Source organism: Girardinichthys multiradiatus, chromosome X (assembly GCF_021462225.1).
Source record: "Girardinichthys multiradiatus isolate DD_20200921_A chromosome X, DD_fGirMul_XY1, whole genome shotgun sequence".
Lineage (NCBI taxonomy): Eukaryota > Metazoa > Chordata > Actinopteri > Cyprinodontiformes > Goodeidae > Girardinichthys > Girardinichthys multiradiatus.
The window spans coordinates 33,415,358-33,487,446 of NC_061817.1; the positions used below are offsets into that span (position 1 = coordinate 33,415,358).

Sequence of the window (72,089 nt, forward strand, 5' to 3'; positions counted from 1 at the left end):
CATAATCTTAAGTTCAGGAACACCTGCACATGTTTTGTTGAGAAAACAGTTTGTGTTCAGCTATTTCTGTAGAAAGGTTTTGAGGCGATATTTGTGGTACACTAAATGGACAGGTGTTTCCAATACTAAAACCCCCCCTTAATTTACATCCAGAAACATTGGAAACATATTTCAACATAATGAGGGCCAGCTGAACAACGCCACAATCTTGAGTGATCAAGAAGAAATGTCGTCTCCTTACAGTTACTGTTTGATTTTGTGTTGGTCGTTCCTTTTGTGTCTCACTGAGATCATTTTATGTCTCATTTTGAATGAACTGTGTCTCTTTGCGGGTCATGTTGCATCTGTTAGGGGTTGTTTTAGATCTTAACTGTGCATTTATTTCCCTCTGAGATTAATTATGTTTAACTTTGATCATTTTGAGTCACATGTTGCTCATGTTGGTTCTGTTTCTAGTTCTGATTTTAGGTCATTTGTTGTCACATTTGTTTTTTTTTATGTGCAATTTTCTTTAGTTGCTAAGGGTTTCTTTAAAAATTCTCACTTTTGGGTCACTCAAAATCTCTTTATTTTATCATGTACAGTGATTACCTTTTGCATCGCCTCTGTCTTAGGTATCTTGTTAATCTTTTTGACACTTTGTCACACTACAATCTCAAACATCCATGTAGCATATCCAGCTTTGCACTTGCAACTTAGATTTTGTCCCATTCTTCTATTCAAAACTACTGAAACTCAGTCAGATTGATTGGGGTGTCTGTCAACGGCAGGTTTTAAGTTTTCCCATAGATTCTCAATTTGATTTAGGTCTTGGCCCTTCTAACACATTAATATACTTTCATCTAAACCAGTCCATTGTGGCTCTGGCTATATGTTTAGGGTCATTGTCCATGTGAAAGAGAAATATCCACCCCATTCTGAAGTCTTTTTCAGCCTCTAAGATGATTTATGCCAGGTTTTAATTCTGTTTAGCCTCATCCATTTCTCATCACCTTTCACCAGCTTCCCTGTCCCTACTGAAGAAAATCATTCCCATAACATGATTTTGCCAACATCAATTTTTCAGCATGGGGATGGTGTGTTCAGGGGCATGTGCAATATTAACTTTTTTGCCACATATAGCAATTTTGCAAGTAGGCCAAAAAAATCTATTTTTGTCTCATCTGAACAGCACACTTTCTTCCACATCTTACTATCCACTTATTTATTCGTGGCACACTTTAACAGGATTTCTTATGGCTTTTATTCAACAGTAGTTTGATTGTGACCGTTCATCGATAAAAACCAAATTTGTGGAGTGCATGTCCAAAACTTGCCTTGTCAACAGATTCTTCCACCTGAGCTGTGGATCTCTGCACCTTCTCCATATAGCTGTTACCAGGGGAATCGACAGCTTCGCTGATAAATGCTATCCTTGGCTGGCTTGTCGATTTAGTTGGGCGGCCATGTCTTGGTAGGTCTTGGTACTCTTTCCATTTCTAAATGATGATTTGTGCGCTTTGAGATGTTCACAGTTTACGATTTTATTGTAGAACATAACCCTGCTTTTAAATTCTCCACACTTTTATCCTTGACCTGTCTGGTTTTTAAGGTGCTCTTTTTTCACTAATGTTCTTTAACAACCCTCTGAGGCCTTCACAGATGATTCTGATATTAAATTATACACATGTGGACTCTGGCTATTTGCTAACTAGATTACTTTTAACTGCAAGTGGATATACTTGATTTTATCAAGGAGTATCAGACTAAAGGGGGCTAAACACAAATGCATGCCACACTTTTTTGATTTTTATTTGTAAAAATCTTTAAAAACCAGGTAACATTATTCTCAATTATTCACAATTATGTACCACTTTGTAGTACTCTATAACATAGATACATATAAATCAGCTTGTATGGATAGATGTAAAAATGTAGGAAAATGTATTCCTTGAAGCCAGGCTTTGTGTTTCTTTTTTTTTTACTGAAGAAGCCACTGTTCCTTGACCCCTGACCCGCTGGATCCCCCCAGTAATCTGTGTATAATTATTCCAAACAAGACGGGATCTTCACCTTTAATAATATTAAGGGGTGTAATATAAACACTTTCTTGTAATATAAGCAAGTAAAAAGGGATAGGTTTCAACTTTAATAAAACGGAGAACATTACAGTCCATATGATACAGGCTAGTTAATGCCACTGTTGCAATGAGGCTGAGCTTATGAGAAGACAGAGAATGAGGGATCAGGTTCTACTGCAGAACCATCAGGAATAATAAACCGAAGGCTGGACGTGACTCTCCTCTTCTCTGTCTCCGCTCCTCCGCAGTGCACTTGCAGCTGAGCAGCACTCCGGACAGGACTGTCTCCTCCACCTACACCTCCTCCTCCACCACCCCTCCTCGCTTTTATATCGCTTCTGCGTGTGTGCTGGCCAGAGTAATAGTGGCACTGCTGGGAGGCTGCAGAGACACTTTCATCCGACTCCACGGAGGTTTCCCGGACAGACGCGTGACGGTGCGGAGTCATAAAAAAAACCAAGAAACAACAATCCGTGCCTCTGGAATTAAGATGAGCACTTCTGCTAAACGGCTGTCCTCCACTTAGCGCCGCATTTCTCTGCTCAATATCTGTTTCATGACTCCTACACACGAAGAAGGATGACTACTACTACCTTACCGCTGGTGATTCTGTGCGCGTTGGTGAGTCGTCGCTTTCCCCGTAATAATCGTGCCTGACTTCTGAAAGGACTTAATTATTATCCACATTTTTCATGCATTTCTAAGAATGTGTATCAAATGCGCCTTCCCTGCCATGCACCTAGAAAATGCACTTAGGAGTGATGCAGTGATAAACTTATTACTAAAGTTTTGCGTAAAGGTTTCCATGCTCTGACGTACCCTGCAGGTGTCTCATGCAGTTTAATGTGTACTGAGTTCTGCGCTAAGGTAAGATCATATTCAGCTGTTCGTGCACACTAAAGCCTCTATTCGTTTTATCCAGAGAAGCAAACAGTACTGCAGGGATTTCTAGAGAATTGAAAATCCAGCTTGAAACACTGGACTACATACAAACATCCAGGAGCAGCACTGTGTGTGGACCTTTGATCCAGCAGCATTTTTGTCTTCCCTATTCTGTCATTTAGGCAGATTTTGGGGTTAGATCGGTGTTTCTTTTATTTTAGTTTATTTTTTTTGGAAAACAAATAGATTCATATAGCAAGAGCATGGGAAATTTGATGCAAAAAGTCCTAAGGCTTTCGGGATATCGTGAAGAAAGTTAATAATGAGGCATATAATAGGGAGCACATCCTCCCAGCTCGCTGGTATGTCCACAGCAGCTGGTCTAATTGGGCAGCAAGGCTCAGTCATCATATGAACAGCCCTGGATGTGAGGGGACACTGTTATGACAGCTGGTGCAAAAGAGTGGCAGCAGTTGTGTACTTCGTTAGAATTAAATTTAGAAATAAATTCACAAATTGGCCATGAAATTGAGGAGAGTACAAACCAAGCACATCACAGCTGTGTTGCTTCATGGCTTAATGTGGGTTCCTGCTGCTGGAAGGGCATTTTTACTGAATTTGACCTAATTCTGTTTAACTAAGGGGAAATTCCACGCAGATGACAAAGGATGAAGATCGTGGGGAGATGAATTGCATAGACATTGTCTCTTTTCATGTTAAAATAATAACTGAGACCTTGCAGAACTGTTGGAGATGACAAGCTGAGGATGGATGGGGAATGAGGAGGAAAAGAGAAGCAGAGAAAGAGGGAAACGCTGAGGTAGAGAAGCAGAAATGAGAGAGGAGGGGACAGAGTGAGATGCTGGTTGCATGGTACATCTGTTTCTGAATGAAAGCAGAGAGAGGAGGGGAAGGACCATTGAGAGACAGGGGAGAAAAGATGTCTCAGCAAATGTGAATTCAGTGGAAATGAGGTTTTACTTATTACGTAATAAAAGCCACAGACATGAAAGTAATGCAGGATAACACTTATCTTTGTTTTCTGTTCATTAATTTTTTTTTGAAGCATCAGTTCCTGTGCCAGTAAGCTGCGTGATAAATATGTCAGGGGAAAAATCAACAACAAGAGTACACTAGGAGAAGTAAGACGCTAAGTGATATTAGACAAGATCAGTGAGCGTGCAATCATTTTAATTTAAATAGTTTATTGGTGCAGCTATCTGTCAGAATAAATATGCACACATTTTTAGCTCAGCATCCACAATGTCTAGTATGAAATTATCTTACACAGTTAAAAATAGATAATTGTTGTTGGAACTATATTTAGACAACGAGATTGAGTTTAACATGTATCAGGCAACATTAGGAGGTGATAGAGAAAGTGAGCATGATTTTAATGAATACTCCCCAGAAATATTGCAGTTAAAATGTTTGTGTTCACCAGGATTGATCAGAAGCAGAGGTTAACATTCACAACATCTCTCACTTTTGGACATTACATAGGATGGTCCTGTGTATAATGTTGTGCACATATGACTTTATTGTTCCTGTGTGTTTTGGGTTCACTGTTAGAGCTGATGTGCCTTTAAGCTAGTTCTCCAACAAGGCAGAGGCACAATGATTTAGAGTGAACCTTGATAGCTGTTGGACTTATAGAACAGGCTGGCCACCTGGCAGTAATTCTCATCAGTGCTTCGAGTTTGCCTATGTGTGATAATAAATGACTGAACCTCTGTCCCCATTGTGCCAGGCGATGTCAGTGCTGGCATCCAAGACTGAGCGGGCCTTGAATGTTGACTGTGACTCTGGCAAGTTCACCGACAGTGGGGAATGCTGCATAGACTGTCCACCTGGAGAGGGAATGGTGAAGGAATGTGGCGCCACTCAGACTCTCTGTGCTCAGTGTTTGGACAGTGAGTAATGATTTCTTATACGTTGCACCTCTTTTGTACATGCATGTGCATTGAACCCATCAAACTCAATAAAGGCAACTATCATTTTCAGCCCTGTCAGCATAAAACCTTCTGTTTAGCTAGTCCTAACAAATTGATTTCTTAATGATGAATCATCACTAACTACTGCCTTTGGACAAGTCACAAATCCCAAACAGGGATTGTGTCGTGGTACAAATACAGCCTATGTTCTTATGAAAAAGATGATAACGGGTGTTCAAAAGAAACCTAAAGTAATGTAGCATGCTAGAAAATGTTTTACTGTAACTGCAACAAAAATACTCCTAATACAAGGTCTTGCAACAATATTAATACACCTTGAGCTTATGTTTTATCCTAATACAATCACAAAGTCCAATGAATGAAGGTCAATACCTTGTAGAACTACCTCTTGTTGCAATTACGACTGCAAGTCTTTTGGGGGTAGGTGTGCCAGCTTTGAACATATAGAAACTAGAAATTTAACCAATTCATTTTTGGAAAAAGCTCAGGTTTAGTCAGATTAGATGAAGAATGTACTGTGTGTGAACATCAGTTTTCAAGTCTTCTCACAGATTCTTAGCCGAAATTACTTCTGGACTTTGGCAGGATCATTCTAACTTGAATATGCTTTCAGCTAAACCATTCCATTATAGCTCTGGCTGTATGTTAAGTCTTGTCCTGCTGGAAGGTATTTTGCAGCCTATAATATAGGCTTTTTTTTTTTCAAGGATTTTGCCAAAATTTAGCTCCATCCATCATCCCTGACCAGCTTCCTTGTCCCTACTGAAGAGAAGTATCACCACTTTATTATTGGTATGTCCCCAAAATGGCTTATGGCAAACTTTCAAAGGGACTCCTTATGACCTTCTTTGAAAAGTGGCCTTCTTCTTGCCATCCTTCCTCAAATGCCCAATTTTTGGAGTGCATGTCCTGTGAACAGATTCTCCCAGCTGAACCGCGGATCTCTGCAGCTCCTCCAGAATTACCATGGGCCCCTTGGCCGCTTCAGAACAGATGTGCTGAAACTTAAATTAACCATCAGCCATGTGAACTATAATACATAATCAGATAGCAATTCTTTACAGCAGGTTTCATTTACTGGTATCGAAGTAAAGGGGCTGAATGGTTTTCAGATTTCTATTTGTAAAAATGTGTTAGTTCAGATAATCCAAATAAAATACACCAATGTTTACTGGTATAATGTGACACAATTTGAAAACATTCAAGGAGCAAGAATACTATTGCAAGGCTCTGTTAAAGCTGCAAAACCTACTGAGGAGATTTAAAGACCTTCATCATGAAAAATGAATTTAAAAAGTTTAACAGTGTACGTGAGCTTTACTTTTCCTTCTGGGACCGGTAGTTCTTTTCCTACGCAATCTTTTGAGGAATAGATGTGCGACCTTCTTTGTGTTCTTTGAGTAGACACAATGAAACCATGACACAATAACTTGCATTTAAACTTTATTTTTAATTATATGCTGCTGAGATTTTTGTTAACCTAGCCCGATGGTTGTGATGCAGAATCCCAAGAAAACTGGAAATTAACAACAAATGGCACAAACCTAAACTAAAGAAACTATCAATACCAGAAATTTCAAGTATTGCTGCACCAATTAATCAGCGAACAGTTATGCCAGTTTTTCATTGATTGGCTCTGACTGCTGACTGGTAGGTCAAGAGCTGAAATATTCAGTTTTTTCCTTTTTAATTAAACGCATCATAACTGAACAACAAACATTTTTTGGGCTGTAAATACATCAGCAAACTTTTGGGACATACGCTTTAATCCATAAATGTCATTGTCCCTTTTATGTAGTACCTGATTTATTGAATATACACAAGTTTTTTATGCTGAATATTTTTTTATATAAAATCTTTGATTGAAACAACATTTATGTAAATGACTTTGTATTTGTTATACTCATTGTAAAGAAAATCTGAATTGACCAAAATCAGAAATACCAAAACAGACCTCAAAGAAAAGTGTAAATTGGTATAAGCTCATTGGTAAATTTTTAATTAGTACACAGTACACAAACTTAGATTTCCTGACTGGAACTCTTGTGTCTTTCCCAAGTGTTACATACCTTATTTAACAGTCAAGAGACAGATAATCATGCATTTTATAAGAATTATCTATCCCTTGTTGGATGATGTATGTTTTCTGGAGCTGCTGACTAGGAATCAGTTTTTAGTAAGCTGTGAGTAAAAATGTAAATATTTGTAATTTAATACACCTGTTCAGAATAAAAAGAACTTAAAGTAAAGCAGCTTTACCCTCAGTATCTAAAAGGTTTCTGTAGTTGTTTTTGTCAAAGCTTATTACAAGTTATTAATGTCTATATTTTTATGTGGGTGAAATGTTACATTTTCTTTTATTAAACATCTCCTGATGAAACACTTGGGTTTTTTAAGTGGGTCCAAATTGCCTGGAGCCAGACTTAAACTGCAAACCATTAGCACTTACTGTATGGTCCAAAGCTGGGAAACCAGGCAGCTTCAAACAGGAGCAAGAAGAGAACAATCAGAGCTGCAAACAAAGGTTTTCCTCTGGATTCAGGAGTCTTTGCAGTGCATCCCAGCAGCTATATTTACCCTTTGTGACGTTTGTGTCTAATCTTTTAAGCATGCATAGTAAAACCTTAAAGTTTAGATCAAAAGCATCACTGCAAAGCTCAAAGACAAACCTCTGCTCCTTGAGTTGAAGCATAAATTCATTAATAAACACAGTTTCATATCCGATGTATACCAAAACAACTGCAGAGGTTAAGTTTTTAGGATCCAACTCTGACTAAGTAATGTCAACACAGTTTAATGATGAGTGGAGCGTTTCTTTCTTCCTGTTTTCATATTTTATTTCCCAGTATGTCAACACTTGCAGCAAAAGGTTTAGGGATAGGATTTTTTTCTGCATCTAAAGAGCGACAGTGCCACAGAGTAAAAATTAAAAAGGACACAAATGCTGTGAGCCAATTTCACACAAAACAATCCCATCAAAGTCAATGTTAGAAAAGCTACAGGCATGAAATTCAAACAAGAGCACCGCAGTGTAAGTAAAGGTTTGAAATAAAGCACTGTTCTTATGCTTTCGTATCAATATAGTTGGAAATCCGCCTAAAAACAAACAAAATAATTGATCAACGTCATTAAATAATTCCTGTGAAGAAGTGTCTGGTCATTATTTTTGCTCTTATGTTATTAGAAATGAAATAATTACTGCATGATGATGCAAAAAATGCAAAGATTATACTCCTCTTTCCTACAATGTGGGGTAATTCTCAGGTCTGCCCTTAATTTAAAATTTTCACACCAAATCCCACCAACCCCTGTCACGTCTCCTTTCTCCTGCTATACTCCCTCTTCACAGCCACCATCCCTCCCCCCTCCTTTGCAGTAACTATGAGTCATCCTCTGTATTAGCGGATAAAAAGATATTAGGAAAGCCATGCACCAAAGGGCACGATCTACTCATTTATCATGCATACTGTTACATCAGTCTGTCTTTACCCATTTGATCCAGTTAATTAAACCATCTTGAAAAGCCTATTGTGCTTTCAATAGTGAACAATTATCCTACTCTGCTGTACAGAAATGGTCCTCAATGCTGATAAACACTTAAGAATTAAGCCAGAATTTCCGAGAGGTATACCCAATTTCTGATATTAGTGCATTTTTATATACGAGTAATTTTTCAGTTATAGCAGATATAATCATAATGTGCATGTGGCTTACAGGAGCACACAAAATAATAAAGCTGAACAGGATTTACATTGAGGTTAAAAGCTGACCTACTCTAAAAAAAAACTGACACCATAAATACATTTTCTGAAGTAGTGAAATGAATAATTAATGAGTAAAATTTGACAAATCCATTTCCTGTTTCATAGTAAGCAAGAACATATCTGTATTTACCGTGAGACCCCTTTAGTGTCCCACTTCCTGTTGGTTAGACCCCCTCCCCATCTAACTGTATTCTTCCTGGCTCGGGAAGTGCATCAGTAGCCCTGAAATATTTATTAGTCTCCTCCGCTTTTCTCTGCGGTGGAGGGAAACAGAACGATCGGACCTGGCTCACTTAGTGAAGCATTCAGAGAGGTTTGGGTTGAAAATGGGCTGAATTTCTTAGAGAAAAGCATGATGAGACTTTGGATCTCTGGGGATTTCAGGAGGAAGGAAAGTGGAATCACAGGCATGCCTGGCTGAGGTCTGGAGCCAAGCATCAGGAATTGCTCTAAACGTTGGATTGAGATGAATGATGTGTGGAGAAACAGTGATGTTACTTCAAAGCAGAAGAAGCAGTTTCCATGCTCAGAAACAACATTTTGTTTTATTAAAACAGGAGGCTGTATTAAACATTTGGGCTCAAGCACTGCCCAGCTCTTGAGACAAGACAATACACAGTATTAGGTACACTTAATTTTATTTCAATTACATTAAAGTTAAAAATATTTTATGAATCCCAAAGGGAAATGTGACTCAAGCTATCCAAGTTGTTTAGTATCTCCTGTAGTGTTCAGTATTAGTGGATCTGAAAAAGCCTTTGACTGAAGACACTCTGTTAGTGAATTACAGTCTTATTGAGAAGCGGCTCAAGATTGTCCATTATGCTCATCATTTTATGAATCATCCTTCTTTGCACAATCATCTCCAGAGGCTCCAGAACTGCCTCCATAACAGAACCAGTCATCCTTATCACCTTGTTTAGCCTTTCTAAGTCACTTCCTGTGATGCTGCTACCCCAACAAATGATTGCAAAAGAGATTGCACTCTCCACAACAGATTTATAGAATATCTGCAGCATCTTGCTGCAAAGGCTGAAGGACCTAAGCCTCCCCAAGAGTCTGTCTGCAGACAGACTCACTGTTTTGTCTCCTGTCCATTATGTTGGCCAGGTGAACACCGAGCATCTTGTCCATCTCTAATACACCCGGCCACTGCAGAGTCATCACAGTATTTCTGAGAAGGACAGGAATCTGACTTGTATTGAAAGTCTGAGGTGAACAGAGTGAAAAGGAGTGGTGAGAGTACAGTCCCCTGTGGCGTTCCTGCGCTGCTGACAACCTGGCCAGACACGCTACCCATAAGCCTCAAAAACTTTGGCCATGTTTGACAGATAGTCATTAATCCAAGCAATTGTTGAGCCATCCAGCTGTGTGCTCTGGAGTTCCAGACAAACTAAATCAGGCTGAATTTCAGTGTGCACAGATTAGTATTTTGGATAAATCTAAGATCTATTATTTTGTTTTCACAAATAAAGTTCTCATAAACCTCAAACTGTGAGTGACCAGCATACAATATGTAATACAATAATTTAGTCCAGGTTTTACTAGTCTAAGTACTTTAGATTTTAAACTAGAGGGGATTCAGTGCAGTCCACATTCTTTGAAAGAAACGACTCAGCCCATTATTCCACTGCCAGTTAGAAGCTTTAAACCATCTTCACCTAAATATCCAGGGCTTATATTAACAGCTTATATGTTTTTTATCTGGTAAAGTAATGCTTTTAGAAACTATATAGCACTTAACTAGACACACTTTGGCAAAAAAAAAAAAAATGTATTCAAAAACACCTGTTTCAAATCTGGAGGGGCTCAACAAATGAATTGGGGCATTACACAAAACAAGCTGGAAAAGAGGAATTCAGCTGTCAAACAGCTTTACAAATGTTGATCATTTATCCTCGCTAAGCAAAAAGTGGGAAGAAAATGTTGTCACCTCAACTTTAAGATTCAGACCCTGACATTTTGTGGAGTGGCGGAAATGTCCAGCGTGACTAAAAGCTTTCACTCAAAAGAGCTGATTGAAAAGATCATTGAGCAGTTTCAAGGCCATCCATAGCTACATTATTAATGACACTAATGGGACCACACAAAAAAAAACACGTGTGTTAGAAGGGGAGGGTAGCAGTGGGGGGCCGAAGTGGTACATATTGAGTGGACTATGCTCCTCACTCACGGCCAAATCTTGCTTCACCATCAACCAACCTCGGGGCTAAACATGAAAAGTCTGATTCATTGCTCAGCTGAGGACAATTAGAAAGAATCCCATATTTTATTTAAGAAGGCACTCCCCATCAGAATCTTGATGGCCTTTAACTTTCTTCTTTTAGCTCTGGATTAAAGCACTGATGCATGCATTTGGTCCACACACCTCTGTGACTGCGTATGGCCACATTTATAAATGTTTACACCAAAGCACTGTGAAGGGGGATCATGCATGCAAGTTAAAATGAGCGTGGAAGCAGCCTGCATGCTGGGGGATAATTGATATGAATGAGAAAGGGAACTTTACTGGTTCAGCTCAACTGCAAAGAAAACAAAAGCTTTCAAGCACAACTAATTCAAATAATCGTTTACCTTGGAGGTCTTTTGTTTATCTGAGTCTGGATCATTCGATCACTGTCGCTACCCTCCTCTACTTCTACCTCCTGATTGTAATGGAAGCAAGAGGTGATGACAGAAACAAAGTACTATATTTGACGGTAGGCTACATCAGAGAGGGAAGCAGAACTCAAAGAAGTCTCCAGTTAATCTATTTTTCCTGACCCTTCCTTCTGCAGCCGTCAGCACTTTGATTACTGAATTATGTTTTTTAGATTAGGTTTGGACTTTGAGCACCAGACCACACTCAGAGACTGTTTCCGCATATGTCGTGTCAAGCTGCCTCAAGATTCATTCAAGCAAATCTAGTGGTTGCTTGCGTGTCGTTCTCTCTCCTCCCTACCTGGCTCCATATCGTTTACCCCCATCTGCTCCACACAGACTGGCTGTATAATGTGACAAGGCTAGGCGGTACCGCTGTTTACAAGGTGTTTAAAACTTCAAGTTGGTGCCCATGAGGTTTACAACGAAAAACCGGAGTGCTGGAACTCTGCTGCAGGGGTTTTTACTGTGACAAAACGCTGTTGCTCAACACGACAACCCCTAAACAGCTCTCGTGGAAAAAAAAAGAAAATAGCACACTCCGGAACATATGGAAAGGCAGATAAGAGTTGTGCAAATGTCCCACATGTCAACACAGTCATGAGGCTTCATTTATGGTTCAGCAAATCTTCATGATTTATGTCACTGCAAACCAAACAATAAGATTTTAACCAAAGTAAGCTTAGTAGAGACATTGTTTTGTAACTTCAACAATGAAATCCTGGTGTTAATTAAATGGTTTAGAAAGCAGCTTTTACATTCATTCGTGTGTCATGTTGTACTTTGCACTGTTCCTATCTGAACTGCAGCTTTCACAAGGTGACTGCTCTCATGTGAAGCATGTCACCAAAAAAAGTAAAAAGTACAGTGAAGCTGCTCGTATAATGAATCTGAGCTGCTGTTTTTTTTTTTTATCTTTCTCCCGTCAACCTCTTGGCTCTCCTTGCATCTTTTTCAACCACTAAAACATGCCCGTATGGCACGTAAACACTTTGTCTCTTAATGTATGCATAATTCAGCAGGCATCCAGTTATATCTGAAAATAATTCTATATAAACATATAATATTAATAGATTGTGCAGTGCCCTGAGGAACACTTCAGCGTAAGAATAGGCTAACTTGAGGTCATCAACTTACCCGTGATGAACTCCCCTAAATCCTCTCGTCGCCAAATGTGACTGGAAAGCGAATCTGAAGTGTGTGAAGTAATTGAAAAGCAGTAGGCAATTAGTCGCAACAGCCTTTATCTCTTTCTGTTCAATGTGGTTCTTCACATCTCAGCTCTTATCTAGAGTCTTCATTGCTCACAGTCCTTACAAAAAATCATTAGAAACTGAAGAAGTTGTACTTCAGAATAAAGGTCTTTTTAACACCTGGCCAAATTTTTATTTTAGACATCTTAACAAGGAAAGAAGAGAAGAGTCAGTAAATGTATGACAAAAAGTATTTTTTAACTCAAGTGTTAGTCCCCAAAGCAGTTACAGGTTGAGCTGTATTGACATTTTGTGCAGATAATAATAGTCTCCACAGGATAACAGATAATAAATGTGGTGACTCCCTGCTGGCTTTAGTTTTCGTTGATGTACACGTTTTTAAAAAAGGGCATGAAACCTGCTGCATAGGGCTGCTCAATATATAGCAATTTTATCCTTATTGCAATGTTACTGTGCACAATATGCACATTGTTAAAAATTTCCTGCAATAACTGTTAACTAATTATTTAAGTGCCATGCATTCAGGCTCAATATGCCTATAATTTGTTTGGTAAAACTTTTTGTTTAATAAAGCATAAGAAATTTTAGAAGGTAAAGAGGTAGTAAGGTGGTCAAGTCATTAAGAAACTACAACTAAGTTGTTTAAATGTCAAAACAGCAGCAGACAATGATAAGAAGCAACTTTTTCAATAAAACCTTGTTATAATAGAAATAATGGAAATAATTTGTCTTGTGCGAATTTAAATCTTGCGTAACCTCTATTAGCTACCGAACTGTTATTGTGGAGAACAGAAATAAAACTAACATAGGTGCCTTAAACTAAATCTTCACATGTTGCTCCTGTTTTTTTTTTTTTTTAAGATATTTGTTTTCGGCACTAGTGGCCTTTATTTTTATTTTTAGACAGTAGACAGACACGAAAGAGGGGTAGAGAGAGGGGGAGACATTCGGCAAATGTCGCCGGGTCCGGAACTCGAACCCGGGACGGCCGCTTCGAGGACTGTAGCCTCCGTATATGGTCGCGCACTAACCCCTACACCATCAGCGCCGCGCCCCGCATGTTGCTCCTGTTTAAGCACAAGCTTTAGCATTAGCATTGCAGTACATGAAAAATTGTTTCAGATGTAGAATTATAAATTATACCTTTATCGATTTTAGGGATGTACCAATAATTTCAAAACAGATCATCTCTGACTCAGACTGAGTTTGGCTGTTTTCAAAACTGGTATGGGTGAGGATGTTTACGTATTAGTGATTAATATCCAGCATGGTAAAAGACCAGGGATGTGTCATATGCTGACAGTGTTTTGAATGTTCACAATGAATGCATTAATGCTGTGCAAATCTTTTAACAGCATCTTTTGCAGCTAAATATGTAAGCAAAAAAATATGGTTTCTGAACACTACGGTACATGTAAACTGAATCAGGAGCACTGACAAATTGCTTACCTATTACAAATAAGATTTTTACATTCATTTCTTTCTACTTTCAGAATTCAATAAAACTTTTCATTACTGCAGCAAACTTTGACAGTTTCTAATAAAATATGTGTCATACCTGCTTGTGTTTTTTAATATTACCTGGTCTGGTCCTTTGTTTTCTGTCTCCCTGCACCCAAAGCCCACACCTATTCTGTGTTTTCCCCTGATTGTCTTGTCACGTTTGTCATTGGTTCCCCCTGCTGTTCAGTTATGTATTTAAGCCCGTTTGTTTCCGTTGTTCCCCGCTGGTTCCTCATGTTATGTGTATGTGTGTTTCCTGCTGCGTACTTGCTACCCTGTCTGTCTCCTGCCATGGACAATAATGGCTCGTCTTACCTTCAAACCTGGAGCTTCAGGAGTTCTTCCCTGCATATTGGTCCATCAAAAAACCAAACTATGATAGAAGGAACCAGCCAACGGGACCAAGCGGGAGCAATGGTGAGGGAATTCAAGAGGGGTGAGATTCTGGTCAAATTATTTTGTCACCTGGTGACCTCTCCCAGCTCACCATGGAGAAGGCTGGAAAAAGCTGGCAGCCTCCAAGACTGGCTCGAGGCGAAGAAGGTTTTTTTCCTGATCCTTGGATTCACCACACCATCAAGGCCGTGTGACAAAGGGCCCTGGGAGAAGTCGCCGCTTTAGGGAGAATTCCTCCTGCCCCCTCCTCCGCTCGCCTCTCCACTGAAGTTGGAGGCGGCTTTCCGGCTCAGGGTTTAGCTCCTCATCAGCCATCGCTGCTGCTTCCGACTCCTAATACTGTTCCTGGTCCAGTTCTGGAGGGGTTCATGGATGGACCGCCTCCACACCCCGATCCGGTTTCTGCTCCTGTTCCAGAGGGGTTCTTGGATGAACCGCCTCCACACCCCGATCCTGTTCCTGGTCCTGGTCCCAAGCTGAGCCGCCCTCACATTCTGTTCCTGTCCGTGAGGGGCTCGTGGATGGACTGCCTCCACTTCTTGCTTCTGTTCCCGGTCCTGTCCTGGATGGCTCCGAGGATGAACTGCCTCCATCCCTGGTTCCCGTTCCGGGGGAGTTCGTGTACGAGCTGTGTCCACTTCCTGTTTCTGTCCCTGAGGGGTGCAAGGACGCCCCTACGTCGCCGCCTGCTGATTGCTGGATTGGCCGGGGATGGCCCGCTGATCGCCGGATCTGCCGGGGATGGCCACCGGTCCATCCGCCTGAACTCTGTATCTGCCGGGGATGGCCTCCGGGCCGGCCGCCTGAACTCTTGCCCTCCTTCCGTGGCCCCTCTCTGCCCACCCTGGTCGGATGTTTGTTTTGTTTTTGCTTTGTGGGTGTCTGGGATCCGCCCTTAAAGGGAGGGGCTATGTCATGCCTGCTTGTGTTTTGAGTTCTTAAGTTTGTGTTTTTGTAATATTACCTGGTCCATGATTGTCTTGTCACGTTTGTCGTTGGTTCCCCTGCTGTTCAGTTTTGTATTTAAGCCCGTTTGTTTCCGTTGTTCCCCGCTGGTTCCTTATGTTATGTGTATGTGTTTCCTGCTGCGTACTTGCTACCCTGTCTGTGTCCTGCCATGGAAAATAGTGGCTCGTCTTACCTTCAAAACTGGAGCTTCAGGAGTTCTTCCCCGCATATTGGTCCATCAAAAAAGCAAACTATGACAATATGTCCGTATAGCCCATTCTACTATAACACGTGACCAGAATTGATAATACTGGATTACAAAACAGTTTTAGGCAAGAAACACTTCCTAAACAGATATGATGCAGTAATGTTTTCTTGTTGTTAGGCAGTTCAGGACCACTGGCTCATTTAATCCATTTTTTCTTTTTGGTTTTTCAAAATTTGCACACCTTCTAAAAACAGTTAACGTTTTAAAAACTGAAAGATAGTGAAATAATTAAGGTTTGCAGCAAGAGGGCGTAACAACTTTTTCAAATTCATCTATATTTAGTTTCAGATTTTAAGTCTGAGTATGTATTTATACTCTGTTTTACTTGATTGTATTTACTCACAAGCACTCGCAGTACAAACACATTCAGATCAATATCGTAATGAGCGCCATAGGCTTTTGACTCGCTACCCGACAAGAGCACCTTTCTTGTCCTGGAGCACAAATCACTGAGAACCCTGTGGATCAATGTGTCCTTTCTCATAATGAATGTGCAGTAAACATGATTAATGTCATTAGATTCACTGTTCTCAGTTTTATCTTCTCATATTTCCTTCCCTCTCCTTACTCTTTTCTACATGTCCCACTTCCTCTGATAGACTCCGTTCTCCTTTTACTTGTCCTCTAATCTGCAGGTGAGACTTACTCAGAGAACTACAGCCTCACAGAGAGGTGCATGCCATGCACTCAGTGTACCGGCCTGATGCGGATGGATACGCCCTGCACCGACTCCAATGATGCCAAATGTGTCTGCAACTACAACTTCTACTTCAACAGTGTCACTGAACAATGTGAGCCGTGCACTGTGTGCCCGTTGGGACAGGGCGTTTACTCTCACTGTGAGCCTTACCACGACACAGTGTGTGAGGAGTGTGTGGATGAAACCTTTTCTGACCGGGAAAGCTACCTGGAACCCTGTTTACCCTGCACCATATGTGAGGAAGACATTGAGATTAAGCTGGCTGAGTGCACGCCCACCAGTGACTCCATCTGCCACAGTAAGTCTGCCACAGACTCATGTCGCTTCCAGAGTTGTAGCTGCTTGAATTCCGTACCCCAAACTACTCTAATACCAACACTTAGAAACCCTTCATATCATCACGTTCCTTTCAAAGAGTTGTTTAAAAAACTAGGGGGTCTCATTTTATCCATCAAATAATCAGCGGTTGCAGTGATAGAGAATAATAGGGCAAGATTTGTATCGGAATCAGCATTATAAGGTGGTAATTAATACAAATGACATCTGGAACTGGACTTGCATGAGATATTTTTGTGGTTAATATCACCTATTGTTTTACTGATTTTAGCACCAGGAATGTGCTTCCAGATGCTGCTGAGTGCTTTCTGGCTCAGATTAGAATAAATCTTAATTGGTTGAAAAGCCAAAATGTCACAAACAGCACACATACAGATCAAGTCTAGCTCTTTAGCACTGTTTCTAGTGATGCATTTAGGTTTGCCTAAATATTTTTGCATAAAAGTAAAGTGGCAAGTTTACCAAGTCTTTTTCGGTTTTCAACTAAAGCAAAGCACAAAAGGCCTCCAGTTGCCTAACTTTTCAGTGTTTTTGTTTGGTCTCCATAAGGCCTTCAAGACCTGACCTGAACAGGCAGTTTGTTTTTAACACATACTATGGCTGACAGCACTTTCAGCCAAAGACACGGGGAGGTTCTAGCCCACAAAATGCCTCAAGTTATTTCAGATCGGCATTGGAAGCCTCATATAATTCTCAATTACACTTGAACAAACCACCAGGGACAACCTCCACATGTGTCTGTGTGAACATGCGTGGTTAAAGGTCGAGCTTGGTCAGCTGGAAGTTGAAAGTTTTAGCATTAAAAGGTCAAAGACTACTGCAGTGTCAACACGGAGATGATCAATAACAGGCACACCCACAAAAACAGTGCCAAGCTTTTTGTGTCCAATAGTAAATGTGGCTTGCAATCCCAGAAAGCTTTAAATTCACATGGGTCAGGCGTTGTGTGAAACTGACCTTGGCTTTGCCTTGGGTGGCAGTGCTGATGTCTTGGATGAAAAAAAAACTGTTAAAAAATAACTCTCCGTTGCTTAAGGTTTCATGGATTGTATGGCACACACGATTGTTTTCATCTCTGTTGAGGTAATAAAGCTTGAAAATCTTTCAACACTTCATTGTTGATGTGCTATGGGCCATGTGAATGGTTTAAATTCCACTTTTAATTGACTGTAATGAACCTGAATGGATGTTGAGAAATGGTGTGCTGAAAGATAAGATCTGGAAATGTAGATGAGGTTGAGCAAATAAATTTTCCTCAATTTTGTGCCAATATTTAACTGTGTGGAACCTCTAATTCACTCTTCACTGTTTTTTACGTTGCATGCCACCAAATTCTTTACATACAGTCAAACCCTCCCTCACAAAATATCTATGTACATTAGCTACAATGCTGCCTTTTGCTGCCCATTTAGCGCCCACCCAGGCAGCTCAACTTTGACCTGCCCCATCCTGGCCGATGGCATGATAGGAGCCATAATGGTAGATGCTAGAGATGGCATCATAACTGACCTTATGAAAGGAAAGTCCTGTTAAAGTGTGGTTGCGCTCCTGTGGGGATAATGGAGCAGACACACATGGTATGATGGTGTTACCAAGTTTTCATGGTGGTCCTTGATAGAGATATTTTTCCTGCATCGAACAAAAAATCAGTTGCCCATTTAGGACTCGCTTCCTGTCTCTCAATTCATTTTAACACATGAAAAGTTTTTTTTAATCTCATCTTGGAGTCTTTACATATGCTGTAGCAAAGATGCAATGGGGTATGTTCACAATCTCCAAAATCCCCGCTTCATATCCAGCTATCAGCAGGTGTCAATTACAAAATGCAGCAACAGAGAAGCAGAAATAGAGTGGAGCAGAGATGAAAACAGGCAGAGAACTGCAGCATATATGCTGTGATGGTATTCTAAGGTGAAGGGGTCGATATGAGTTCTGGGATTTCTTCTGCTCGTGCTCAGGTTTCACTGAGTGACCTCTATCAGTGCACAAACACACACACATGACTTTAGGACACACACACGCTTGCTCGTACAAGCTTCAAACTCTTTGTGAGCATTCAGAATCAATACAGCTGATAGCAGGCCAACATGACACAGAAACACGTGTGCTCTTCCTCCTGCCAAGTGTAATTTAAATGTTACATTTTTCATTAAACTCCGGGTGTTGCACACATGTGAACCTTTTTGATCTGTAATCGAAACATGACTTACATTCTTCAGTGGAGGTCTCATAACATCGTAGAGCTGTTCAGTCTCCAGTTAAATTACTTTGAAAAGTTTTTGTATGTTTTGGAGGGTTTGACCTGAAGAGAGGGGAAGATTGAAAACACAGATAAAGCCAGACTTCTCTCTTTATTAGAGAGTCCATCACCTTCTCGCCTCCTCCTTCCACCTTTTCCCACAGTGGCCCTCGAGTGGACAGGCAAGTAGAGTGATGGAAGCTGTCCAGTGTGCATTCAGTGTTTCCACTGCTGCAGTATAATTACTCCTTCTAATCAGAGCACTTTACAGCAGCTTCTCTGTTCCTCTGCACCCCCTCCTCTCTCTCTTCTAGCCTCTCTGTCTGCCCTCCCCTCCACTCTTTCTATTAACGGTCCCAAACAGAAGACAGAGCGCTCACTTGAATAATTTGTAGAATGAGTGTATGTGTGTTGCATGAACGCCAGGCAGTTGTGATAGAGGCTCAGCTGAGACAGAGGGAGAGTGTTTGGTGGCTGATAAAGAGGTCTTTGTACATTTTTTGTGCCTGATAGCTGCTCATCTCCACCCTGAACTGGTAGAAACCAAGACATCAACCTCTGTGATAGACCCTGGGGTTAAATTCACCATAAAGACCTCAGTGGCTCATAAAAATTAAATCATTTTCCTCCTCGCTCTTGTGTCCACACCCTAGTAATAAACACATCCCCTCTGCCCACGTAGCTCTACTCTCATAAAATCCCAGGCTAGTTTTATTTTGTTTCATGAGTGTTTTAAACCTGCTGAAGCCAAACTGGGATTGTTAAAGGTCCACTACCACCTTTAAGCCCCTGCTCTGTTCCAGCTGAGAAGCAAGGCGAAGCCCCTGCAGCCTCAGGCCTGTGCTTTGGTCTGCGGCCAGCTGTGTTTTAGTTTACAGAGCGGAGAAATATAAAAATCAGAGAGGAGCAATAAAGACGCAGCATCCTGTGCGCTAACCTTCTGTGTTGACTCAAGCTTATATGAAACATGCTGTGAGGAGATCAGTTATTTTGGTCAAAAGGAGACAATGTATCGCGAGTCATGAGGTGTGCGGATAGTGCAAACGTTTTAAACCATCTCAGCAGAATCTTTATACAGGCAATGCTTCTTTTGTGAAAGGCAACAATTTAATTTTTTTAATCCAGTTTTTTAAAGTGGTCATGATCTAGAGTTTTCCAGATCTTCTGATGCTCTCTGATTAGTTCTATCGACTTTTCGTATTCTTATGACCAGGGACCAGTCCCTGTACCTGATTATGAAAGCATGTGGTGCAGGGTTGCTGTTTTAGATCATCGACAGCAGGCTGCAAATTACATTATCGTAAATTTAATGGGGTAGACGTCAACGTTTTTACTGAAGTTTTCCAGTTTTATGTTAATCTATATAGATTACAATTAATGATATGCTGTCCAGTCATAGAGCACAAACTGCTCATTAATCTTTAAATTCAGACATCACTATAAACTATGCTGGCGCAAAAGTGCCAGAAACACAGACCCTTACAATACAATACGAGCAGGCCTACACAACGTACCCCATCCGAAGAACTTACCATCAACATGACAGACAGGGAGATTAAGTGCAGCTTTGTTCACTTGCAATAAAAGCATGCGACACTAATTTAGTCTGTAAACCTTTTAATTGTGGAAAAAAACAACACCTTTTCACAATTTAATAATTTAATTCAATTTTCTCATAAATCAATAACATTTAGTTGGATAAAAATGTATTTGTAAAGACAAAAATAAGATTGTGAGAACTAGAAATGGTGGGAAGCTGGATCTTAAGTGTCCTATCTTCATTCATTTAAATTAGTGACACATTTTCAATGTTTCCCTTTTGTCCACGTTTTCTAGGTTGATGGTATTTTAATTACTTATTTTTATATAACATTTTTGTCAAAGCAAATGAAGCAGAGACTCTGTTCACAATTAACAAGTCCTCATGAACTGATAAGGCCCAAGCAGCAGCATTTCTTGGTTGTTTTTGGTGCCTAGAGGCCACAAAATGCAAATAACAATGGCTCTGATCTGGAGACAAGAGATATTTACTGCTACCTTGGTTTTTTGAAAAACAATTATTTGTTTTCATCCTGCCAGGTGTTCCTCTTGTCCTTGTGAAAGAATCTAAACTGATCAACAACCATTCAGTTGTTTTTTCGTCTCCTAAACGACTGTTAACTCTTTCATGTAGAAAACACATTACCATCACTGCAGTTCAGCAAATGAAGCAAACCTTTACCCAGCTGCTGAATCAGAAGCTGTTAATCAGATGCCAATGTTAGCCTTGTAAGGAAAACAGCATCTTAAATTAATTAACTTGATTTAGCAAACCTTTAAGGCAAGGCAAAAGTCAGGTGAGCATTTAGGTACATGTTGCACAAGGAAATTTTTAAACTGAAGAAAAAAACTAAAATCTGATTTAAATAGTGTATTTATTTATTTTTATTCTAATTCACTGGCAGGCGTGAAATGTTAAAGTAACAGCAGGTCTTTACAGATCTGAATAGGTGACATGGAATAAATGTTTTGCTCAAAGAATTACTGGTGCAAACGGTTTTAAATGTTTTGAAAAAAGTCTGTCTCCTAAGAAATAGAACATAAGAAAGTGATGGATGCATCTAGACTTTTGTACAGCTTATGTGTGGAAGGAGTACTCATTGAGTACTCGTGAAAATACAGGATGATGATAAGCCCTTGTGAGAAAGCCCATACTATAAGTAGAGACAAGACATTCTCTCACAAACTCAGCCTGAAGTTAGACTCTCTGCACACCTCCAAGTCTTTATTTTTCACACCATCCATTCACAATTTATTCTATTTGCAAGCTCATGTTGCATTGCTAATACCATTACCAGGAGCGGCATTAGCCAGATGATGTATGGCAGAGCTAAGGAAACCTGACTACATCCGAGGAAAGGTCAAGAAATGCATGTAATACAGACGCCCATGTTTCGACTTCTCTAAACAATCCCTCCGTTCAGACGAGTTCAAATCAATAGTGTAGCTGTAAATAGCCCTCTGCATTCTGCATGTTTCTAAGTATGGCATGCACATGTGCTTACTCTTTGCCATTTGAGAGATAGTTTCCACTATTCAGGAAACTAAACCACCTTATATGAGCTATGCTTGCCTCGTCATCGCTGCATTAACAGACTTCTCAACATGCACACTTAATTACAACTAGAAACTTTAAAGTCCACGTCTACATAAACTCCTCTTTAGGATCCCATTGGACTATTTAACATAGAACCATTTGTAAATTATGCAACAAATCAATGTGGAGAAGCTTTACTATCTGTCATGTCAATAAAAACAGAAAATAAGTGCAGGCAGCAGCTGTAATGGTCCACTTAGTATATTTATTTTGCTCCACATCAGTCATCACGGTAATCAATTACACAATGTTAATAATCCCAAGTATATTTTTTTCATGAGATGGTCCGCTCAGTTAATATACAAATATAATGGGACTCTAATTATAGACAAAAATTGGAACAAAGTAGCTCTGTCACTATTACCTTACTCTACTAGTAGAGGTAAGAGTTTTGTTCTAATATTAAAAACACTGTGTTGATTCTTACTTATCTGTTTTGGGGCAACATCAGTGAAAACTGTCAAACATATGATTGTTTTTTGGAGGACAATGTTTTTTGAAGCACACTTTCTGCTCAATTATTCAGTATGAGATTTTAGTTGTCACCAGTGCACACGTGTGGAGACACATTTAAAGAAGAGGATGTCTTAAACCAAATAAAATTAATCTCTGCTCTCTGCTCTCTCTGAAGTTAACATAAACTGATTGAGATCAACCTTCGATCCAAACTGAATATGCTTTGCCTTTCAATATCAAGCAAGCTCTTGTTAAAATTTAATATGATGTTGATGCGTATTTCAAAACAAATAAAAGTGAATGTAAACAACTTACTGATTACTATACAACTAACAAAACTATTTAATTTGCAGTTAGTGTATTCTTCATCAAGTAACACCTACAAGTGAATTTGGTAGTAGTAGTTAGGAAGATTTCATTCAAGAAAAACAGTACATATTCTATTTCAGTTCAGTCCATATTTAATGTTTTCCACGCTTTTGGAACTGTGTACAGCCAGTCAAAGAAACCGATCAATTGTATCAAAACATTATCCACATTCAGTCTTTCATTCTGATCTTGCATGGGTGCCTGGTTACTGTGAAAACAAAACATCTTGGTTATTAGTAGTAAAAGTTTATTAAAGTATTGGGAATATTATACAGCAACAAAAATTTATTTATTGATTTATGGTGACAGTTTATGTTATAAGCAGGGTATCATCAGCATAAGGTAATTACAAATCTTTCTACACAGTTGCATTTTTTTAAGGGTTTGATATGTCAAATGTCAATATTTAAAAAATTGGTCACTAAGCCACAGTTGATGGAAGGCCTGTTAATCCAGCCATACAAAGAGGCCTTGCCATGTTGACCCTACACTGGAGTCTGCTTGTAGCTAGTATGACTGCCAATAGGTTGTAGTGTTACATTTTTCAAAACTTTAATAACTGCAAAGCCACAGCAACACTGCACTGATCATTGAGGGACTTTTATAGAACTGAAAAATTTTATATATCAGCCTAACCGATTGGTTTATATATTAATCCACTTCTAACTAGGAATTCTAAATGTCAATAAAAATTAAAAATTGAATTCTTCAGAGCCGATTAGGACAAACTTAAACTGGAGAAATGTCATCCTTGCACCCAATCCTTTAGAGAACATTGAATCATTTTTGGATCAGCTTTAGTCTTTCCTGAGATTTGTTTTGGGCTAGCTTTGCACATACACACACACATGCACACACAAGCTTTTCTGCACCACAACGAGACAAGATGTTTCTAATTTTAGTTTTTATGTGCAGGGGAATAAAAGCAGAGCACACACTTCATCCATGCATTTAAATTTGAAGGCTTTATTCAATTGGAAAAGAGTGATATAACTATAACAACAAAATGTTATTATCACCATTATTGCATATTATTAACTAGTTATTAAATTTTAAAACTACACAACCAGTCAAAAGCCTTTAATAGTTCGAATAATGCTCAACAACCCCAAAAGTATTGAAAGGAGAGTCCCCCAGTCTCTGGCCTTGAATGAAGCCTTGGGGGTCACCACAGGATTAATCCAGTGAGAGGCCAGTACAAAGCTAATGAGGAGCAGCTCGAGGTTCTGCTGGGAGTTAAAGCTCAGATCTGAACCAGGCTTCACGTTCTCCTTCCCCAACTGTCAGCTGAGCTCAAAAAGGTTTTGGTTTTGGCTTGACAAGTACTCCTCTCAACCTTCTTTACTATTCCCAGAGGGGATAAATAATCAAATGAACTTTGGGACCATCTTACAGGATCAGCGCAGAGTTACTAACACTGTTTCAGAAAAGGTAAGCACTATGACATTACTGTAGGAGAGAACTGATTAGGACTAATATCTGTTGGTGTACAACACCCAGATAGGGAATTACACTGATTCATTAAAGGGACACAGAGAGGAAGAGGAAATAGGAAAATCTATGAAATGGACTTCTTTGCAGGCTTTACAGTGATAGAAACCAGACCCCTTCAGTAGCACAATGATCTGCCACTATCTCTGGTCTTAGCAAAGAGTTTGACCAGAAAGATGACATCTATAGAGCCCCACACTCTGTTTTTCAAGGATCCATATGGCCTTAATGCCATGCAATGTGCAGACATCACACAGATCAGCATGTGATGAGAAGAGACCCGGTGTGCATGGCCCATGCCAGGTCTGGTTTGGGCTGGTTGATGTCATAAATATGACCCCCCCCTTCCCGTTGGTGCTGAGAAACATTCCTTCTTCCTGCTCACAGCAACTTTTTCAGAGCCCATCTGTCTATCAGAAGCAGCTGCAGCATGTGTGCAGTGGCATCAGACATCTGGTTGGGGACTCTGCAAAGTGTCATCTAAACAAGATTTCAATTTAACCTGTTTCAACTGTTGATTAAAAATACATTTAAATACGTAAGTATGGGTCATGGGTTTGATTCCCAACTGGGGGTCTTTCTGCATGGAGTTTGCATGTTCTCCCCGTGCATGCGTGGGTTCTCACCGGGTACTCCGGCCTTTTGGGAATGCTTCACTTTCCTGTATGGAAAACACAAGGCAGACACATTTAGTGGCATTTCTGATAAAGATGTGAAAAGAGACTTGAAATAAATCCATTTGGTATCACATTGGGAAAATTTGGAAAAATCCAGCCTTTCATTTGAGTTCATTTGTTCAGTGTGGGAAAAAAAGTCCATTAAGAAATATTTGTTTTAACTAAATCACTTCTAGCACAGTTACTGGTGACATCGCTATCAATCCTTTGTAGAACACTTTTTTTGCCAACAGGACAGCACTTAGTCATCTTCTATAGTATTTCACAGGGTTGGAGCATTCAGAGAGAGGGATCTTTGACTGTTCCATTTCCAGTCTAGCATCTTTGATTCTCTATTATGCACCCTGATCTTCAGCTCACCCCACAAGTTTTCTATATGATTTAGGTTAAGAGATTTAAATAATAATATGAGAGGGTTAATTTTTGTTCTGGTGAACTATTTCTTTGTTGATTTGGCAACATATTTTAAATAATTTTCTTGTTGAATTACTTGAAGACAGTTTTTCTAAATAAGCAAACAAAAGTTAAAATATTCTGGTCCTTCAGAGAATTTGTCAAGCCTTGAATTTTAAGAAGGTTACCAAGGCCTTGGTAAGAGGAACAGCCCCACAGCATCACAGATCATTTTCCATGCTTAATGGTGAGCATGAGTTGCTTTTCCACATATTCATTCTTGGATTTACACTATCTAATCTGTCCAAAGATTATGGTTTCAATAAAAAACAAATCTTTCAGTTAAATGTTTGGTGCATGGTTGCTATTGATCTATGACAGTGTGGTGATATAATAAAGGATGATTTTTTTAAAGGCGTTGCACATTTTTACTGGAGGAGCCACAGATTACGAAATGGACTACTAAATGGATTGCCTTAAAATTTTATTAATCTATTTCCTTCTGTTTCTATCCATACAGATCCAAACCTTCCTACATACCTTTCTACCACAAATGATCTGTTAACATCGTCCTTCCCTGATTACCCCTTCCCGGGTGCCTCCAACAGCCCTTTGCCAAGTGGAGAGACAACCAATTCTAGCGGCGGTGCTCCTCACTTTCTTGGCCGCGGCCTCAACGAAAAGCTCATTCCTATTTACTGCTCTATCCTGGCTGCTATGTTGGTTGGCCTGGTGGCGTTCATTGTGTTTAAGAGGTCAGTCAAAAGCTTTTCTGTACTAAATAACGGTAACAGAATTGTACCTCAGGAACTAAGTTATTCATGATAGAAAGGGTGTACAGCTATAGATATCAGGGTGGTTCTTAAGGTTGATGCAATATTAGCACGAATGTTACCACAGGAAATATTCAGTGAAAAAAAAAACAATGTAATGTATAGAAATATTTAGTTCAGCTGTTGCTGGAGTGGCTTTGATCAGTTTCTTTAAAAGAGCCATAATGAGGTTTTTTCTCAAAGGAAGAAAAAACAAAACTTAATGCATTACAGAGATCACAGAATAATAAGGACATGTAGCTGCAAAACCAGTTCCTCCTACAGATACAAATTCGAATTGAAGCACATTTGAGGCAAGTAAACAAGCTGATTAGATGCACTGATTGTTTAAAACGTGCCATCCAAGGGAAATTTGAATGCCACACACATTTGCTCCATATGTACTCAATGTCATTCCCAAACAAAGGTGTTAACTGCACTTTTATTCAAAATCTCCTAAATATTTTATTGTTGATTTGTGAGTTATTTATATTTACCACAAGCAACTGTAGAGAACAGCTTAAGCTTATACATACATTGTAAAAGTTACATGATTGTAGATTTATTTAACTCTTACATAGAAATGAGAAAAAATCTAATCAAACCTATAAAATTTGTATGCCTGAGTCATTTTGATGGCACACTGAACACAGGGGTAGAGAATTAGCATTTTACATTTATAAAGATTTTTAGGTCAGCAACAATTGTCTTTTTGCTTTGGTGTGAAATTTGACTTGATGACTTGACTTGAGTCAGACTCAGTCACAGATTTGATGACTTTTAACTTGACTTGGACTTGAGCCCCTTTGCTTGAAATGACTTAATGCTCTCAATAAAGTGAAACATTTACCAAGCAAAATAATAATAGTAATAATAAGATATTTCTACTCATTATCTCACATCATTAATGCCTCCCCCCCAAAGAAATGTCATGCTTTCTAGCACTACTGAAGCATGTTTTCCTGTTGTGTTCACAGATTTAAAGAATAATAGTTCTAACTAGTTAATGGTGTTAGGAATTATGACACTACCATGTAATCTGGGTTTTTTATTGTTATCTAAAAATTGTTTTATGATTGCCTTCATCCATCCAATAATTTTCTTCTGCTACATCATATTTAGGGTTTTGTAAGGCAGTTGGGTTAGGGAGCTTATCCCAGCTGAGTGTTTAGGGATATCTTATTATGACTTGTTAATGACTTGAACTTTACACCAAAGGACTTGAACTTGAAGTGGGGATTGTTAGTCTTGACTTGTGACCTGACTTGAGACTTACTTGTGACTTAAGGCACTTAGTAATGAATTGGTCCCACCTCTGTCCTTTTGTTTATTGTCACAAGTTCAACGACATCAAATTGACAAATTGACTTGTTCATAGATTACCCTATTGCACAGATGACATCCCTGTTATGAGCATCTGAAATGGTCTTCCTTTGGCTGGACAGGCTCTTTGTTTGAGACAAGGTAAAGAGCTTTATCAGTAGAGGGGCAGCTCAGAGCAGAGCCACTGATCCTCTGTATCGATAGGAGTTAGTTGAGGCGGTTAATGCATTTGATAAGGATTTCTCCTGGATGCCTATTACAGGAGGTTTTCCAGGCACCTTCCACTGAATATCTGGCAGACAAAGAACTCACCAGAGAGAGTTCACATCCCCTCTTGCCTGGGAACGCCTTGAACTCCCCCTGAATGAGCTAAAAACGATGCCTGAGTCTGTCAGCTAGAATTGTTTCCTCTGTGACTCAATAGCAAATAAGCAGACAACATTAAGTGCTGCCATGAGTACTGCAACATAAGTAATGGAAAATGTGTTGTGAAGTAGTTGCAATCACATGGAGATTTTGCTCTTCGAAAGATGATGTTACCCATCAAAATAAACATGTCTGTGCTGTTCGTGCATGTGCAAGTTATGTTCTGTGGTGTTATAACTAATTTATTTCTTGGCAAACATAGCGGATGGTCGGGAATTTGCAGAGTGCAGAGATCATTTTTGCTCAAATCAGTGTATAAAGCAGTATATTTAATCTGTTTCTTAAATGAAAGTGTAGACAAATGCCTTAATAGCTGTGATGTTGTATAGATGTCACTCCTTATAAAAGTCATGCAAAATGTTAATTTTTACATCCTTTATACTATGAGAATTTTGTTTGTATAGGTTAAGAAAAAACATTGCTGATGTTGACAAAGAACCTTAATCAAATTTCATAATATATTAAGTCCCATCTTGTATTCTGTTATTTAACAGCTGGAATAGTTGCAAGCAAAACAAGCAAGCAGCTAATAACCGCGCCGCTACAAACAACCAGATGGTAACACCGGAGGGAGAGAAGCTGCACAGCGACAGCGGCATCTCAGTAGACACTCAGAGTCTGCAGGAGCAACAGCAGCAGCACGCACAGGCTGAAGCCCAGCCTCTGCCATCACGCTCACATACACAAGAGCAAATTGGTAAGCTTTCATATTTGCACCAAAACATTTTCAGCAACTTAGATGAAAGGCAAATAATAGTACTCTGAAATTGAGTTCTTACACATTGTGTGCACTGAGCTTTTATTAATAAGGTTAAAAAACAGATTTCTCTTTGCCTTGATAGCATATGCCGGAGGTTGTTTTGGCTATATTCACAAAAAATGGGCTGAAGGCACCATTCCACTTTGTAATACCTGACATTTTATTACAGAAACCTCAGGCTCACCAAAGTCACTACATTCCTTGTTTACTTTGTGATATTGAAGATGGCAAAGAAAGTCATCGTCAATTACATCAAGAAATTCCACTGTGAAGGGTTGTGGCGTTCTCAGCATGGAACAAGCATTGTCTTCTGAGTGAAAATGTGTTTCTGTGGGTGGATTAAGGTCAAACAGAATATATCAAATAAGAGCAGGACTGATTTGTGCATTTAGCTGCCAAAGGCTGATTGGTAAGCTCTGCATGATCTATTAGACATCAGGAAAGTTGAAAAAAAAAGGCAGAGAAGGATGCAGACCTCAAAGGCATAAGTTTCTCTGTAAACTTTTTCAGTCCCAACCATCAACATTTGACAGATATTTGAAACAGTTTTGGTTTTACTCTATATGTCAGGTATAATATTTAAGCACAAGTGCATATTGCCAATCTCTGATGTACATCTGTCTTCACTAGTTTATATTTGCCTCTTGGGATCTTAGAAAGTATTTTAAGGTCTGATTCGTCATCAAGCCAGACAAAATTGAAAAAGGTTTTTGTAAGATGAACTCAGCAAATGAACTCTGGCACGGAACCAACATTATGCACTTTGCTGATCTATAATAAAGCAATTTACTAAGCACTCAATTTGCTTCTATCGGTGGAGTGCTTTAAGAGGGATAAACATAGATTAAGTTTTCGGTACTGTAGTTTGTTAGCTTTCTGTCAGTTGTGCATTAAGATTATGCAACAGCGCTAAACACATACATGTAAAAGACCCTACACTTAGCTCTCAGCAAACCAAATCCTGAGGTTGTTTGTGCAAAATAACTGCAGAGTGCAGCGCTGAACATTGTTCTTCCATCACGTCATGGTTGTTTTGCTGTTGTTGATTCACATTTTGTATTTCTGATGTTAACCAAGTTACATTTCTCCTATTTTACCCCAATTTTGCTGTCTATCCACTTGTTTTGTGCTTTGTTTTGTATTATCTTTTGGTCATTTGCACTCCTCCGTGGTTATGTGTGCATTATTTGTCATATTACCTTCATCTGTGGTTGTTTAGGTCTAAACTGGCTTTTCTTGTTTAATTAGAATTATTTTGCAGCCCTTTTGTGTCTATTTGACATGACTGATCTCTGTATTTTTGGGGTGTTACTTCATTTTACGGTAGTTAGTTTAAGTTATCTTCATACCCATTGTTTAATGGGCAAAAATCATCATATTTTAGAGCCAGAAACATACAAATCTTGAAAGTTTTGAACATAAATCACAATCTGCCTTTCTAATGTTGTTAAAGAAAATATATAATTTTAAAACACACTTCACTGACACAAACAGGGCCTTTTAAGTCATGCTCGCTAAAACAGAGAAGCACTAGCATATACAGATGACGCACTTACTTTTCTAATGACATGGTCTTGAAGCCTTTCTCTCTGTCTATGGCTGTAGACAGATAACAGATTGTTTTTCTTTTTTTTTTTTACTTAATAGGTGTTTTTGTTATAAAATATGTAGAGTAGATGTGTGGTTGTTTATTGGCAAAAATTAAAACATTTGAGTACTTCAACTGTGTTATGCAGTGATGCTCCATTTTGTGTAACTTCCTCACTCTTCTGCACTTCTTTTTCACGCTTTTTAACACATTTCTCGATTTTAGTTGTGGAAAGGAATGTAGCCATTAGAGAGAGGAATCTTTTAAGATTCTTAGGTATTTGTAATCAGACACTCTGTTGGTGGTAAACAATTTTACATTTGAAACCCTTTAGAGTTGAACTGGAACATCATATAGTTTTTTAGCAATGAAAACCGGGTTGTACAATGTTCACATGTCAACTGTATGAAAAGATGGTTAGAGCAGATAAAGTACCTGATATGGCATGTATGTAACAGAATATATCACCTTTAGCATTAAAATGGAAATGGACATTGATACTCCTCCATCAAACAACAGGAGTGGCTCCAGGAATCATCCCTGGGGAACCCCCTTTGGCTACAAAAGGGGTCACCCAGAATAGGACAGAATTGGGCTGCACATTTGATGCAGACTGAATTGTAAAGATTCATGAAATAACATCTCTTTTACATGTACCTGAACTTGAAAACCTATTCTTAACCTATATGGTTGCATTAGGAACTTTAGCTATTCTGTAAACATCTTCCACAAGGTGTAGGAGTGTGTTCATAGTTAGATGAGAAAACTAGCTTTCGCTCTAATTTATCCCATAGAAGTTATTGGAACACGTGAATTCATTGATTTGGTGTTGTGACTAAATACTTTTGGCAATATAGTTTATATAGATAAAAAGCTCTTACTAGAACTCCGCTTTAAAAAATGAAAGATCCTTTTAAAAAAGCATTTTCTCCTGATATGTAGACATAAGCTAAGGAGGGTTTTTATATAAAGAAACTGATCTTGCTTTCCTTCAAATTTAAATTGTGTCAGGTGTTTGAAATTGTTACACAGAGACAATATTATAAGATAAATCGCATACCAATCCATTATACTGAACTAGGGTAAAGGATAAAGTTTGGGTTTTGTCTAAAAACCTCCTTCCTTCTTTCAAGTCAAGAAGAACAAAGCAAAACCAAAAAGGAATTTATATTGGAAGATTGGCTCAGCACTGGTTGAATCAGTGTCTCACTGGTTAACCCTGTCTCCTCGTTAACTTGTTGTCTCATTAGCAAGTGTTAGGAGATGGGATCCAGGCCTGGTCTCTTTGGCTTTACAAGTCGGATGTAAGCATTGGTGTTTAGCAGGTGATAATTGGCATTTAGCACCACTTGTCTGTGTGAAAGTGGTTTGAAAAAGAAGGAAAAGCTCAGGAAAAGCTGTAGAGGAGGCCGTAGATTCCTCCACAGCCAACTGGGTCTATTAAAACAGTAAAGAAGGGGGCGCCACAGAATTTTCACTATAAATCCATTATAATCACAGGGGGTTTCCTGTTTCCAGTGAACCATATTTTGCTGTTGGGTAAAAGAATTGGGAACAGTTCCATTCATCACAAGTCAAATAAGCTTTTATGAAAAGAAATAGAGCAGAGAAAATGTCCCTGGCTGTGACTGACAACCTTCAGAAAGGGGCATTCCCTGCATGCGTCACTGCCGAAGGGTGAGAGATCTTTCACTAAGGGTACTTGGCCTCGTTTCTGTCAGCTCGTCAAAGAGGCATCTATCTCTGCACCCTCTGTCTTCGCCCCTCACACTCTCCTTTACTCCGTCACTCTTCCCAATCATGCATAGAGATGGTGTTTAAAATTTAAACAAGAGCCTCAGCCTTGCTGTAATGCTCTATAATGCTTCCCTGTGCTACATTTGACCTCCAAAAAACCGAATAAAAGCTCACTCGAAAACAATTTGAAATATCTTGATGTAAACAATGTAGAGTAAAGATTAGTGTTAAAGCTCCAAAACTGACTGAAAATGGAACATCAGCAGGCTTCCAGACTAGAATATGAATAAAACCAACTGACCTTTACTAGGATCAAGGAAAAATCATCATGGTTCTCAAGGTAAAGCTGTGGAAATTGTTATAAAATGTCTTTACAATGAATACAAAAGGAGGAGATTTCAGATTCACAGACAGCCTCTATTAGGAGGATACAGAAGAATCTCCCTCAACACTTACGGTTAAGTTTTAGAATCTGATCTGCAAGCAGGAGCTCTATCACAGGTAATATTATACATTTACTGTATAATATTGTTGTCTCATGGCAAAATACAGTTTCAGGAATAGGTGACTCCAGTCATGAGGTGACTCATGACTGGTTTTGCATTAGGAGCAAAACTCGAGTATTTATGCTAAGATTGCCCTTCTGTAAAGAAATCAAGTGAAAAAGTTAAAATAGTCAACATAGAAACTTAAAATACCTTTGGACCCTGCGTCCACTGAATTTGCCCTAATGTAGAGGGATTTCATCATTAAAATAATGCTTGATACTGACTAGTTCCTGATTATGCAATGAGAATTTAATAGACTTTTTAGTTGATGTGAAAGAGAATCAGACATCAGACATGATAAGCACTGTGATAACATTTATGAAGGAGGAAGTAAATATCTATCCCTTAAAGAAAGAATTTATATTCATAGTTGCTTAACAAAATAGCTTTCAGTGTATTTTTAACAATTATTAAATAATAAGGCTGTTGCATTCAAAGTAACTTTGAAAGTATTTCATTAAATGATCCCCATACAACTTCATCTGAGTCCTTTTGATGCGGAGGAGTAGTGGCTGAACTCTGAGCTTAACCCAGATGACGGAGCTGCTCACCCTATCACTGAGGCTGAGCCATCCTATGAAGGAAGCTCATCTCAGCCACCTGCATCCAGCATCTGATTCTTTCAGTTATGATCCATATCTCAATGTCCTAGGTGATGGGATGGAACATAGAAAGACAAGGAAATTGAGAGCCGTACTTTTTGGCTCAGCTCTTTCTTCACACTGGGGCGGCTACCACACAGGCAATACTGACCAACATCCCAAAGGGAGCAATCCACCTTTTTTGGCGGAGAATATTCCCTCAGAAGTTGGCTGTCATCCTGGGTGCTTCACACTTAGTTGGCAACTGCAGCAAGGCACTCATGGCTTCATTTTAAGAAGAATCCTTCTTTGCCCAATGATCTCCAGAGGTTCCTGAGGAGTCCCCAGAACAGAACCAGCCTTCTTTATTAGCTTGCCGAGCTTTTTAAGTCCCTTTTTTCTGATGCTGCTACCCCAACAGATGATGGCAGAAGAGATCACACTGTGCACAACAGACTTATAGAAGATATGGAGCATCTTGCTGCAAACACCGAAGGTCCTAATATGCCTCAAGAAATACAGTCTGTTGTGTCCCTTCTTGTAGACGGCTTCACAGTTGCATCTCCATTCCAGTCTGTTGTCCAAAGTAACAGAGCTATACCAACCTGCTCCTACCTTGAGCGTCGCAATTCTAGAATACAAGGACCGGAGAGTCCTCATGGCACACCATACTGTAGCACCAACCAGAAACTGCCTTGGGGATCTTAGTCATAAGCTTTCTCCACATTAGACTGCAACACAAAAATGGTGGAAAGCATAAACCAAAGCTCAAGGACAGCTTCTTTTAATTTTGTATTCTACTCATTTCATCCTGGTTTCAGTTGTGATGTTGTGGTAATAATATTAATATGTGAAAAATAGTCTGTATTTTTTCCGGCAAAAGAAAAATTTGTGAATAGTGGTGAATATGACAAGATATTTGTATATTTATACTGCACTGATGGATGGAAACAATACACATTTTATTTATAGTTATTAATAGTTATTGCAATAGTAATAAAAGCATTATTTACATGCATAAAAGTCTAAAATGTGTATATTATTTGCACACAGTGAGGTAAAACACTTGATTAACTACTTTATACTTTAAATAAATGGCTAAAACTAATTCTAGATGCCAAAAAAACATTCACTTTTAAACCAAATATATACTAAACTTAGAGTAAACTTCTATGAACTATTTAGACATTTAGATGCAGTTTCAAATGAGGTGTACATGTTAGAAAATTAGAAAAACAAAAGAGAAAGTGCTGAATTAAAGCCCACATAGTATGCATTCCAGTTCATAGATAGTTGTGCATTGGCTAGTGTCTGAGTGTTTCTGCTCTGTCTCCAATGATGGCAGCAGGGTCCTGGTTTAAACTGTATGGAAGTAAGTGCTGGAGTTTGGCCATCACTGGTCAGAATGACTGCGGATGCAGGGAGGAAGCTAAATGGTCTGGCTTATTAATCTTAGGGCAGATATCGTGATAAAATCTGTGTTCAAAGTTTTTCTTGGATGCTTCATGGAGTGCTGACCGAGAAAGGTACCCCCCTTTCTCAAAATGTTAAAGATACACTTGGTTGTGTTGCTCTTCCCTGACACAAAGATGCATTGATAAAGAAGAGCAAACACCCACTGCACTTTGGGGTCCACTCAGAATCGTCTCTTCATTCCTGAAGCGTTTCCTTGGCTCCCCTCAATATACACCAGGTTAAGAGGTTTGTGGGAAAAGGGAGCATTTGTTTCCCATCCGCATCTAGCTAATGACTTTAGTTTAAGTGGTTCGGATGGATCCATAACACCACAGGGCCCCTTTCAGGGTGAATTGTTTATAAGAGACAGCCTTCGGGATAAAACTGTGATGGCACAAGTGACAAATTTCTTTTCCATGATGTATTTCTCTTTATTTCCTCTTTGCAGTGGTGAGGGTGGATGGAAGCCCCAAGCCTGACTCGCCTCCACCCAAAGTCTGAAGAAGATGAAGAAGAGATGGCAGGGTCCAGAAACAGAAGGAAGGGGGTGCCACGCAGAGAATGTAAAAACAGACGTTGATTCATAATTCAAGTGGCCACAGAAAAACTTACACAGACCTTCCAATATGCTTGGGGCAACTGTTTGAGACTCTTCATCCCTGCATGTTGAGTCAAACTGTCATATATCGTGCCTGGACACAACAGCTATGGCAATATCAAACACAAGAACCAGTATAATGACATGCAACATAGTTATTAGGAGCTGCCAGTTTAACGCATACTACCCTTTTAACTTTTCAGTTTTACTTTTAAGTCCGTGTTCAGCTGCCATGTAACGTTTGTATTATTTTATTTCTCTTTACTTTGAGTACAGTTTTTCCCCTCCTGTATTTGTCTGTGGCATCCCACTGACAGTCCTTCTCCATAGGATTAACTCTGTTTGACACACATTGACATCAGCAATACAAAAAGTGGCAGGGGTGCCATGAGTCATTCCCAGTTTCTCCTGAAATCTCTTCCTACTGTATCATTCAATGACCAATTTTTAAATGAAATGTTTGTTTCATTGTTTGAGAATGGCTATGAGGACTCGTCCAGGCGAGTCATGTTTTGATGAGACTTCACTTATTTAGCCTGCACAATAATTAACTCGTTTTCTTGAATAATTAGACATCTCTTCATGTGTAGACAAGCTCCCTCTCTAGCAGTGCCTCCAGGGATTGTATTTCAGCAACTTCATGTTCATAACGTTGGTATCATGTTTGTGGTACTTTCATTTCGTGGCTTCAGTTACATATCTTAATCAGCAGGCTGCCTTCACTTTTGCTCTATGAAGCCTGGATGTGCAACATGAGAGGAACATCTCTGGACTGTGGAGCTGACTCACCAAGATGAGTCGTCTGAAGAGAAACGGGGGGGAAGCCTTTAGCGAAGCCAAAAAAACAAAAAAGAATCATGACTGCTAATTAAACTGCTTAAATGAGCTTGGGACTGGAAAATAAATTCTGCAAGAGAAATCCCATCCACAAAAGCCAAAAATTGGGGCACCCCTCAGAGGAAGCCGGGACTTCCACCCTCATATGTTTACTCCTTCAGGAAGGCATACAGCCTCTGCTTTGTTGCAAAGCAACAACACATGGCTTACCTAGGAGGCAGGTAGTAATTACCTCAGGGTTTTAGCTTCATTTACTCTCTACGCGCTATGCGATTCTTGCTGAAGCCTCATTGTGACATCCTATTTTCCTCTTCTAAGTCAGAACCCACTGACATCTACTACATTTCCCAATTGAAAATAAGCACTTAGTCCAGGCTTACTTTTAGGGCTTGGTGGTATCTTTTATTATGGACAGCCTCTTAAATATGGCCCCCTTTCTGCTGCTTGCAGTAACTATAGAAGTGAGCTTAGATAACATGTAAATGACACATACTGTAGCCAAGCTTGACTGCATTTATCGCTTACAGCGGAACATAGATTCTCAGGATTTAACTTGTTATACTATGACTGAGATTAAATGGACATTTGGAAAATTGAAATAAACAACAGAGAAATAAATGCTTTGATTTGGTTGTTTAAATCCTGTTATTTTCAGAGCAATTTGTGACATACATTTGGGTACTAAACCAGATTTTTCTTCTTGCCTACTAAGCAAGTTTTGTACTGCCCTAACATATCAGGACAAATATTTTTAGCACAAACTGCCATCTTTTAATTGGGTTTGTGTGGAAATTATAAGCAGTTAATACCCTACCTGCAGTAAAACAGCTTTGTTGAGACCCTTGGTTTGAAGGAAATGAGATTATTTTCAATGAGCAATCAAACTAACAGCTAGTGATACCAAACAAATTGGATATCTGCCACCTTAAAACTTTTCAAGGCCTAAAAACTTCAGAGCAGTTAATGTAAAGGCTATTTTAAAGGCTTTTACATCTCTGTCACATTTGATTGTTATATAAACCAACATTCATGACCATTTACAATAAAGATCTTGTTGGTCCCCAATCCATTAGCCGAAATACTAATGGACGGCGAAATGGATTGTGGTAATTAAACTAAATCACAGTAACTTGCTGGTGGAAACTTAGAAGGAAAAAGGTAGTTGTTTAAACAAAGAAAATGTATTTATTTACTGTTTTGGAAAATGCTTCACTCTGACTGGCCTTTTGCCTGAATCACAACAACAGTTAATCCAGGTTTCTTAAATGTTATCATTTAAAGGCTAATAACTAATAACCTCACCACAAATGACAAACCGTCCCTTTAAACAGTTAGCCGACAGTTCTGTGAAAAAGCATTTGCCCCTTTTAGCATTTCTTCTTTTTTTTTGTAATGGTTCAGTTTCACTATACAGCCCCAGCTTGATCATTCCCAGCCCTCTAGACTCAAACAAACCCTTAAATAGAATCTGCCAGACAAAATTAATCAAATGTATTTTTTTTTGCATTTGAATCTGTTAGGGGACAAATACCTTTCCACTGCACTAGCATGTAAAGCTCACAAAAAAACATTAAGAAAATATACATGTACAAAAAGGTAAAGTCATTCTGTACTAACAGTATTCACACTTAAACTGAACAAGTTACAGTAATGTTTGCCTTGTTTACTATGCTAGTTGGGAGAGCAGGTTTTAGCTGACCTATATGTATCATAAGAATGTGCGCTTGTCTATAGATCTGATACTTTTAGGTACGAAAGATGTAAAAACATTTGTTTTATAGCATTAGAGTTGCAGAGTCCTGAATGAGTAGACTGATCACCTCATTATATCTTATATACTAGTTGTTCGGATTGACATAGATTTATCTAGAAATAACCAGACGGCTATTTTTTGAAAAAGTAATAAATCAATGTGTGGTAGTAGCATCTGCACAACTCTGATTTACAATACTTCCAAATGTGACACATTCATTTTCACCAACATTATCCAAGAGGTATCAGTCTTGTCATTTTAATCTCAGCAAAAGTGTGATTACATACAAAAATCTTCAAGAGACAAAAGATGTTTTTGCTTGTTAGCGGCGCTTCTATAGTTTAGTGATAGATAAGAAATGTCTTGCACAGGGAAGAAAACAGTGAAAATGAGTCATTACATCTTGTGTGGTGCTGCATGGATCAATAACATGTTCACAAACACACCAAGACAATTAAACTTCCTGGTCTCCTCACTTTGGATTCATGAATCATTGCAGCGTAATAAATGGAAGCAAACTGTAGCCTGCTGTAGTTTGCAGCTCTGTAGCAGATGTTGGTTTGAACACGTGACCACACACACAAAGAGGGAAGTGTATGATTCAATCCTTTATTGAGAGCCGGAGTGATTCATCCTGATCCTGATTCTGGCTGTGGCACTGACATTAAAGCAGACTTTGCTACAGTTTGTATGACTGACCAGAAAGTTGATTTAAAGGAGAAAAAAGAAATACCTCAACTCCATCTCTCCCCCGAGGTCCAATCAGCCCTCCAGCAGTGCACTCATCCTCCCTGAAGCTGACGTATTCTCTTTCCCCAACAGCTTGTGAAGTGAGACACTTTGTGAGAATGTACAGCGTGGGTATAAACAGAAAAAACATGCAAGACATGTTCAAAGGAATAGCTTTTATGTTTGCCCTGATTCTGTTGGTAAAAATTGTTTTTGTCCTTCCTTTTTTAGTTTGTTTTTACTACCAAGGGAACCACAATTTTGGAATGAGTATTTTTTCTAGGTGACGTTATTTTGTAGCACTTATTAGATATAATATGATTGCACTCAAAGAGTGTCCCACAGTTCAAGTGCCTGTGTACAGTGTCCAGTGTTTTTTGAGTTCAGATGTTTTAACTATATTCCTTGTTTTGTTGCATTCATTCTGCTTATGTTTTTTGTGCATTCTTTTATATGTTGGAACTAATGAAGGATTTTCAATTGAAGTCACAAGTATGGAGCCTTGGAGACTCAAGAAAACTGTAAAAACCTGGCACCATTATAAAGACTTACATTACAAACAGGTTGCCACTGAACACATACTGTATGTTAATATGATATAATAGGGTCATGTAGCATTTTGGAAACAAACATGTCACCAGGTACTTTCTTTTTGAAACTCTCAAAATGAATGCTACTGTACAGGTTTAATGCATATACAGTAGTTTTAATATGTACCTCCATTATACAGGCGTCTGGACATGTAATCTGCAGTATAGTGATGTCTATGGGGAGGCTCACTGTGATTCTCTGTGATTATATTACTTGATACAGACACATCAGGACCTGGTTCACCCAAAAAGCTGAATGTCCTACGTAGTTAGCTACTAATGTAAAATGCATTGTGTAAATGTGAATTTCTTAGAGTTGATACAAGATAGAAAACATGCTTTAAAATGGGAAAAACAACTGAAATGTGTGCAAGTGAACAGTAATAAAGCCACAATAAAAAAGATTTAATTGCGCCCTTTGTCTAGTTTTTATTTGTTGGTAATCTGAGATGTTTGTGTTTAAATGCACAAATAAATGTGAGGTTACTTTTTCCTAAATCTGTATTTTTTGACAATGTTGTCAGGCCAAATAGGAAGTGAAACCAAGCCCAGGCTTTCTGCTTCCATAGGTGTTAGAAGGGAAAGCAGCATCAAGGTGCTGCTAATCATATGCAACTAAATAATTGATCATCAGCAAGCTTTACCACCTCCCTTAAATTAGGATTCTGTCTGTCTTACTGGAGAGTTAAACATTTTATTGTTTAGCAATGAACAATATTGTTCAGAGAACCATTATGAGGACATTTCTAAACAATTTAAAGTACATAAATGTACAGTGAGAAAAGTTATTTGCATAAAACTTTTCAGACAGTTGCCAACCTTACTAGGAGTCAATTTCCCAGCACATTCACTCCAAGGTCAGACTGTGCGATGCTCGGAAAAATTGCAGCAAGAATGAATAAATATGGCCTGTTTGGAACAGTTTCCAGAAAAAGCCTTTTCTCCCTGTGTTCACACAGCAGGCAAATGCTGCCCAAATTCACCCATATGCTACCCATATCTGTCTTTTTCATGGCAATCTAAACAGCCCAATTCCGAGTTTTTTGCCTCCAAAAAAATCGGAATTGTGCCACTTGCAGCTATCAAACAACACAGGAAATGTTTTGTGTCACAGTGCTAATAGTTAAATAGATGAGGTAAGAGTCCATACCAGGATACTGATCAGAACCCCAACAGCAGGTGTTGCAATGTGCACACATGCTTAGCAAACTGAAGACAAAATTGCAACGTTTGTGATTTTATTATCTGTTGGAAAATGTTGCCATGCTTAAATAAGTACATCATTTATGTGTTTGTACGTTTTTGTTTGGAAGCAAACGTAATCTGAAAGTGTGACTAAGATTATACTTTAAATTGTGGCTCTTTTAAAAGGACTACAAGATTAATTCTCCATATTTGTGTATAGACTTAAATGCTTGTGAAAAGGCTTTCTAGCTCTGTCTACCTTCTTGCTTTGCCTGCCCCAAAATACCAAGAGAACATGTATCTTTGTTGGCTGTTCATGGGTTCTCTCCCTGCAATCTGCTAGTAGCAGTACTGATTCAGCTCATTACTTCTGTCTCACTGGAGTTGATGCAGAGCCGTGCAGTGCTGACACAAAGTGATGCATTATGGCTGTGAAGGAATGCACGCTTTCTAGAAATTTTGTCCAAAATTTGCCTGTGCTGCAGATTTTTACCAATTCTCAAGCCATTAAAGAAAAACAATAATCAGGCGCAGTGGTTATGTTCTAACTGGATTAATGCTCATCTAATATGTACAAAAATCATCTATCACCTGTGCTTGTCTTTAACATGAAGGGTTAGGTGTGTTGGACATCTTGGATTTGGCAGTATATGTTCTTTACATATGTGCTCGTATAGTTTTGGCACTGCAAAGAAGCAGTGAAAACCTGTTGCCAAAAACATTGTGGTCTATTGAACTCTCATAGATAACTTTTGTGAATTTGCCTCAGACTGCCACACACATCATATCACTGCATATTCATTACATGCTAACCATCAGAATAGACTGTAAGGGGTTTAATCAAAAAAAACTTGCTGCCTTGTAGATAAAGATTTATCTTGCTATTACAATTTGGCACTATGCATGTAACTTGTCCACAGACTCTTAATAGTACACATTAGAGCAGAGTTTAGATGACAAAGTGTTTATGCTGCTGAACTATGTGCAACGTGCCTCTGATCCAGTAGCTGTTCTTGCATGAATACCACCCTGGGCCAGACACTTTTTTCTGCAATAAAACACTTTTTATTTTTCATAAACACTTAATTTGTTTGATGTTAGGTTCTTTACAGCTCTGCTCAAAGATACATTTAATGTTGACTAGGTCCACAAAGCATTGCTTCATGGGTTTTGGATCCAGTTTGCAATAAATAATTTCAATGTTTCTTTATTTTTCTTTTCTTTGGTGATCTGAGAAAGATGACCAAAAACCACAACCAGCAAAACTATAAATACTGTTGCTAGATTTAATTTCATACCTGACTGCCTCAAGAAGGTACTTTTCAGTAGGATATTTGTTTCTATTTTCTGTTGCAATGTTTTCTGTTTCACTATGGAATCATTTCCATTCATCCATACCCATTTCATCATCCTCATGGCCATGGTGGCAGGTGCCTATCTTCAGCGGTCAGCGTGAGGGAGGTAGTGTGCCTTCTGTGTCATAATGTTACGCAATGTCTCTTACTAGGTGGGAAGTGGTTATCCGCCAGGAGGAGAGGCACACGGACTGGAGCAAATAATGATGACAACGAAGACGGTAAGTCCAAAGTTCACTTAGATCCAGAGACTCTTGTACTTGGCGGGTAGGCGGTGTGTTAGCGGTTTGGTGGAGGGTGGACAGGTGGGGATGAGCGAGCACAACGAAGTTTGAGGTACAGGAGCAGCCAGCCAGAATGAGTTCCAGGTTATGGTCAAGACTTGTACAGGTCCTTCTCAAAATATTAGCATATTGTGATAAAGTTCATTATTTTCCATAATGTCATGATGAAAATTTAACATTCATATATTTTAGATTAATTGCACACTAACTGAAATATTTCAGGTCTTTATTGTCTTAATACGGATGATTTTGGCATACAGCTCATGAAAACCCAAAATTCCTATCCCACAAAATTAGCATATCATTAAAAGGGTCTCTAAACGAGCTATGAACCTAATCTTCTGAATCAACGAGTTAACTCTAAACACCTGCAAAAGATTCCTGAGGCCTTTAAAACTCCCAGCCTGGTTCATCACTCAAAACCCCAATCATGGGTAAGACTGCCGACCTGTCTGCTGTCCAGAAGGCCACTATTGACACCCTCAAGCAAGAGGGTAAGACACAGAAAGAAATTTCTGAACGAATAGGCTGTTCCCAGAGTGCTGTATCAAGGCACCTCAGTGGGAAGTCTGTGGGAAGGAAAAAGGGTGGCAGAAAACGCTGCACAATGAGAAGAGGTGACCGGACCCTGAGGAAGATTGTGGAGAAGGGCCGATTCCAGACCTTGGGGGACCTGCGGAAGCAGTGGACTGAGTCTGGAGTAGAAACATCCAGAGCCACCGTGCACAGGCGTGTGCAGGAAATGGGCTACAGGTGCCGCATTCCCCAGGTCAAGCCACTTTTGAACCAGAAACAGCAGCAGAAGCGCCTGACTTGGGCTACAGAGAAGCAGCACTGGACTGTTTCTCAGTGGTCCAAAGTACTTTTTTCGGATGAAAGCAAATTCTGCATGTCATTCGGAAATCAAGGTGCCAGAATCTGGAGGAAGACTGGGGAGAAGGAAATGCCAAAATGCCAGGAGTCCAGTGTCAAGTACCCACAGTCAGTGATGGTCTGGGGTGCCGTGTCAGCTGCTGGTGTTGGTCCACTGTGTTTTATCAAGGGCAGGGTCAATGCAGCTAGCTATCAGGAGATTTTGGAGCACTTCATGCTTCCATCTGCTGAAAAGCTTTATGGAGATGAAGATTTCATTTTTCAGCACGACCTGGCACCTGCTCACAGTGCCAAAACCACTGGTAAATGGTTTACTGATCATGGTATCACTGTGCTCAATTGGCCTGCCAACTCTCCTGACCTGAACCCCATAGAGAATCTGTGGGATATTGTGAAGAGAACGTTGAGAGACTCAAGACCCAACACTCTGGATGAGCTAAAGGCCGCTATCGAAGCATCCTGGGCCTCCATAAGACCTCAGCAGTGCCACAGGCTGATTGCCTCCATGCCACGCCGCATTGAAGCAGTCATTTCTGCAAAAGGATTCCCGACCAAGTATTGAGTGCATAACTGTACATGATTATTTGAAGGTTGACGTTTTTTGTATTAAAAACACTTTTCTTTTATTGTTCGGATTAAATATGCTAATTTTGTGAGATAGGAATTTTGGGTTTTCATGAGCTGTATGCCAAAATCATCCGTATTAAGACAATAAAAGACCTGAAATATTTCAGTTAGTGTGCAATGAATCTAAAATATATGAATGTTAAATTTTCATCATGACATTATGGAAAATAATTAACTTTATCACAATATGCTAATATTTTGAGAAGGACCTGTAGATCCGTAGGTGCATATATCCTTAGGAGACCTCAGGAACGAAGGTAGCTTAAAGGTTAGGCCACCGGGGCCAGCCTGGGTATCCTCCAGGTAGTCACCGGTGAGTTCACTAGAAAAAGCAAAGAGTGGTTAAACCTGGTCGAAGACAAAGTGTACTTAGCTCGGAGCGTAGGTTGGCTGAGTAGCTACCACTGAGGTTAATACTCGAGCGACGAGATGCAGGCTGCCTCCTGCTTAAGTACTCCAGGCTCAATCACCTGGAATGGGTAACACCTGTCTCACCACAGTTGCAACACATCAGCGCCTACTAGGAAATGAAAACACAAACAATACACACACCAAAACTCCAGCCCCGACATTCTGGACCTCACTGGGCAACAGAAGCACACAGGACAACCACACTTGCAAGAACATTTAGAGAGGCCGGTTACAACATACAGTGCTTCTTTTAGCCTTCTTGATGCTATCAGATTATATTTAGGTTATTTTTTATTCACCTGCTGCAAAAATGAGATCTTGGTGTGGCATGTGAAATTGTTCCTACAGGGTAACTATTCGACTACACTTGTGTTTACAGCTGATGACCTAGGGCGTCACCCAGAAAAGGTCTTAACCAAAGGGTATATACAGAATATGTGAACTAATTAAATGTTTGAAGAAAATTAAATAGACTAATGCAATGAACCGAAATAATGCTGTGTATCTAAGAAAATAATGTAGAAAAATATTTACAGGATGCAACACGAAGCTAAGCTACACTAAGAGACTGGTGGTGGCGTCATCTCTGTCTTGTATACTTAACAGTGGCATTAATGTTGTTCAAGGTTTTAAAGCCTCAGCCTGTATTTCTTAACATTCTTAAGATATATTTAACAACTGTATTTTAAATCTATCAACACAATCAGTTTATGCTGTACAGAATCTAGACTGCAGTGTTATTGAAAACCACCAAAAATTTAATCATTGCAAAAGTTAAACCCACACCTCAAAATTTTAAGTAACTGTTCAAAAGCTTCCAAAGTCTGATCCTGGACTTAGGAAGCTTCTTCTCCTTTGCACAAAAACATCCAAAATGCATTGTTAAAAAAAAAAAAGTCAAGCAAATAAAAATCAAACTCTGAAACCAGAAAGAATGAAGTGATGGTGCCGCAGCCAAACCACAGTTAAAAGCAGTACCATATGTGACTGTGTAACAAACCAGGACTGTGGTCCTTTACAATTTTATCACCACTTAAACTTCCCGGGTCCAGGAGGCTCCCTCTCTGTGTCTCATTTATCTTCATCGATAACTTTTTCCACAGACATTAATTGACATGATTCAAAGACCAAGAACAGCTGTTCCTGTAGCAGTACTTCTTCAGATTGTGGGAAAAACAGCACATTTATCTTGGTCCAGGACATTTTAACCCCTTTCAGATTGATTTACATATGAGGTCCTGGATGCAACCAACAAACAAAAATTTTAATTTAATCAGGTGGAAGAGACAAAAATCAAAATATGTTTCTGTTACAATAAAAGATTTTGAAGTGGCAGATGAAAGCAATGAAAGGTTAAAAGGAGCATGCCTTTGAGTTAGCAACAATCAGAAAGCATGCTTTGGGCAAGCAAATATGCTCAAAAAAGGGACACTTTGAAAACACATCAGATTTTAATTGGAAAAAATCCTGCAAGATATCCATACTGATATGGAATGAGAAATGTGCTAGAAGCAAAATGATGCCACATCATTTAAAGAAAATTAAAATTATCAACCCACAGAGGGCCCAAGTCCAAAGTCTAATCTGTGAAAAGAACAGGGAACTGGTGCTGAACCTACCAATTCTGGGGTTTTCTGACAAATGGTAGTTGAGTTCAGCGGCAGTGAGCACAGGACCTACTGGAGTACGTTGGGCCCTACATGCATGAAGTCAGTTTCTAATGATTTGGTCAGAGACATTCAAGACAGTGGCCTGCTGGAGATCACTTTGTACTGTTTTTTCAGTACCCATCCTGTTCCTCCTTGTACAAATGAGCAGATACCGGTCCTGCTGACGGGTTAAGGACCTTCGCCAGCCCTCTCCAGCTCTTCCAGAGTAACTGCCTGTTTCTTGGAATCTCCACCATGAGATTCCAGTCTGAGTGCTGTATCTCCCAGCACTAAGACTGTGCTGGGAGACACAGCAAACCTTCGGGCAATGGCACATATTGATGAGAAATCCTGGTGGAGTTAGACTGTCTGTGTCAAAAAATGAGGAGGGAAAAGACGTCTGTGGTCTCCTCTTGCAAAACCATTCCTGTTTTTGGGGTCGTCTCACTGTTGCCCCTTGAGTGTAGCTGTTGTTCATTTCATTAACACCAAAACAGCTGACAATGATTAACAACCCCCTCTACTACTTAACTGACCAGATCAATACTCTATAAATTTAACTTAAATTTAACAGGAAACAACTGGATTTGTAATATTGTTTAATAAAACACTGTAAGTTGACATTTTGCGACTTTTTTTCTTCCTATGAAATATAATTTTAATTGGCAAGAACATTTTAAAAGGCAGAACCTATTTGAAAAATGTCACTCTTAAAACATTAAGAGTTAGTTGTTGCATAAGTAACTGAATGAACTGAATAAGCCGGAATGCTGAAACAATAAAACACGTGCACAAAATATTTTGGACAGCAAACTCAGTTAGGCAACCTTCATCTGTAACCAATGTGGACTGACATTGAGAAGTGGGGTATTTTTAGGCAGGATGGAGGCAATGTGTGAGCATGTTTAACCAGGCAATTTACTGTTCATTTTATTTTGAAAAACCCGACAGATAAACATACAAGACGTCGGGATAAATATACAACATGCAACACAAAAACCTGCAGTCAAAACAAGAAAAGGAGCTGTTTCTGCAGATATCTGTTTGATGTTATAAGTATTTTCCCTCAAGTTGCTACAAGATGAGGAATCTACGTGTGAGAGCTGGCAGCAGGCCATAAATACCAGCTCTGCACCATGTTTTGGGTGCATGAGGAAACCATTCAGCACAGCAGCAGTTAACACATAAGCATATAAACCAATACTGCTAGGTCTTATGTATGTGTCTGTATTCATATGAGGGGGATTTTATGAATAAAGACAGCAGAATTAATGAATAGCAAGACAGAGCTTGAGATGGAAAACGATAAGAAATTGACATATGAAAGAAAGCAACCAGCTGTGCGAGTCCCATTCTCCAACACCTCATTCTGGCGAAGAATTGGGTAAGACACACCCTACAGCAAACCCTTATCAGTCAAACATATTGCAATTTATCACTCTGCACTTGTTGCTGAGGGACGTCTAATGTGTTTCATCTGGAGAGAAAAAAAGTAAATATAGAAAAAACACTTTGTTGTCTTTGCCTAGAAATCTGACTCTCAGCTGAGCAGAAACACATTTATCTTTTTAATGTTCTGTAAGAACCCACAAGTCAAGTACACATTTAGGCAGAATGTCTGCTTGTAATTTCTCAATAGAAAAGATAAGCAAGCTAGCTATCATGTTTTTTTACAATTAATTACAGTGGATAAAGATAATCAATAAGTTCTTATGAATGTTTTGCTTTCACAGTGTTAACTCTATTTTGTAAATCATAGAAAAGAGCCATGCAGGAACTAAATGCCTAAATGTGGTTTGCTTATTTCCTCCCCTACATCAAAGGAGTGTGGACATTTCAGCGGACTAACGGACCATCATTGTGTGACTCGTGAGATTTAGTTTACCCATATCCATAGGTTCCCTGTCACTTTATATCAAGATAAGTATGCATCATAGATTTTCTTTCTTTTCCAAATAAAATGGGAGGTAGAAGTAAAAATAAAACCAGCTCCACACTGCATGCAGGTTCAGCTTTACTTCTATTATAATTCAGTTTGCCAGATGAGAAGAGATATTTAGTTAAGAAGTAAACAAGGCAGATATTAGGTTATTTCTGTGACACAAACAAAAATAAATGAATCACAGAAGAAATGCCTCTGGCGACAAACGAAAAGTCAATAATTCAGCAAGAAAGGTTGCTCACAATCGTTATTACTAGCTTGTGAAGGAAAACAATGGGGTGACACCTCAAAGGATGGTAAACGCATACTTGTCATTGCTTAGACAGCATGGAATAATTAAAACCAGAAAATACAGCATGTGTTAAGTCACAACATATTTCATGTGACATATAGAAATATAACCCACATTAAAATATTTACCATCCCCAGGAATATCTGCTGTCAAAACCGGTGTTTGTTCTCACAGTATCTTGATGTTAACAGGAAAGTGAAGGCTCAATTTATCTCCACAAGTGGATAAAAGGTTTGAGCATAAGCTGCAAAGTTCACATCAGAGAATTTATCAAGTAAAAGTATTTATATTCCTTGAACGTCTCTCATTTTGTCCCTTACAAACAACAAATTACAATGTATTTTATTAGGATTTTATTCATTAGAATAGACCAACAAAAATGATTGTTTCCTGTCAAAATCACTGATAAATAAATAAACTCAAGTCTGTTAGAATCCAACTCTTCAACCAGAACAAAAGAAAAATCATAATTTATTACCTTTATTTCCCAATTTATAGTAATGTGTTCTGTTATTTACATTACTGTGCTTATTCATCAGTTGGAGTGACATAATTTAATCTGGAAATCTAGCTGTGTGACCAGTTAAAACATTTCCAAGGCAGTGCCTTAAGTCTTACTCTAAAACACAGATCTCTCATTCCTTCAATAAGGAAACCTCTTGTCTTTTAAAGTTTTTGATGTCATTTAGAAACAAATGAACAGGACAAAGAGATCTATTGTCACTTACATTAATTTGCTTCCCATAAAATATTGATGATCTTTTTGCAACACTAACAGCATTTCAGAGCTTGCTTTCTATGTTCCTCTTAACAAAACAGACTAATGCTTTTGAGATCAGTGAATGTAACAATCTGGCTTTGCTCATTAGGCACCAAATCCTCATATTTATTGGACTGTTGGTTTCTGCAATAATACTGAGGGATCAGTTTTGTTTTGTCCAGATGATTTTAGCTCTATGCCACCTGAATACCGAATATCCAGTGGATAAATGAAAAAATTAATGGAATCCTCTGAGGGTTGCTGTGTGGACACATAAGCAACAGAATAATTTACGATTGCTTAAAGACCAGAACTAGATTTTAAGAAAAGAGGAAGAGAGGATGTTTTTGGAGATGGAAAGGTTTTCTCTGTGGGTTGCTATGTCTGCACAGTTTCTCTGTGTGACAGGCAGAAGAGAGCTGGCTCTGCCTCACAGCACAGCTCAGAGTTGTGAAGATTCCTGGAAATCAGTTTTGAGATAAAGCATTAGGTTCGTTAACTGTTGAGGCAGAAGCTATTACAATGAGACAATAAATCTTAGCGCTGTCTCATGATGGAAAGATTTCCTAATTTCTCTTTGTTTTTTTTGCAAATAAACCTTTTTTGTAGAGTTGCAATTTTCAGCAACAGATGCTTTTAACAATATTTTTGAAACTGAAAAGCCAAAGTATAAAGTAATTACTTTCTAATTTTTGCCTTTCTACAAAACCATACATCCATCCATTGTATAGACCAGCTTCCCCTTGTAGCGTCACGGTGGGTCAGGCGTCTATTTCCAGTGTTCATTATGTGAGAAGCGAGGTACACCCTGTACAGGTCACCAGTTCATAACAGGGCAACATCGAGACACACAGGACAAACAATCATGCATGTACACACTCGTGCTGCAGGGCAATTTAGAGAGACCAGTTAACCAAGCAATCATCTTTTTGGACTATGGGAGGAAGCTGTCATGATGAGGTTTAGGATCGGACCAAAGTGCAGACAAGAGCTCGGCAGGATCATCTTTGTAATTCATAAGTTTATTTATAAGGTCAAAAAACGTAGCAAAAACACTGCAGGAACGAACCAGAGTCCAGATACAAAAGCTAAGAAAAATCACTGCAGGTTTCCCAAGGCAAGGCGTAGCAAACGTTTCCAAGGCAAGGTAATGCAAAAACAAAGCATAAACATAGACGAGAACGAGGTGTGACGAACACAAGGAACCAGCAACGAACAAAGACACCAAACCAACTAATATACTGTGAGATAACAAAGGCAGGTAATCAACACAACAGGGAACAGGTGCGACAAGGAGGCAGGAAAGCAGAAGGAACAGGTGAAACAAATATAAAGGCTGAGGAATAAAGAACTAGAATAACTATGAACTAAAGTAAACAGAGAAACTAGAGGGAAACATAGAAACAATAACAACAACGTAAGAATAAACAAAGAGCCCATAAGAAGAACCTAATTTACAAAATAGACAAACCAAACGTAAACAATAACTAAAGCTGGACTAAGAATAAATACCTAACCATAAATAAAAACATAGCAACTAAATAAGAATCCAAGGATGAATAATAATAATAATGATAATAATAATAATAATAATAATAATAACACTACAAAAAATAATAAGAAAGCAACAACAAAAGGAACTAAGAGTTAGAGGAATACAATACACACTAGGAGATGGTAGAGGGAGGAAAAGGAAACAATAAACATGAAGCCCAAAACCAAACTAGAAACAACTAAACAAAAGTAAAAACACAAAACCACAAACTGAGTCCAAAAATGTCATGTTCTGACATAACCCCCCCCTGAAGGTTGGATTCCAGACGACCTCTGGAGACTAATACAAAAGTTCAAAGCAAAACAACCCGACCAGGGCGGGCGGAGGGAGGCCTTGGGAGGAGGGCAAGAGTCCAAAACAAAAGTAACTCCCAAAAAAATCCAAAAACAACAAAACCATAATTTTCAGGAACGAGAACAAAAAAAAAAAAATCCAGGGGGCCTGCGATGACGAAGCAAGCGACGAGGCCGATGATCCGGAGGTCTTCGGCGACGAAGGCAGCGAAGAGGCCGATGATCCGGAGGTCTGCGGCGACGAAGCCAGCGAAGAGGCCGATGATCCGGAGGTCTGCGGCGTAGAAGCAGGCGCCTCGGAGGTCTGCGGTGACGAAGCCAGCGAAGAGGCCGATGATCCGGAGGTCTGCGACGTAGAAGCAGGCGCCTCGGAGGTCTGCGGTGACGAAGCCAGCGAAGAGGCCGATGGTCCGGAGGCCTGCAGCGTAGAAGGTGGCGCCTTGGAGGTCTGCGGCATAGAAGAAGGCGCCTCGGAGGTCTGCGGCGTAGAAGAAGGCGCCTCGGAGGTCTGCGGTGTAGAAGCAGACGCCTTGGAAGTCTGCGACAAGGATGCAGGTGCTAAGGAGGCCCTCGGCCAGGCGATCGGCTGAGCAGAGCAGAGAACTCTCGGAGCAGGTGGTCAGGAGGTCGCCCACGAAGCCAGAGGAACCCACGAAGCGAGATCTTTGGAGGTCTGCGGCGAGGATGGAGGCACCTCGGAAGTCTGCGGCGAGGATGCAGGCTGCCTGGAGGCCAGCAGCGGAGATGCCAGGCAAACCCACGAAGCTAGGAATCAGGCGGTCTGCCACGTGGCCATTGGAACCCACAAAGCATAGTCAGGAGGTCTGCAACGTGGCAAGAACCGCAGCGGAGACTTGGACCCAGGCAGGAACCTTGGAGACTTGAGCCTGGTGTCCGGTTCGGATCCAGGCAGAAACCCAGGCGTAAGGTCAAAAGTAAAGTCAGGCGCAGAATCAGGTGCCGCATAGCAGGCTGTGGGTCAGGTGCCTTAGGCAAAGTGTCAATCGTGCCTGGCACGTAGTCAGTCGGCTCATGGCCACAGTTAGTCAGGCCAGGAGCAGAGTTCATCTGGCCACAGTCAGTCGAAAAGTCAGTCGTCACATAGCCAGGTTGTGGTGTGTCTGGTGCCACAAAGTCAGGCTGTGGTGTGTCTGGCGCCACAAAGTCAGGCTGAGTGTCAGGTAGAGTGTCAAGCTGGCATCTGGCATCACAGGCAAAAAGTCAGTTATGGTGCAAGTCAAAGTGTCAAAACCTGAATCTGGCTGTAGTGTGTCAGTCGTAGTGCCTGTCAGCTCGGGAGCACAATCTGCCTGGCCACAGTCTGTCTGGCCAGGAGCACAGTAGGTCAGCTCGGGAGCACAAACAGCAGGCTCAGGAACTTGGGTCTGAGGCGGTCCGTCCCCGGACCCCTCAGGGAACTCAGGAACCTTGGTCTGAAACAACTAAACAAAAGTAAAAACACAAAATCACAAGCTGGAGTACCCCGTGAGAACCAATGCATGCATAGGGAGAACATGCAACCTCCATGCAGAAATTTGAACCCAGGAGCTTCTTGCTGCAAGGCAACAGTGCTACCAACTGGGCTACTGTGCAGCCCTCTACAAAACCACATTTTTTAATAATTTAGAGGAAGTAAAAAGCCTAATTAAATAATGTGTTGAAGCAGTGGCTGAGCATCCTATTCCCTATTCTTTAATCTGACTGTTTCTTTTGTCATTATCTTGGTCACATCTAACCTTCTTCCTTTGTATCTTTCTTCTTCCTCCATCTGTATCGCTCATTTATTTAGCCCTCCTCCTCTTCCCAGCCCTCATTCGGCCATAATTATATATCTTTGTGTTGTAAATATCTCAGTGAAAAGGCTTTAGGATGGCAGTGCCAGTCGTCATGACAGAAATACTGCATCTCAACTCCTGTTGGATAGTGCGTCATTAAATTTTGAACAGTTGAGGTCCTCAGAAAATGAACCCTGTTGACTTGCGCTGTCATAAGGCTGACATTTGAGGCTTTGTAGAAAGCGTCTCAACAGCTATTGAATGGATCATCATGACATTTAGTGCGCACACTTGTCACATAATTATTTACAGTCCAGTTTGACCCTTAAAGCCTTAGGTATGTTTTTACTTTTCTTAGTAAATTCTTACAAATGTCCCAGGTAGCTAATGTAGCTGCTGTCTTACTTTGGTAACTTTTACACTACAAATTTAAATAATTAATGCTTCATAAAGACTTTCTCAGTATTTCTCAGCAGACATTGCTTCCAAAAGATGTTATTTGTTGGAGTTACACACTGAGACAATTGTTTTTTAAAGTCCTACAACTTGCATGTGTGTTGCTTGTGGGAAGAGACCAATGCAGAGATGTAAACAACATAAAGCATGGTGACCATAATGTGGTCAGTAGAAATCCTGTTGCCTACTTCATTTTACATCCCATAAAGCCAAACAGACCAGACATATAGGGCAAATTAAACTATTGAAAAATATTCCTTAAACATATCATCAGGATATGCAGTTGGTGATACAAATTGCAAGATAGAAATGAATAAATTGACATTAACAACTGTAAAGGTACAATGTTCAAATTATTAAAGCATAAAAGGTGAAATATTAAGCACAATAACGAAATGTATAACTGGTACAAAGCAAAATAATTCTGCTGACTGAATAAGTTCCTCAAGCGAATTAAAGCACAACAGAACTGTACCAACAAATCTTCTTGTGGTTTGCAATAAGTAATAATTCATGATTTTATAATGGAAGCTGCTTGTTTCCATTTTCTTTTCTACAACAACAGGGAAAAAGAAACCATCTCAGACCACAACATAGCAGCTTAATTCGTAAGGATCTGTAACAGCTGAGAAAAATCTTAAACCCAATGTCATCAAAATGATTTCCAGTAGTAAAACTATCAAGACACCTGGAGAGTGAATTGCTTTACAGATGAGCTAAAGTCTGGTTGATATTACAGAGAAAAGGAGTTAATTGTTGATATCAAAATCAGAATCAGAATCAGCTTTATTGCCAAGTTTGTACATACAAACAAGGAATTTGACTCCGGTACACTTTGCTCTTTGGTTTGTTTTTGCATTACAGAATATACATATTTACAATGTACAATATACACATATATAAATAAAAAGGTGCATTTGCAACATTTGTCTGCTGTTGTTTTGTACTCTCTTAATGTTCAACAGAGAAACAGCCTGGGGGAAGAAACTGTCTTTGTGGCGGCTGGTTTTAGTGAACAGTGTTCTGTAGCGGCAGCCTGAAGGTAAAACTCTGAGCATTTTATGTGCAGGGTGTGTGGGGTCTGCAGAGATTTTAGCAGCTCTTTTCCTGACCCTAGACCTGTTTAAGTCCTGGATAGAGGGAAGGTCAGCCCTGATTATTCTCTCTGCAGTCCTGATTATTTGTTGCAGTCTGGACCTGTCCTGTTTTGTGGATGAGCCAAACCACACTGAGATGGATGAAGACAGGGCAGATTGAATGATGGCAGTGTAGAAGATGACCAGCAGCTCCTGTGGAAGGTTGAACTTCTTGAGTTGCCTCAGGAAGTACAGTCTCTGATAGGCCTTCCTTCGAACAGTGTCTATGTGTGAAGACCATCTCAGGTCCTCACAGATGGTGATTCCTAAGAACCTGAAGTGGTCCACAGCCAATACAGTGTTGTTGAGGATGGTGAGGGGGTGTATGGGGGTGGTGTTCTCCGAAAGCCCACCACCATTTCCACAGTCTTGAGTGGGTTCAGTTCAAGGTAGTTCTGACCGCACCAGTGTACCAGCCGATCCACCTGCTGTCTGTATGCAGACTCATCACCGTCCTGGATCAGTCCAATGACAGTGGTGTCATCTGCAAACTTAAGGAGTTTCACGGACGAGTCCGATGAGGTGCAGTCATTTGTGTACAGAGAGAAGAGGAGGGGGGATAGAACACACCCCTGGGGGGCACCAGTACTTATTGATCTGCTGCGGGAGAAGATGCTCCCCAGTCTCACCTGCTGCTGTCGGTCCGTCAGGAAGCTGTTGATCCACTGACAGGTGGAGGCTGGGACGTTGAGCTGGGTGAGCTTCTGGTGGAGGATGTCTGGTATGATAGTGTTGAACGCCGAGCTGAAGTTCTACAAACAGGATCCTGGCGTGCGTCCTATAGGCAGTCAGGTTTCTCAGACCAGTCCATACAGCTGAAGTGTCACCAGTAGAAAGGTTGTTCTTAAGCTTCTCACTGTAGCTTCTCTTGGCTGCTTTGATCTCCTTTGTTAGTCTGTTCCTGGCCTGCCTGTACCGCGCCCAATCTCCACTGGTGTTAGCTTCTTCCTTTTCCCTGCGCAGATTCCTGAGGTGTGGAGTAAACCGTGGCTTATTGTTCCCAAAGGTGCAGAAGGTCTTGGTCTGCACATAGCTCCACGCTGCGATCCGCTCTGAACAGATGGAAGTCCGGCAACAGCAGTGCGCGGTCCGGGATGTCTTCACTCAGCCATGTCTCAGTGAAGCAGAGAACCGCTGCGGAGGTCCGTGTTTTTACTGGTGAGAAGAAGCAGCTCGTCCATCTTGTTGCTTAGAGAGCGGACATTTGCCAGGTGGATTGAAGGCAGTGGTGTGCGAAGTCCTCTTTTGCGGAGCTTTACTAGCGCGCCAGCACGTTTCCCCTCCGACGCTTTTGGCGCAGTGTCCCATATAGAGCCGCAGCTCCGCTTGCCAGGAGCTCAGTGAACCTCGGATCAATGAAAGATGGCGAAAAAATCCCAAGAGAGGACTTTCTGGTGTTGAGATGTTCCTCTCTACTGAATGAGACCACAGAATTGTGGTCCAAGACCACAGTACTGTGGCTCGAAACACATAAAAACACACAAAATACAAAAACAAAGAGAGAGCGAAGCTCCGAGGCTGCCATCGTCGGCGACATCTTGGCTTTAAGAAATTCCAAGTGTTATAGTGACTGAAAAAGAAGAAGGGCCATGGTATATCCCCCACAATAGTTTACAGTTAACAAGAGGTGCTTTGCCACATATTCATTGTTTGTTTAAAGCCGGAAACACTTGGAATTTCTGTTGTTCATAATTTCAATCTTAGTCTCATCAGACCAGAGCACACAATTCCAGTTAATGTTCCTGTAAAATTTTGCAAACACTACAGGTTTATGTTTGTTGTTGTAAGACAGAAAACGGCTTTTTCCTGGTATTCTTCCTAAATTAACAATTGCCACCTAACCATCTAATGGTTGTTATGGAGACGTAACCCCAAGATGTCACTCTTTGTTGCAGACAGTAAGACTTTTTATATCAATAGAGAAAAACAGTGCTTTCTCCTCGCTGCTTGAATGTACTGAAATGAAAAGGTTGGATTTTTCTAAAATGTTCAGGGAGATTATGCTACTGCAATAAATTGTGAATTAATGTAAGGGCTTAAATGCATCTTCTCCAGAGATGCCAATAATTGTGGAGGCTGATGTTTAAGTAAATTCAGAGCCACTTCTTCTAAAGAGTGAAGTAATGTATGTAGATAAGTGTTATATACCTGAAATACCGCTGATAGAGACGTTTATTAAGGGCATGCCACTTACAACAGAAAAAAGGCTTGTGTACTTACAGTTAATTGATCTAAAAGTGTGGTCAGGTCATAAATGAACACTAAAAACTTGTCCCTGCATGAAGGAAAATAAAAAAATGCCACAAGTGCATTTTAACTGATCATTTAGAGAACATCTAATAGATCTGACACATCTAATGGACAATTACCTCTGGTGTCTAAAACCACAGGCCAACCGCAGCAGCTTTTATTTTTCTGAAGAGTCATAGAGACAATGCTGGATTTCAGAACTCACTTGAAATGCACATGCAAAGTAGAAAAATAATTTTTTCCCAGTAAAATCCTTGTTTGACCAAGGCACCTTTGATGACTCTTTAATGAAGGATAAAGTGGCAATTAAACATAGAAGAGGCATCAGGATCTATTATAACAGAGAGAGGGGAAAAGAAATGTTTCACAACTTCATGGAAATGTTTTTCATTGAAGGAAAGACTCACACCCTTGTGTCTTTGGAGGAAATAAGAAGTTACACTCAGAGGACACCCACATACTGTAGATCATGAACCGTGAACCACTGGAGTAAAGTTGCAGTCATCAATCAGAGCTGTGCAGTCATCAACACCATTAGGAAGTAGGAATGTTGGGAGTCAGTGGGACTCTACAACTCCGGCCTCACCTTCCCTGAAACCTAACAGGATATCTGTAACCTGTTTCTTCACCAGAAGTTGTAAGTGTCTTCTCTGTTCACCACATGCTGTTCTGAACAGGCCTGGAGAGATCAAGTAACAGTAAGCTTTGCTGGGGCGACAGGTAATGAATGTTTCAAGGTACAGAGTAAAGAGGATAATAGGGATTATGAGTGCAGAAGTCGGAAAATTTGACACACAGTGTGTCATGTTAACTCCCAGATGAGGTCATCAATCAGTGCTGTAGAGCACGGCGGTCTGACAGCTGCTAATACAGAGGGAGGAATGAAGGGATAAGTTAACAAAGAACAACGTACACTTGGCTGCAAGTGTACCTGAGCAGAAGGCAGAAGAATATTCTGTCTTTTCTAGTATTCTTTTTTTTCCACGTCTGTGTGTCTCATTTTCTGCTCCTCGCCTCCTACCTCTCAAAGCCTTTTCCTTTAGAGGTCTTATCAACACATCTGTCTGAAGAAGTTAGTGTTCCCATTCATTTTTTTACACCATGTTTTCCTAGAGAGCCACTAGATCCCCAAAGAGCCCAGCTGGCTCAATGTTTCTCTTCAGGCCTCCCTGAGAAAAATGTGTGAAACTGAAGACCCCTGCTAACCACAACCTGACATTAACCTACAGAGACTCACCGGATGGCGCTGGTCAGACAAAAACCTGCGTTGTTACTGTATGAGAGCTAATGAGAAGGGGACATGGTGCAGTGGGTTTCACTGGAGCATAGCTTCACATGAACAGGTAGATCTATAAATAAAGTCAATGAACATCTGTTCGAGTCACACTATCCCGTTAAAGTTTGTCACTTTGTAGGATCTCTTAAACATAAACTATCTGTAACAGATGACAATTTAATGCATTCCAAATGGCCATTATGAAATCTATATAGTATCTACACAGCTTAAGTTTTTTGTGACATAGATATGTTCTTGCTGGGCAGAACTGCCAGATGCTTGGGGAGTCTAAAATATCCATGGAAATTTGGATCATGCCGACACCGTGACACCCAATGCTGTCTTCAAATTAGTAGGAATAACACCAATCTTGACCAATTCTGAAAATTCTGAAAATAAGAGAATTCAATAGGTAGGAAGACATATATCAAAGCCAAGGATTTAACTGAAAATGATCTTTTTCAGTTGAACGACTGGGAAAGTTTGCAGTTGCACATGGAACAGCTCTCTTCTTGGTCCACATGGATCCACTCACCATTTTGAAAAACGTGCTGCTGCATCTCCAGTTTTCCTTTCTTCCACCTTTTGCTTAAGTCTTGCACCTTTCCACCCACAGCTCTCATCTCTGTATTCAGGATTAGGACCTGCTTGACTTTGTTGGTGGCAGAGAAACAGAACTGTTCTGTTGACCGGCTGTTAACAGTGAAGGTAGTAACAGGTCTTATTATAACAACCATTGGCATATAGCGCTAAGCTGTGCTAAGAGAGTGTCATTACAGTGGCTTTATTCCATTAAAAGCTATGGTGCGTGTGACCAAACAGCCGCTTGTTAGCTTTATGACTGGTGGTATGGGCAACAATCTAAAATGTTCAACTATATAATGCAGGCTTCACCGACCACAGACATTTACTGCAAAAAATGTCATGAAGGTTACACTGGAGGAACTCTGGAGTGGGGGCATGACAAATCAAAATGTGCTGTATAAAAATATTCTAAGCTGGGGTAAAAATGAGAAAACCAATCATGCATTAGAAGAATATACAAACTCCATACATTTAAGATTTATAGCTGTCCTAGTTGTTGTGAAGCAACAGCAAAAACAGTGTAACGGTGCCACTAATCATTCTCTGTGACCTTATCAGTGTCTCACGTTATTCTGGAGGATGGTTGGAACAATTGTTCTTTACAGTATTTTTTCAGGCCATTAAGATTTGTGGGCATGTGTTTATGTGCAGCTCACATCAATTCCCAAAACTGCATTTTATATAAGCTGAAGTCATTTGATTTTGTTTTCAGCCAGTTGTTGATTTGATGTGCATGGGATTATTGTTCTAATTTCTGACCCATTTTTAAAGATTATTCAACTATCAGACAAATGGCGTCACCTTTAGATAGAGGATATTTAGGTATACAAAGGAGTTTATACTGACTCAAACAATGCAAGATGAAATGTCATATGGCCGCAAAAGTAGTGTTGAATGTTTGTGTCAATTCTGCTGCATTTGTTTTTAATTTCTCCACACATCACTGTACATGAAGGCAAAAATATTAACATTGCTCAAATGCACTTTTGAAAATCAAAACCTTAATACCATGTTCCTCCTATCATCCTCATTCAGTCTTTTTTTAAACCTTAAGTTTATCAACCATTAGTATTTAACCTTTTGGCTGTCACAATTTTAAATGGAAGTCATAGATGTCAATGAAATAAACTTTTTCCCTTAATCTGAAAAAAAAAATGCTGTGGTAGATTATTAAAGATGTGAATATAAGTCAGGACAGGATTTAATAACTACTAATGTTACTAGAGCAGCAACCCAAGCACCACACAAATCTGACAATGAGCAAATGGAAATCAGAAGTACTTTGCTGAGGAAGGATAATGAATGATGCTTTGCAGGTGATGTAATTAGCAAATTAGGTTGAGGTGTGAAAGAAAAGCAGAAGGTAAACTAACTGAAACTGAAGCCAAGAGTCACAACAGAAAAACCAAAGAATAAACTGCATAAACAGAAGAAGACATGAGGAACCAATAAATGGACACACAAATCCAACACATCACAACCAGCTTTAGGCATCTATACTACACACATTTCAGATTAAGATGACCCAGTTTAACACAAGGTCTATGATGGAATCATGTGCTTTTTAATTGATGGGATGAAAGTCAGGAGTGAGTGGGTGCCTTTGTCACTTGTAGGTTAGAGATTGGCCAAAATCTAAACTTAACTCAAATATCATTTTTGTTTATTTTATCTTAGCAAAAGGAACAGATATTCCTGAAAAGCTTTAAAAGAAGTTGTATAAGCTGATCAGGAAATGTTAGAATAATGCAATACTTTGCTACTGGAGAAGCAAAACAAGAAAGATCTAAGACATGGATAATTTTGAAGGTCACAAGTAGAGAAAAACCACTGTCCTCAACCTTCCTGGTTAACTTTTGAGTGGTCTGTATGTGCAGTAAGTATTTTACCAGCAGCTTAAAAGCTATGCACTCCATTCTGAAAAGCATTTAGAGTTAATTTATATTCAGAGCAAACTTCAATAACATTATGTGGTAAGAGCACCATAATGCCTCACTAATGCACAACATCCCTGTAACATTAACATGTCACTGTCTAGTTTTAAATATGTCTTTGTGGAGACGGGTGGCTTAATGTACTGTAGAGTCGCGCTGCCCAGTGATAGCTACAAGGGCAGATTTTACAATGCTCCTCAACATGAAAAATGATGTGACTCATATATGAGCACGTCTGCTGAAAGATGCGAGTTAATGCATCAGACAGATCAAAAACAAAAGACCTGAGCTCCCGCCTGCGCCACTGTCCAGAAGAGTTGATGTGTTCATTACAAATGCCGCCCTCAAAATTTCTCTCAAACACATGACTTCTTTAGACAGCCCACCATCTATGTGGTGTGCTTGGGCATAAATGCAAATAGTGCATTAATGAGTTTGGATGAATGCACAAAGCTCTATTTCTGTCTATAATGAGCTCGTTGATAGCAAAGATAAGAGACTTACTTAAGCAAACTACACTCCGTGCTTGGCGTCACTCAGATGTTTGTATTAGTGTGGGGCTATAGTTAGCACTGAAAAGGTCGCAGAGGATTTTGTGTAATAAGTGTCATAAATTTTAACTGTCCAAAGTCGGACCACATGTGCAAACCAATAAAGTCTGAGCTTCCCAACTTTCCTTTTAATAACCTCCAATCTCAGCCGACTGGCATGTGTGGAACATATTTGGAAAACTCAGTGGTTCCAAAGGTTTTCATGCCCACCGTTTGCCTTCTTCTGCATACATAGTCCTTGGCATGAAATCTCTGAAATTCATGCAGTCACAGACATTGGCTACAGAACCTTGTTAAGTTAATATTAAAGACAAAGCTCTCCCATCTTATTGTTTTAAGTTTCAGCTCTCAAAGCTAAGATGGTCCGAGGAGAAGCTTTTATTTATTTATCTTTTGGTCATCATAACCACATTTAAAGATTAAATGTATATAAGCAAAACATTAAGTTCAACAGCAAGTACACAAATTATAAACTTAGTATATCAAATGGTAAGGAAGAAAAGAAGATACATCAGGTCTCACAAACAATGCTGATCACTGTAATATTATTTTACAGTCTCTTTTTTCAACATTTATGTAATGTACATTGTGAAAAACGGTCTTATTTCCCCAAATCCTAATGGACTTTGCTTCACAATCCTCTCAAAGCGACAGTTACCTTTGTTTCTTATGCACCTTTTTTATTATACTTTTTCTATTCACTCAACTTTCCATTAATATGACCTCTTCCTCTACTTGTGTAGGGTATCGCTGGCTGTCTGCCAGACAAGTGTCAGGTTAGCTTTTTTCCCATGACTTTGCAGGCCATAACATGGCATTTTTCTATCAATTTGTTTTTGTTGGTGATATGGTGTATTCAGATTTTCAGATAAACTGACTTTGGGGTTTTCATTAGCTATACACTGTTATCAAAATGAACAGAAATAAATGTTGTAAATAATGATGGCCTTTTTATTTACACAGGGACAATGCACAACAATTCTTTGAACGTTTCAAAAGGAAACACGCATGATGCTAGGTTGTAGCAGAAATGCTAATTTCCACTAGCACGCCGTGGACAGGTTGATGTTAATTAATTAAGAGATTGTGAGTGGATGATAAACCAGTCTGAATGGATAAGTCAGTATAAATGTGCCACTTTGTGTGTAATGTGACTCCATATTGTGAATGAGGTTCCCTTTTAAACTGAATTCCTGAAATAGATCAACTTTTTAATGCTATTCTTTTTTATTACGAGGCATCTGTTTAAAGGTTTCTACATACCTCCACACTTTAACGCATAAATGAGACTATTAGGTAGCAATACTGCATAAGTAAGTTTTTCCTATGAAATGTCTTTGTTTTTATATAATATTGTTACAGATTTGGACATTTAACTTTTTATGTATAAGGCTTCCACCACTATATAGTCAAATATTTCTTCCCTAAAATGTTATTGGGCACACTTTTTCCATTTCTTGCTATAATATAAACTTAATTCATTTGCCAAACCATTTCTCTACAATTACCATTTCCTTTACCTAGAAAACCTTAGAGGCATAGATAAATTAATTAAACACAATTATTTTAATGTGAAACATTCACTGAACTCGACTACAAGATAATATCTCATCCAACCATGTTTTCACACATTACTGTTGAGACATAGAGGAGAGGGTTTGTCAACAGGATTTGGTTTTATTGTTGCCTTAATTAATACCTAATTAAAAGCAACACACTCCCTTTTGTTCAAAAGTAGAATGCTTTAAACCTGTCTGGATGCAATTTTGAAGGGGAATTCCATTTCAAGAAAAACAAAATCTGGTTGGAAACATTCACTGGATTAGATTAGCAGTAGGTCCACTTGAAGCAGTTTCCTAACCACAGTCCTTTTAACTGGTTTGGAGGTAGATTTCTCTTTTCACTGCAAGATGGAAGCACACAGGATTTACAAAGAACTCCTAAAAGAGCAATTTACTAGAAGAGTCTTAATAGAAGATAATGTGTCTTGCAGTTGCTGATGGAATGTACACATTTTATTTTGTTTTTTCTCAATCAATTCCTTTTGCTAGTAAAAGACAAAGTTGTTCTTTGATTACTCCATGTTCCTTTCCCTCCACCACTCTTGCTCCCATTTATTTTTGAGTGTTTATCCACAACAATATACCTGAGAATGTTATTAAATGATTAGCCTTTGCGTAATCTAAAAAAAAGATAATTTCTTTTTTTTTTTTTTATGCAGCAGGGTCTTCTCACATTAGCACAAAATGACACTGTGTCTTTGCCTGCATGTAAAACTCCCTGAGAGGAAAGGTCACACTCATGTAAATCTTAACATTACATGTCCCGCCTGTGTTTAGATAGTTGAAACAACAGTTGGTGTCTGGATGGACTGGCATGAGAAGAAAACTTCACAGCAGGTGTCTTAGCTCTGTTTGAAGAAGACAGAAACTAAATCAAGTCAAGTGTCAACCACAGACGCCTGGATAGACCACAGTTTTTCGTTCCCAGAGGCGCTTATCATGAGATCTTTCAGGCCCTCACTCTTACTGTTGTTATTTTTACTGTCTACCAAAAGTATTCATTCCTCTTAACCTTTTTTTTTACATGTTGTTTTAACCCATATTTCTTTGCACAACAGCCCGAGCTCAGTCAGATTGGATGGAGAATGTTTGTGAACACTGATTTCAAGTCTTGCCACAGATTGTTCACTACCTTTAGGTCTTGACTGTGACCAGTGCACTTAAACAATAAACAAGCCACTGTGGTTGTATGTTTAGTATCGGTGTCCTGATGGAAGCTGAACCTTGAACTCCAGTGTTTTGCAGCTGATCAGGTTTTCATCCAGAATGGCCCTAAATTGATCTCTTCTATCTACCTTTCCTTCAACTCTGACCAGCTTTCCTGTCTCAGCTAAGGAAAAGTATCTACATAGTATGATGCTGCAACCCCCATGTTTCTCAGTGGAGATGGTGTGGGTGATGTGGAGAGTTAATGTCGTCCAAACATTGTATTTTGCATTTAGCCTAAGATGTTCAGTTTTTGTCTCAAATGGCCAGAATATGTCTTTTCCATATGTTTGGTGAGTTCCCCAACTGGCTTGAGGCAAACTTTAAATTTGACTTTTTCAAAAATTAAAATTTTTTCTTGCCAGTCTTCCATAATAGCCAGATTTGTTGAGTGCCCTGCTCTGGAACCCATCTCCTCGAGAGGGGCTGGACTCTCTTCTACTCTGGAGTGGGCCACGGGGAGAGACGACGGACTAGGGTGGGATTGCTTGTTGCCCCCCAGCTCAGCCGTCTCATGTTCGGGTATACCCCAGTGGATGAGAAAGTTGTATCCCTGCGCCTGTCGTTTCGGCCTATAGGCCGAGTGGTAGTGCGGAGTACCCGGCCTTCTTGGCATCTCTGTCAGGGTGCTGGATAGTGCCCCTACCGGGGACTCCATTATTCTGCTGGGGGACTTCAACGCCCACGTGGGAAACGATAGTGACACCTGAGAGAGGCGTGATCGGGAGGAATGGCCTTCCCAATCTGAATCCGAGTGGTGTTTTGTTATTGGACTTCTGTGCTAGTCACGGATTGTCCATAATGAACACCATGTTCAAACATAAGGGTGTCCATCAGTGCACTTGGCACAAGGACACCCTAGGCAGGAGGCCAATGATCGACTTTGTTGTCGTATCATCAGACCTTCGGCCACATGTTTCGGGTGAAGAGAGGGGCTGAGCTGTCCACTGATCACCACCTGGTGGTGAGTTGGATCCGCTGGATGAGGAGAAAGCCGGACAGAAGGAGTTTTATCGGCTGTGGTTGGCTTGTGGGACTCCTGAGGTGGCTGACGGGTACCGTGAGGCCAAGCATGCCACTGCCCGGGCTGTGGCAGAAGCAAAAACGCGGGCCTGGGAGGAGTTCGGTGAGGCCATGGAGAAGGACTACCGGTTGGCCTCAAAGCGATTCTGGCAAACTGTCCGGTGCCTCAGGAGGGGGAAGCAGTGCTTCGCCAACACTGTTTACAGTGGGGGTGGGAGGCCGCTGACCTCAACTGGGGACATTATCGGTCGGTGGAAGGAGTGCTTCGAGGATTTCCTCAATCCTGCCATCACGCATTCCCTGGTGGAAACAGAGGCTGGGGACTCGGGGTTGGACTCTCTCATCACCCAGGCTGAAGTCACCGAGGTGGTTAAAAAGCTCCGCAGTGGCAGGGCTTCGGGGTTGGATGAGATCCGCCCTGAGTACCTCAAGTCTTTGGATGTTGTGGGGCTGTCATGGTTGACACGCCTCTTCAACATTGCGTGGCGGTCGGGGACAGTGCCTCTGGGCTGGCAGACTGGGGTGGTGGTCCCCCTTCATAAGAAGGGTGACCTGAGGGTGTGTTCCAACTACAGGGGGATCACACTCCTCAGCCTTTCTGGTAAGGCCTATGCCAGGGAATTGGAGAACAGAGTCCGACCGATAGTCGAACCTCGGTTTCAGGAGGAGCAGTGTGGTTTTCGTCCCGGCCGTGGAATACTGGACCAGCTCTATACGCTCTACAGGGTACTCGAGGGTTCATGCATTGCCGGCACTAAGTTGGACGTGTTCCCGGTGCATGTTGGACTCTGGCAGGGCTGCCCTTTGTCAACGGTCCTGTTCATAACTTTTATGGACAGGATTTCTAGGTGCAGCCAAGGGCCGGAGGGGGTCTGGTTTGGGGACCAGAGGATTTCGTCTCTTCTTTTTGCAGATGACGTGGTCCTGCTGGCCCCCTCTAGCCAAGACCTACAGCATGCGCTGGGGCGGTTCGCAGCCGAGTGTGAAGCGGCTGGGATGAAGATCAGGTCCTCCAAGTCCGAGGCCATGGTTCTTGACCGGAAAAGGGTGGCTTATCCTCTTCAGGTTGGAGGGGAGTTCCTGCCTCAAGTTGAGGAGTTTAAGTATCTCGGGGTCTTGTTCACGAGTGAGGGAAGAATGGAGCAGGAGATCGACAGATGGATTGGTGCAGCTGCCACAGTAATGGGGGCACCGTGCTGGCCTGTTGTGGTGAAGAGAGAGCTGAGCCGAAAAGCGAAGCTCTCGATTTACCGGTCGGTCTACGTTCCTGCCCTTACCTATGACCATGACCTTTGGGTCATGACCAAAACAACGAGATCCCGGATACAAGTGGCTGAAATGAGCTTCCTCCGTAGGGTGGCACTCCCTTAGAGATAGGGTGAGGAGCTCGGCCATCCGGGAGGGGCTCGGAGTAGAGCCGCTGCTCCTCCACATCGAGAGGAGCCAGTTGAGGTGGCTCTGGCATCTATACCGGATGCCTCCTGGATGCCTTCCTCGGGAGGTGTTCCCGGCACGTCCCTCTGGGAGGAGGCCCAGGGGACGGCCCAAGACACGCTGAAAGGACTATGTCTCTCGGCTGCCCTGGGAGTGCCTTGGGCACTCCTCCCCCTGGAGGAGCTGGAGGAGGTGTCTGGGGAGAGGGAACGTCTGGGTGTCTCTGCTGAGTCTGCTGCCCCCGCGACCCGGTCCCGGATAAAGCGGAAGACGACGAGTACGAGTATGAGTACGAGTACGAGTGTTGAGTGCCCTACTAAGACTCATGATTTCTTTGGAGTCTCTTAACTAATAATCTAATAATGAGCTTTCACTAATAATCTCTTTCCCTGGACTGTCAGGTTAGATGGACAGTCATGCCTTGGTATGCTTGCAGATGTGTCATGCTCTTTTCATACAACAGAAAATACTTTATTCATTCTCCACTGGGGATATTCAGGCCAGAATGAATACATTTACTATCATTGTAAATTTTAACAAAATACAAATGAATAAATAAAATCATATTCAATAAATTAGAATATATTTGAAAATTAAATTTATTTTGTAAATTTAGTGCTAATTATTCTAGAAACATTTTATTCACAAACTTTAATTCATGGTTGATCACTTTTATTTAATTTTCCCCAAATAAAAAAAATAAAAACATAAAAAAACAATATATAAATATGAATGTATCAATTAAAAAAATAGGCAAAAACATACACCTACTTCAACAAGTGTGACTAGTGTCATTACATCACTATCTCCAGCAATGTCCAGCAGTAAAGTCTTCAACAAATTGTATTTAATTTGTCCTGTTTTATAGACACCCATCCACAAGTTGCCATTGTGGTTTGTTTACACGGCGGTATGGAGGCTAGAGATGATTTTTCATTGCAGACGAGTTCTCAACTCTTTTAGAGGGGAGAAATGTGCTAGTGTGGAATAGAGAGGTTTTTAAAAGCCTGTGAATAAAAGCTTTGACATCCCCTCTGCTCTGTATCCCAACAGCCATTGCCATCTTCTGTTTCCTCCAGCCACGTTGCACCACTGTTTCCATCAGGGCATGTTGAGACGCAGCGAACACAATTAGGCCTGATGTAATGAAATCACACGGCTCTGGTTAATGGAGATGCTAGTGAAAAGGGTCAGTAATTGTGTTTGTTAGTGTGCGTGCAGAGAACTGAGGCAGCTGTATGAACCCACAGCCTTGTTTTCCTCAATAAAACACAGTTGAGAGATTAAACACTGAAAACCTGGATCCTTATTGAGTGTGTCCATTCTCGTAAAAACCAAAAAAAATGAAAAACCTACTTAGATTGTTCATCTCCATCCATCCATTTTATATATTCTTTCATAGTGGGTCGTGGGGGAGCTGGTGCCTATCTCCAGCAGTCTACGGTTGAGATGTGGTGTACACCCTGGACGGGTTGCCAGTCCATCGCAAGGCAACATATAGGACAAACAACCATGCACACACCCATTCACACTTAAGGGTAATTTAGAAAAAACAGTTAACCTAACAGTCATGTTTCAATCCGAGAACCCACACATGAACATTCAAACTCCATTCAGAAAGAGCCCCAACCGGGAATCAAACCATGGACCTTCTTGCTGCACGGCAACAGTGCTACCAACTGTGCTACCATTGTTCATCTCATTAGTGTAGTATTGACTGAGATTTAAGGGTTTTGTGGTGCATATCCTTGATGAAGCTCATAAAAATATTGGTCTATTTGAAAGAAAAGAAAAAAAAGTCATGATACCAGCAAATCACTTTAAATACAGGACTTATGTTATTGCTCTTATTAAACTTGCATGTTTCCTCTTCTAGCGGTCTTTAATAATAATAATAAATGTACTTTAAAATAAAAACAGTCAAGAACAACTAGCTAAGAAAAATGTAATTTAGCATAACACCTCATTACACTCAGCCTGACATTATCCAGTAGCATTACCTTCCAAAATCAAGTACATTAAATACTCATTGACATTTAATTCCTGGATCACAACTTCAGAAACAGGTGACCCTCAGTTGTTGCCTTTCCTAACACAGAGGCTGAAGGAAACCCTGACTCAGGAGTTAAGCCTCCCCCTCAGGAGATTCAAGTGGCTCTAAAACATTGATCCTCAGCTTTAAATCAGCCAGATAATGTGGAAGGATCATTTGAGCAGAAGAGGAGGTGAAGACTGGATCATTGGACCTAATGACGTGGATATGTAGCACAGCACCTCTGGGTGGCTGTTTGGATGGTGGATCAGGCAGATGGAGTGATTCATTACTTCCTTCAATTACTGAAAACAAAGCATTACACTGTTTTATAGATTGAGTGGGAAAACATGTGTAAAAAGCCAGTTTATGACATGATGTATAAAGTGACAGTTGAAGTTATTTTATCTGTGAAGTAATTTGTTTCAGTACTTCTGTCTTTTTTAGTTGGTGAAGGACCGAAGTGCAGATTAAATGGGCAGCAAAAGCTCTTCAATGTAAAAATAGATAAACTTACATAAGGTGTTAAATGTTAAATGCAATGTTCAGATCTTGCTGCACAGAAGCAGCATTAGGTTGTCCGTTGGTCCTCTGGGGTATTAATCAGTTATTTAGCTGACATGAAGGTGGACTGAGCTCCCAATACTGATTCGCATGCTTTCCAATCAAAACTACCTGAGTAGCAAAGTGCATTTTAAAGATTAGAATGTTGCTTTGATCTCTAAAAGCTATTTGGCTTGTCTTACCAGGTCGGCCATGTATTACAAACACATGTAAGGGAAGATGTTTTTTTTAAAGTACACATTCAGCTTCTGATGGTGGTATGAAGCTCTTGGAAGTACTTAAGATAATTTTTTTAAAAGGTTGTTCTCCCAAGGGTTCTATTCCCTTGTTTCCTTGTCAGAACTATTGGCTTGTGCTGCATGTGCATACCTAAAGTCTTACACACTACATCTCTATCAAACGGCTTGTGGAAGTTGGCTCTAGACCAGTTACATGTAGCTGCACTTAAAACTCATTTGTTTCTGTGAATGTAAACGCATTTTCAGCAGGAATAACAGATGGTGTTGTAAGGCTCAAACAATAAGAGAAAACAAGGAAACTAATTTGACTTTTTGTACATTTGTATATGATCCACTCAAGTGCACTTACAACAACCACAAAATGTGTTTGCTAATGCTATGTCACCCAGGTTCATTGTCTGCCCCGTTGAAACTCATCTGTAGTTCATTAGGCGGCCTGTTTGGGATGAGTGCTTGAGTTTCACTGGAAAGCTTTTCTGTCAGTGCCTGATTGCTATAAACTGACTGCATCCCTTTCCGAATTAAACAAATGTTTTAAAAGTACACTTAGTACGAAACAAGTAACAACGGAGACAGTGGCCACACATCCGTCATGCAAATAAAACCGATAAATGAGATCAAAAACAAATTAGGTTTGCATTAAATCTGTCTTTTGAAGACTCTTCGTTCTGCAGGAATCCAATAAAACCAGTCCATTACTGGTTTTATGGATTCCTGCTCCACACACTCTTGGCATTCTGTTGATGAGCTTCAAGAGGTAGTCACTTGAAATGGTTTTCACTTCACATGTGTGCTCTGTCAGGTTTAAGAAGTGGGATTTCAAGCCCTATAAGTGGGGTTGGGACCATCAATTGTGTTGTGCAGGAGGATACAGTACACAGCTGATAGTCCTACTGAATAGACTGTTAGAATTTGTATTATGGCAAGAAAAAAGCAGCTAAGAGGGAAGGGAATAAACAGAGGAATGAGAGATAAGTGGGAAAGGAGGGGAGCTGGATGGAGAGGTAATATAAGAAGGACTACAGGAAATCTAAAAGGATGATGAGCAGTTTGAGATGATGACACACAGAGGATGTTGCTTTCTCAATGTCTGGATTAATTATAGGGTCTATGAAACACCATCCAGTTTAAACTAATGGGGAGAAAATTTATGGAAACACTTAAGAAAAACGATCAATAAGAGCGGTGCTTCCAGCAGGGAGGAGGAGCTGTCTGTACCGGCAGAGTCGATATAAGGCTAACATGATCTGTTACCTTTCAGTGATGGCAGGTCTGCAGTCAGAGAGGAAGAGAACCATGAGGTCAATGCCGTTAACCTGTTACCTTGGTGGCAGCTTTTTCAATCACTTAATATAAATGTTCACCTGCTCTTTTAAAAGCCTTTTGCTTTAGGCGCTGTTTTCAGTGTGAGCGTTTTGAAAAAATAGCTTGGATGAACAGAGTAAGAATGGTGGCGCAGTATCAAAGTACTAATTTCCTTATCTGGTTCAAATCTTTATATGTTTGTATCACTGTGACGTTCTTTGCTGATGTTTTTTAAAATGCTAAATTGTTCAAATTGTGGAATTAATTGGAATGTATGAACTTGGTTTGGACTTTGTATGATTTGATCAAATTGACTTTCAGGGAGCATATAAGCATGGAACCAAGGGAAGGTGAAATAATGGGCATCGGAAAGGAAACATAGATGAGCCAACTAACCAAAAGCCAAGCACTAATGCCAACATAAGACTCTAAGCCAAAATGCACAGAACTGGACACATTTTAAAAAACAATAATCTATTTACTTCAATCTTCCACCCTACTGGCAAGCTTCTCTTCCCCTGTCAAAAAAGCATCTCCTCAGCATGATGCTTCCATCACCATGTTTCACTATGGGAAATGTGCCAGTGGTAGTTTTCTTCCCCACACAGCATTTTGCATGTAAACCAAAAACTATGCCTAAAATGCTGAGACAAAACACACTCAAAAAGAGTTGGAATTTTAGGTTCCTTTCAATGGGTACTGTCCTTGCCTATCAGATTAGGTGGATTGTCATGTCTTGGTTGAGTTGCATTTATGCAATATTCATTCCTTTACAGAAGGAAGACTTGAACTGTGCTCAGTGTGATGTTTAAGGTAATGCAAGGTAAGTTCATTTGTATATAACTATCCATAGACAATGCGATTGAAAGTGCTTTACAGGACAATAAAGGAACAGAGATAAAGAGAGATATTAAAACATGAAATATAATAAAGCAATTAGTAAAATTTAAACATCACATAAAATATTTTTATTTTGAATTAGCAAATTTAAAACTAATAAACTGGAATGGCAAGATAAAAATGGCTTAATGAAGTAACATTATATATTTATGTGAATGTTGCAGTTAACAGTCACGGTGTCAATCCTGATTTAAAGCAGCCAACAGATTCTGCATATCTCAGGTTTTCATTGTATTCCTGCTCAAGGAGCATAGAAACTAAATTCTGCCTGCCTTTGTTTAGTTCGGGTCTTGGGAGCACATAGAGGGAAGGTCTGTGATGACCTGAAGGGTCTACGTGGTTCATATCATACATGACTGAGACCATTCAGTGCCATCAACAAAATCTTTTATCCCATCCTTTGAAAATTATTGTGATCTGTTTTCCTGGTTTTGATCAGAACTCTGGCAGCAGCATTTTGGATGAGCTGCTGCTGCCTTAGTAATGTTTTCAGACTGGTGAGTGAAACCTTTTATTCTGGCATTTTTCAAGGTGGTAGTAGGCTAATTAAACAGGAAGTTGTTTGAGTTTTGGCAACAATATCCTTTCTGTTCAGCAGGACCACACATCACTTTAACTGCCCTTCACTTGGTGTTTATCTCCTGTTTGTTTGGATTCCCCTTGTTTCATGTCCTTGAATGAGACAGACTGGGGATGCAGGGATAAGGCAAGATTTTATACAAAATCTTATTTAGAGAGAGTCAATCTCTCTTAAAAAGATGCCTACAGTCCTAGAAAAAAATAAATAATCAATACACTGGACAGAATAAGCATCACATGTAGCGGAAAGAAATATTTACAGTTAACAATTTGCTTAATCTTTTTACTCCCCTTTTGGAGTGATGGTAAAGTGTCATTTTATCCAATTTGCAGATTCAACAAGTTCTGCTTTTTCTCTGTGATGTCACAAACTGTAACATCAGGAAAACACAACACTTTCATGGTCTTACATGTTTCTCACATCTTTAACTGCAGAATCACCCAATAAGAATTTGAGGCACACCTGTCAGCTTTCCCTGCAGCCTTGGTCATCAGATGGAAGTACATGATTCTGCATAACTGGGGCAAACCTGTTCCGTCATCTCCTACTCTGTTGCGTAGGAGGTTTGTTGGTATATTTTGATGTGCATTTATTTAAGTATCTTTCTTTCTTGGCAGCAGAGATTAAAAGGAGTTGGTGGCTAACAATGGCCAGTTGGTTGCAATTAAAATGTCTGTGTCGCTGTTTTTTATCCTGGTCTCTGTTTTTGCTTTGCCCCCTGATGGTTCCAGGGAGAACTTAAAATTACTGATTTCGCACTGTCCTCCTGTATCTCTTCTATGCTAATTATGCTTGTGCCCACATTTTTTTCCTGGCTGGTTGACGCAGTGCAGTTATCATTTATACAGAATCCATTTATCTCCATATTTACAGTTACTTTCTGCTATTCAG

At 40.0% G+C, this 72,089-nt stretch overlaps 1 protein-coding gene across 1 annotated transcript; it reads left to right on the top strand.

Annotated features, from left to right (window-relative positions):
• Nucleotides 1–2,519: 2,519 nt before the first annotated feature.
• Nucleotides 2,520–36,376, top strand: LOC124863115 (tumor necrosis factor receptor superfamily member 16-like). The gene is made up of 6 exons (XM_047357364.1): nt 2,520–2,681; nt 4,693–4,855; nt 16,266–16,628; nt 25,948–26,182; nt 28,483–28,685; nt 35,106–36,376. Exons 1-6 carry the CDS (start codon nt 2,640–2,642, stop codon nt 35,156–35,158), a joined length of 1,059 nt encoding a protein of 352 aa, XP_047213320.1. The 5' UTR covers nt 2,520–2,639; the 3' UTR covers nt 35,159–36,376.
• The last annotated feature ends 35,713 nt before the right edge of the window (nt 36,377–72,089 follow it).

Coding starts and splice junctions, on each gene's coding strand:
- LOC124863115 (XM_047357364.1), top strand. CDS start 2,640: ATGACTACTACTACCTTACCGCTGGTGATTCTGTGCGCGTTG. Junction 2,682..4,692: donor TGGTGATTCTGTGCGCGTTG/GTGAGTCGTCGC, acceptor CCATTGTGCCAG/GCGATGTCAGTGCTGGCATC. Junction 4,856..16,265: donor CTGTGCTCAGTGTTTGGACA/GTGAGTAATGAT, acceptor TCTAATCTGCAG/GTGAGACTTACTCAGAGAAC.